Source organism: Trichosurus vulpecula, chromosome 4, assembly GCF_011100635.1.
Source record: "Trichosurus vulpecula isolate mTriVul1 chromosome 4, mTriVul1.pri, whole genome shotgun sequence".
NCBI lineage: Eukaryota > Metazoa > Chordata > Mammalia > Diprotodontia > Phalangeridae > Trichosurus > Trichosurus vulpecula.
Window position 1 is genome coordinate 214,740,096 of NC_050576.1, and position 60,948 is coordinate 214,801,043.

The following is a 60,948-nucleotide window of genomic DNA, read 5'->3' on the forward strand; positions in this document are numbered from 1 at the left end:
CTATCTCTATAAGCCAGTGCATAGAGAGGCTTACAAAAAATAGAAGCAAGAGGTAGTAGTTAATATCAAGGGAACAGTAGGTCTTGAAAGTGAGAAGTGGACGTGGAGAAGTGTAACTTTGGTGACTCTACAATTCCATAAAAATTGAAGAATTGGTTGAAAAAGAAGTTTAGCAATTTGGAAAGACTTTAGAATTCTGATCAAAGAAATGATAAGCTTTAAAAAGACTGAAGATGAAACGCACCACTCACCTCCTGCAGGAGAGGCGAGGAACTTAAAATACAGAAACAAACAATTTTGGGCATGGCCAATGTGGAAATTGGTTTTATTGGACCATGCACGTTTGTGATGAGCATTTGGGGGGTTTTGTTTGTTTGGGGAGGATTCTTTCTGTTCGGTGAGGTGGGGTAGTTGAAGGGATGGATTACTTCTTTTTAAAAAGTTCAGAAAGAGAATAGACATTTTCTCATTGCATAAGAAGGATATGGGATATGCCCAAGGAGCAATTCTCACAGAATACATCTTACTGATTCTACACCATTTCAAGATTGATCTAGGAAGATTGCCTTATCTGTGCTTGTAGATCTCAGAACTAGACGGACTAGATATGTCAATTGACACAAAAGTATTGTAATTTTACTTTGTAATAAAAATTTCCGTCCTACCATCTCTATTTTCTTTGTCTTACACATTAAAAAAAATACCCAGTGTCAATTGACACAGGTTGGTCCTTGTAGGTATTCTTAAATTCTGGTTCTTCGGGGCAGCTAGGTGGCACAGTGAGTAGAGCACCGGCCCTGGAGTCAGGAGGACCTGAGTTCAAATACTACTTAGACACTCGACCCACTTGCTAGCTGTGTGACCTTGGGCAAGTCATTTAACCCCAATTGCCCTGCCTTCCCCCCTCAAGAAAAAATTCTGTTTCTCCTAGTGAATAGTTATTGGTTAATGGCAACAGTAGAGTCCAACTGTTTCTATTACTATTGAGAGTACTGCTATTCTCCCAGCCTCCCTGGTTCATAACCTAGGGGTCCTCTTCACCTCCACATTCTCTTATCCCCCGTATCAAATATGTTGCCAAGGTCTGTTGATTATATCTCTACAGCATCCCTCCCATATGCTCCCTTCTTACCTCTAAAACTGACACCACTATTGCAGGCCTTCATTGCCTCAAGATTAGACTTTTGAGTCCATCTTCCACTCAGCTGTCAAAATAGTCTTCCTAAAGTCCATGTTGCCCTTCTCTTACCAGCCACCGCCCACTTAAGAAACCCTAGTGGCTCCCTACCATCTCCAAAATCAAATATAAAATCCTCTATTTGGTATTAAAAGCTCTTCCCAACCTGACCCTTGAGAGAAGGGACTCATTTTTGCCCTTCTTTGTATCCTCAGCACTTAGTACAATGCTCAGAACATAGGAGGCACTTTAAAATGTTTACATGCATTTCTACAATGCATGTTGCATAGTGTGAAAACTAGGAAGATGCCTGGATGTGTGAACTGTCAGGCTCTGATCAGATATTAATATGAACCAGAACATAGTAGGCACTTTAAAATGTTTACATGCATTTCTACAACGCATACTGCATAGTGTCAAAACTAAGAAGATAACCAAAATGTGTGAACTGTCAGGCTCTGATCAGATATCAATATGAACCAGAACATATCACCAAAACTTCAAGATGCTCTGGATTGTCTGTCAAGCAACCAGGAGTTTTCAGTGTTAGATTTACACAGTAGTTCCTATCAGATTCCAATGGTAGAAGAAGAAAAGTAGAATATGACTTTCATCTTTTCAAGCTGGATTTTATCAGTTTGAGCTCACACTTGAGATTATCTCAAGGGTAACCACCATTTTACAATGGTTAACTGAGAAAGAAAGTAATTGGAGATATGAATTATCTGAAAGTGTTGGGTTAGCTAGGTGTCTTCATTGTTTTGGACTTGTACTAGTTTTAAAATTTTCATTTTCAGGTCCAAATTCTCTCTTTTCCTTCACCCTTCCCCCACCTTTTGAGAAGGTAAGAAATGTGATACCCATTATACATATGAAGTCATGCAAAACATTTTTCCACAGTCACATTGAGGGTGGGGAAAAAAGCAAGAAAAAGAAAGAGAAAAAATACATTTCAATCTGCACTCAGAGTCCATCAGTTTTCTATCTGGAAGTAGATAATTTTTTATCTTGAGTCCTTTGGAATTGTCATAGATCACCATATTGATCAGATTATCTAAATCCTTCACAATCGATTATCATTAAAATATTGCCTACTGTGTGCAATGTTCTCCTGACTCTTCTCACTTCACTTTGCATCAGTTCATATAAATCTTTCTAGGTTTTTCTGACACCATCCTTCTCATCATTTCTTACAGCACAACAGTATTCTATCACAATCACATACCACAATTTGTTCAGATTATCCTCACTTGTTGGGCATCCTCTCAGTTTCCAATTCATTGCCAAAGCTGCTTTAAATATTTTTGTAGAAATGGGTCCTTTTCCTTTGATCTCTTTGGGATACAGATCTGGCATTAGTATTGCTGGGTTAAAGGGCATGCACTGTTTTATAACCCTTTGGGCATAGTTCCATATTGTTTTCCAGAATGGTTGGATCAGTTCACAACCCCACCATCTATCTGTGCACTAATGTCTCAATTTTCCCACATCTCTTCCAACATTTGTCATCGTCCTTTTCTGTCATCTTAGCTGATCTGATGGCTGTAGTGTGGTACCTCAGGGTTTTTTTTTAATTGCATTTCTCTAATTACTAGTGAATTAGAGCATTTTTAATATGACTATTGATCGCTTTGATTTGTTCCCCTGAAAACTTCCTGGTCATGTCCTTTGATCATTTATCAATTGGAGAACGGCTCTTATTTTCATAGATTTGACTCAGTTACTTATATGTTTCAAAAATGAGGCTTTTATCAGAAACTATAAAAAGAATTTCCTACTGTCCTTCTAACTTTGGTTTCATTGAAATGTTTTGTTTGTGCAAAACTTTTTTAATTTAGTAATCAAACTTATCCATTTTACCTCCCGTGAACCTCCCTATCTCTTGTTTGATCATGAACTCTTCTCTTATCCACAGATCTGGCAATTTTTTCCATGCTCTCCTAATTCGCTTATGATATCACCTTTTATGCCTAAATCATGTATCCGTTTTGAGCTTGTCTTGATATGTACCATGAGATATTGGTCTATGCCTTGTTTCTGCCAGACTCCTTTCCAGCTTTTCTGGCAGTTTTTGTCAAATAGAGAGTTCTTGCCCCAACATCTGGAATCTTTGGGTTTATCAAACACTAGGTTACTGTGGTCATTTGCTTCTATATTTCATTGATCTATTTCTTATCCAGTACCATATTGGAGATTACTGCTTTGAAATATAGTTGGAGATCTGGTACTGCTACGCCATCTAATTTCACTTTTTTCTCACTGATTCCATTGATATTCTTGACCTTTTTTTCCTCCAGATGGATTTTATTATTTTTTTCTAGCTCTACAAAATAATCCTTTGTAATTTGGTATGGCACTGAATAATCAAATTAATTTAGGTAGTATTGTTATTTTTTATTATATTAGCTTGGCTTATCCATGAGTAATTAATATTTCTCCAGTTGTTTAGATGTCTTTGTTTGTGTGAAGTGTTTTGTAATTTTGTTCATATAGTTCCCATGTGTGTCTGGGCAGGTAGACACCCAATTATTTTATGCTATCTGAAGTTATTTTAAATGGAATTTATCCTGCTCTCTCTTCATGTTGGAGTTTGTTGTATAGACATGCTGATGGTTTATGTGGCTTCCTTTTTTGTCTTTTAACTTTGCTAAAGCTGTTAATACTTTCTACTAGTTTTTTAGTTGATACTCTGGGGTTCTCTAATTATGATGTCATATCATCTGCAAAAAGTGATACCTTCATTTCCTTGTGCCATTATCTTATTCCTTCAATGTTGTCTTATTGCTAATTGCTGGCACTTCTAGTAAAATATTGAATAATGATGGTGATAATGGACATTCTTGCCTCACTCCTGATATTATTGGAAAGGTTTCTAGTTAATTCTCATTAAAGATAATGCTTGTTCTTAGTTTTGAATAGGTACTACTTATCATCTTTAGAAATGCTCCATTTATTCTTATGTCTTCTAGTGTTTTTAATAGGAATGGGTATTGTTTTTTGTTAGAAGCTTTTTCTGTATCTATTAAGAGAATTATGTGATTTTGTGGGGTTTTTTTATTGATCTGATTAAGTATATTTACAGTTTCACCAATATTGAACCAGTCCTGCAATCCTAGTATAAATCCAACCTGGTCATAGTGTATGATCTCCATGACATGTTGCTGTGATCTACTTGCTGAAGTTTTTGCATCAATATTCATTAAGGAAATTTGTCCATAGTTTAGTTGCTTGTTTTTTTCCCCTGGTTTGAGTATTAAATCCATGTTTGTGTAATAGAGGGAACTTGGTAAGACCCTTTACCTATTTTAAAAAATAGTTCATATAATATTGAACTTAAAAATGTTTTGGTAGAATTTGCTTGCAAATCTATATCGTCCTGGGGGTCTGTTTATTGTTTGTTTTGCCTTAGGTAGCTCATTGATGGCTTGTTGATTTTTTTTTTTCTAACATAGGGTTACTTAAATATTCCATTTCCTTTTCTGTTAATCTGAGTAATTTATATTTTTTGTAAATATTTGTCCATTTCATTTCAACTGTTAGTTTTATTGGCATAAAGTTGGGTAAAAATGCCTCTTAATAATTGCTTTAACTTCATCTTCATTGGTTATGTATTTAACCCCCTTTCATTTTTGATACTGGCAATTTGGTTTTCTTCTTACTTTTTTTTAAATTCAAGTTAGCCAGTGGCCTATTTTTTCCCCATAAAACCAGCTCCTGGTTTTATGTATTAATTTAATAATTTTTCTTTTTTTACTTTCAATTTGATTGATCTCTCCTTTGATTTTTAGGATTTCTATTTTGGTGTTTAAATGGGGATTTAAAATTTGTTATGGGGGGGTTGTTTAGTTGCATGCCCAATTCATTGATCTATTATTTCTGTCTTTTATTGATGTAAGCATTTAGAGATATAAAGTTTTTCTTAAGTACTGCTTTGGCTGCATCCTACAAACTTTGACATGCTGTCTCATTGTTGTCATTATCTTTGATGAAATTATCAGTTGTTTCTATTATTTGTTCTCTGACCCATTCATTCTTTAGTATTAGAATATTTAGTTTCCAATTAAATTTTAATCGATTTATTGAATGTAATTTTATTGAATATAATTCTTATTGCATTATGATCTGGAAAGGGTATATTTAATATTTCTGCTTTTCTGCATTTATTTATGAAGTTTTTAATGCCCTAATACATGGCCAATTTTTGTGAAGGTGTTGTGCACAGCTGAGAAAAAAGAATTCCTTTCATTTTTCTCCAAAAGTCTGTCATGTCTAATTTTTCTAAAATTCTAGTCATCTCCTTAACTTTTTCCTTGTTTATTTTATAGATTTATCTAGCACTGAAAGGGGTAAACTGTAGACCTTCAATAGAATAGTTTTACTGTTGTTTTTTGTCCTTCATTTTCAAAGAGGACCAATGACATCAAAGGGTAGTGTCTTGACTCATGCATGAATTGAATTTAAGTGAGGCAGAATTGCACAAAGTCATCAGCCTCACTCTCTTCCACAGTCATTGAAGTCCAGTGGGAAGATAAAAGTCAAGAGGACTGGTAATGGCCCAGGATGCAGTGGACGATCTTGGTGTCTTTGATATCTGACCAAGCTCTAAGCACTCCATAGCACCTGCTTCAGCAGCCTTCCTACCCATTGAAATAAATTGTTCTCATCCGCCCTTTCCACCAAAGGAAGTCTTCACATGCTTGAAACAGACACCCTTCAACTTACCAACAGGTTTGAGGCCCATTGTTTACCCTCAACCTGGTTTGGCCCCCTCTGCTGAGACAATTTCTCCAGGGTGTGGCCTCTGTGCATACTACCTCTTCTTGGAGTCACAGGTGAGTGCCAGGTAGACACCAAAGGTGGATGAGCAACCCTGAAAAGGGTTCTGCAAGCCTTCACATGAGGTGCTAGTCCTCCTTGAATACCCCCTATATCCCTATTTTCTCCTGTAACTCATTTAACTTTTCCCTCAAGAATTTGGATGCTATGCCATTTGGTGCATATGTACAATATGCTTCAATATGTTCAGTATTGAAATTAAGTCATCATCTGTGGTACCTTTTAGCAAAATGTAGTTTTCCTGAATATCTTTTAATTAGGTCTATTTTTGCTTATGCTTTGTCTGAAACTATGATTGCTACCCCTATCTTTTTTACTTCAGCTGAAGTGTAATAGATTTTGCTCCAGCCCCTTGTTTTAACTCTGTCTGTTTTAAGTGTGTCTCTTGTAACAAACATGTCACTGGATTCCATTCGGTTATCCTCTTCCATTTTGTGAGTGAGTGCATCCTATTCACATTCATGGTTATGACTGCTAACTATGTATTTTCTTCTGCCTTATTCTATTCTATTTATCCTTCTCCTTTTTACCTTGTCCCCTCCTCTAAATACTATTTTGTTTCTAACCACTGCTTCCCCTAGTCTGCCCTCCCATTTATTACCCTCTCCCTATTCCCTGCTACTTCCTTGTTGGGTAAGATTAATTTTTAAACCCAACTTTGTGTGTGTGTGTGTGGGGGGGGGGGGTACTCTTCCCTCCTTGGAACAGTTCAGATGACAGTGAGGTTCAAGCGTTGCCTACTCCCTTCCATCAACTTCCCTTCCATTGTAAAAGCTCTTCCTTGCACACCTCTTTTATGTGAGATAATTTTCCCCATTCTTCCTCTCCCTTTTCTCTTCTCCTAGGATATTGCATCCTTCTTTCTCATTCTTCCATTCTTCTTTTGACATCATCCCAATATAATAGCCCCACACTCATGCTCTCTGTCTAAATAGACTCCTTCTAACTGCCCTAATGATGAAAATGTTTTTAGGGGTTACATGTATCATCTTCCCATATGGGAACATAAATAATTTGACCTTGTTAAATTATTTCTTAGTCATGTTTACCTTTTTGTGCTTCTCTTGAATCTTGTGTTTGAATGTCAAATTTTCTATATAGCACTTGTCTTTTCATCAGGAATGCTTGAAATTCCTCTATTTTATTAAATTTCCATTTCCCCCCCATAGGATTACACTCATTTTTTTCTGAAATGTTACTATTGGCTATAAATTTAGTTCCTTTGCCTTCCAAAAAATCATTCCAAGCCTTCTGCGCTTTTATAGTTATAGCAGCTAAATCTTGTGTGATTTGGATTGTGGCTCCACAGTATTTTAAGTATTTCTTTCTAGTTATTTGGAATATTTTCTCCTTGACCTGGGAACTCTGGATTTTGGCTAAAATATTACTAACATTTTTCACTCAGGGATTTCTTTCAGGAGATAACTGGTGGATTCTTTCAATTTCTACTTTGCCCTTGGGTTCTAAGATATCTGAGTAGTTTTTCTTAATAATTTCTTGAAATTATATGATGTCCAGGCTCTTTTTAAAATTATGGTTTTATAATAATTTTAATACTAATAATATTAATTGTCATAATAGTTTATTTAACTATATAATATTTATATTGTATATTTCCATGTAAAATATGTAATTATATAAATTATGTTTAACAATATGATATTATAAAATTAATAATAACCTTAAATCATCTCTCCCCAAACTTATTTCCAGGTCAGTTGTTTTTCCTGAGATATTTCATATTTTCTTATATTTTTTTCAGTCTTTTGATTTGGTTTTATTGTTTCATTAGCTTCCACTTGGCCTATTCTAATTTTTAAGGATTGATTTCCTTCAGTATTTTTGCACCTCTTTTACCAAGATCTTAATTCTCTTTTAATAATTTTCTTTCACAGCTCTCCTTTCTTTTCCCAGTTTTTCTACGTCAGCTTATTTGATTTTTTAAAATCTTTTTTTGCTCTTTGTTTAACTCTTCCATAAATTCTTGTTGAGCTTGTGACCAATATGTATTTTCCTTTGAGGTTTTGTTTGTGGATGTTTTCAAGTTATTTTCATCTTCTGAGTTTGTGTCTTGAGCTTTCCTGTCACCATAATAACTTTTTGTGATTAGGTTTTCTTTTTGTTTGCTCATTTTCCATCCAATTTCTTTACTTTGGACTTTGTTAAATTTAGGCTCTGCTCATCTTGAGGGGGAGGTGGGAGGGTAACTAGCCTGAGCTTCTGTCTAGTATGTCCTTCTGCTTTCACATTTCAATCTGGAAGCCTGAAGGTTTTTGGAGCCTTCAAAGTGGTATGATCGTAAAAGAGATCTAGCCACTGCCTTTCTGGTCTGTGTCCTGCTCCTGAGGCAGGGTCTCTGCTCTCTCATGAATGCAACTGCTCCTCTCCCCCCTGGAAATGTGACTCAGAACTGGGTGATGAGAAACAGAGTTGCCAAATGTCACTGGATTTTGTGCTCAGTGCTCGAACAGGAGGTCAGCTGGATCTCTTTCTAACAAGGTGTTCGGTTCCCTTACCACCCCTGTGCACTGGTGCCACTGATACCTCCACTGCTGCTCCCCACTACTTCTGCCTGCTGCAACTACTACCTGGTGCCACTTCCACCTTACCATGCTCTTAGACAGCCATCAGTCCAGTGTCTGCAGATTTCTCTTTCTGTCTGCCCTAGGCTAGAAAATTACTCATTGTGACTTTTTCTTGTCTTTCCCACCAGAATTATATTTAATGTTTTCCGTAGTCATTTTGTAGAAGTTTTGAGGAAGGTTGGCAGTCATAACATTTTATTTTGCCATCTTGACCCTGCTTCTTCTTCAATGTTTTGGAAAGATACTAGAAAAACATAAGAAGAGATCGATAAAAAAGTATTAGATCAATTATAGCAGTGGTCTCCAAACTTGTTTGATTACACATCTTTATCAGTAATACATAAATACACTTTTAGCATTCTCAATATGTATAAATTTACTAAAGTATAAATCATTTAAATGTTCAGCTTTACTAATAAGCGTGTATGTTATAAAACCTACACAAATATAGACATTTTTAAAGGGTGACATAAAGATAAAATAATATTTGATCCTAGTGCCAATAGGGAGCCAGTGGAGTTTATTGAGAAGAGAATTGACATGTGCCTTATTAAAATTAAAATTAAAAACCATGTTGACATACAAAAATATCTATAGCAGCTCTTTTGGTGGTGGTAAAAAAAATCAGAATTTATTGGGATGCCTATCAATTGGGGAATGCTGAACAAGTTGTGGTACATGAATGTAATGGAATACTATTGTGCTATAAGAAATGACGAGCAGGTGGATTTCAGAAACACCTGGAAAGACTTATATGAACTGATGCTGAGTGAAGTGAGCAGAACCAGGAGAACATCGTGCACAGTAACAACAACATTGTGTCATGACTGGCTTTGATAGACTTAGCTCTTCTCAGCAATACAATGATCTAAGACATTTCCAAAAGACTCATGATGGAAAATGCTATCCACATCCAAAGAAAGATCTATGGAGTCTGAATGCAGATCGAAGCATACTATTTTCTCTTTTTTTCTTTCTCATGGCTTTTCTTTTGTTCTGATTCTTTTTTCACATGAATACTGTGGAAATAGGTTTAATATGATAGGCTGTATCAGACTGCTTGCCATCTTGGGAAAAGGGATGGGGAGGGAGGTGGAATAATTTGGAATTCAAAATCTTATAAAAGTGAATGTTGAAAACTGAAAAAAAAAAATCATGTTGATGTATAAAGGATAAATTAGAGCAAGGAGAGACTTGTGGGAGGAAAAACAATTAGGGGCTATTGCAATACTTCATGCAAGAACGAATAAGGGCCTGAACTAGGATGGTGACTGTGAGAATGAAGAGAAGAGGCCAGATATGAAAGATGTGGAGGTAGAACTGAAAAGATTCAGTAACTGACTTGATTTGTGAAGGCAGTTAAGGGGCACCATCAGTAGAGCACTAGACTTGAATCAGGAAAACTTGAGTTCAAATCCTGCCTCAAACGCTTATTAGATGTGTGATCTTGGGCAAGTCACTTAGCCCCTCTCAGCCTCAGTTCCCTCATTTGTAAAATAGGGATAATAATAGCACCTGCCCATAGAGTTGTTCTGAGGAACAAAGAAATTAATAAATGTTTGCTATTGCTGTTTTAGGGGAAATGAAGACTCAAAGATGAGACTGAGGTTATTAGCTGGTTACCATTTATATTGTGCTTTAAGGTTTGCAAAGCACTTTATAAATATTGATTTAGTTTATCCTGCAGTTGTAAGAACCTGGGTGACAGACTGGATGGATGGTGGTGACCTTGACAGTAAGAGGGAAGTTTGGAAGATGAGTGGATTTGGGGGCAAAGATATTGTAATGTGATCTGTAATTCAGATCATAATCCATCCATACCTGCTCATCCTGTGTGACACACTATCCCATGCCAAAAAGGGAGGAGAAAGATGGAGTTTTCACTCACTAGTCACTGCTTCATAAACACAGATCCTACCTCTGAGCCTCCGTGAGGGGTGCCTACCCTGCCTACCAGATGATCTGGGGCAAGGGGAGGATGTGGAATTTTCCCAGTGACACATGAACAGCTGCTGTGGGGAGGGTTAGTTTATTTTTTAACTGCCCTGAAGAACCAACACCTGGCTCAGAGACAGGAAGTCAGAGTTTGCACAATAGGAACATGTTGGGAAGTAATGGAGGAGAAAGGTAGGTATTGAAGACAAATCCCCAAACTGGCTATTTCAGTGGTGGTGGAATGTGACCTGTCTTCCCACCCACCCCAATTTGGTTAATCATTGTTGTAGTTGTGTGAATTAGATTTAAATGAGGGAGGGCTGTGCAAAATCACCAGTCTCACTCTCTCCTTTGGAGTCAGCTGAGTCCTGTGGTAAGATATACAGGATGTTCCTAAAGTCTGGACACATAGGTAAAAATGCATATTTCCAAGAAATGAATGAAATTTTCAATCACATTTTATTTAATTGGAATATTAAAAAATAACATCTTCAATATGATTTCCATCGTTTGTGATGCAAACGTTGATATGCTTTGCAAGATTCCCGTGAACTCGATGCAATAACTCCACATTGCTGTCAATTTTCCTGTGTCCAGATTTTGGGGACACCCTGTAGATCAGGAAGACTGGAGATGGCCCCAGATGCAGTGGGAGACTTGGTCTTTTTAAGCTAAGGTCCTTAACAGGTCCCAGTTTGTCTGAGACAATGCCCATTCAGTGATTAAGGCTAGGTAAGAAATGAGGCAGAAAATGACCTCTTTTACCTAGTCAAAAAAAATCAATCTGAGAAAAAGAAAGGAAGGAAGAAAGAGAGAGAGAGAGAGAGACAGAGAGAGAGAGAGAGAAAGAAAGAAAAGAAAGGAAGGAAGGAAGAAACAAAGAAAAAAAACAAAGAAAAAAACAAAGAAAGAAGGAGGAAGTCATACTACTCTTTGGGGTAAGACCATAGCCCTTCTGGGATTATGCCCTGCCACCTACTTTGAAGACCACTAGACTGGACAAGGCTGATCTCAAGCTACTTATTGCCAATTGCCAATTTTGCCCAACCTCTATTAAATAAATGGATCATGTAGTGTCTTACAGTGACTCAGAAAAAACAGAAGCACTCCTTAATTGTCTATGTCCAAGGAACCTACAAGATTCAAGAACCTTTCTAGGATGTGGGGGTTATTCTCACCATTTTGTAAAGAATTGTGCTGCTATTGATAAACTGAATGATCTTATTTGTGGATACATGATTAGAGAGAACAAAAAGTAGAAGGTCATAAGAGGCCCATAGATTCTTAACTCTATGATTTGGAGATTCTTGGTGTAAGATACAATAATAGTATCAATACTCTTCATGGGAAGAATATTAAAACTGACGTTACATTTCTCCCAAAGGTCAACAAATTACGGATAACTGTGAAGAAGTTTTTAAACATTTGATGAATCACTTCACACATGTAACATTTTTGGCCTAGGCAGATCCAAATAAGGTTTTTGTCATATATATATATATATATATATATATATATATATATATATATATATGCTAGCTTAGAAGGCTTAGGGTCCTCAGTATTGTACCAAGGTCCTTGTCTTATACTAAGAGAGTGATGGCTATCAGAAACTGATTGCTTTTCACAGCATGAGACTTAGTGACAGAGGACTAAGAGACTCACTATCCCACATATAAATTGAAGCTCTTAGCTTTGAAGTAAGCTGTCACCCAAAAATTCAAAGACTTTAAGTATGAGCTGTCACCAAAAAATTCATAGACTATAAGAGAAAACTAATGTCAATACTGATGTTCTGTCTCAAAAACCATGTGGCCCTAAAACTATAGTAATACCTAAGGATGGAGGAATAGGCTATAGGTAACACCCAGGGAGCTAGTCAAAATCAAATGCCAGTGTAGCTAAGGGCTGGAGATTTCTACCAACCAGCATTTCAGCAGCATATGTGAACCCTGTTTAATCAAACCAACAATTTTTGCCTCAGTTGTCTGGAGAACAGAGCAGATAGTTGATAAGGGAGTGTAAGAATAACACAAATCAAGAAACAAGGAAATGAAGCTAAACAACTCAAATGTTATTCCCTGGAAAGTACCTTATTTCCAGGACGATTGCAGAAATTAGAGCTATGTAACTGATCCTCTACAAGGTACTAGAAAATCCTTAGTGCTACCCAGTGCGTGTCCATCTATGACCACAGAAGCACTATGTGATGACTTTCTACAAATAGAACAAGAGACAGACCCAGAGATATTTTAATACAGCAACAACTCATTTTATTGGCTTATAATGGCAGCAGGTATCAAAGAGCATAAGAATTGTACTTGATATGCTTAAAGAAATGTTATCAGCTTGTGCTAATGGGGCAGTTAGGTGGTGAAGCGGATTCCGCTGGGTTTGGAGTCAGAAGTCCTGAGTTCCAATATGGTCTCAGACACTTCATAGCTTTGTGATCCTGGATAAATCAAACTGCTATCTGCTTCAGTTTCCTCATCTGTTAAAAGAAGATAATAGTAGCACTTAACTAGCGGGGTCTAGTGAGAATCAAATGAGATATTTTTAAAATGTTTAGCACAGTGCCTGGCAGATAATAGTTGGCTAACAAATGCTTGTTAATTTTTTTATTTGGAAAACATTTTAATATTTATTTAATATTAATAATAACAAAATATATCTACAATAAAATAAAAATAATAAAAAATAACACTTGGGGCAGTTATTTGTCATAGCGCATAGTGCTGGGACTGGAGTCAGGAAGAGTCATCTTCTTCAATTCAAATCTGGCCTTAGACACTAGTGCTGAGACCCTGGGCAAGTCACTACCTTATTTGCCTCAGTTTCCTCCTCCGTCAAATGAGCTGGAGAAAGGAAATGGCAAACCACTCCAAGATCTTTGTCAAGAAAACCCCAAATGGGATCACAAAGAATCATACATGTCTGAAAAATGGCTGAACAACAAGAACAAAATAACATTTAAAATATTAAACCTTTTGCTTAGAACTTGTATGCATTGATTTTTTTTAATCCCTGTTAGAAGACTGTGAGAATATAAGCCAGATTTTAATAGTGATTTGGCAGTGGATACAATGGGGGAAAAACTTATTTTTGAGTCAAAGGATATATCCAAACCCTGCTTCTGTTTACTACCTATGGGATGTCAGGCAGGTGGCATCCTTTCTGGAAATCTGGATCCTGCCACTTACTAGTCTCATGATCTTGGACAAGATTTCTCACCTCTTCAGGGCTCCATTTCCTTAAATGTAAAATAACAGGGTCAGATTAGATATCCTTTAAAGTCCCTTCCAGCTCTCAATCTATAATCTATGTTTGGCAATTTTTTTGGAGGTATTTAGGGTTAAGTGACATACACAGAGTCACACAGCTAATAAGTATCTAAGGCCTTATCTGAACTTAGGTCCTTCTGACTCCAGGGCTGCGACTCTATTCACTGCGCCACCTAGCTGCCCCTAAGTCTATAATCTGTGAATTCACCAGATACACATAAATCCAGTCAGGAACAAGAAAACTCATAGTTGTTGAAGAGCTATAGGAGAAGTATTTTTCCTCGTATGAATTCCCTGCTAGGATCTATTCTGGCCAAATCAGAGTCTTTAAAAGCAGACTATCTAAAGAAATGTTAACTTTGGCAAGTACTGAGGAATCAAAAACATATTGCTACCTTCAAAGAGACCCACATCCTGGGCATTTCAACTAAACTTTGAAAAACATATAGAGAACACTAAAAGCTAAACAAAAATCTCTGTGGCATTTTTAGTTTATATGTACAACTATAATATATGTGATGCCATAGGTCTCATACCATATTTACTAATGTTTGGGCAAGAAACATAACAACTATGCTTTCCTATTGACTTATGTTTTGGAATCTCTTCAGGGATGAAAAGGATGTAGTTAATCACAAGCAATACATTTCATCATAGAGAGAAGCTGAAGAAAAAAAAGTTTTACTGATTATCTATGATGTCAGCTCAAGAGAATTCTAATAGTAAAAAAAAAAAAAGTATGATATCTGAGTGCATTATTAAACACTACAGCAAGGTAATGGAATTTTACTAAGAAACCTTAGGGTTCAAGGAAACCACAAATTAGCAGATAGAGATCTTCTCATTAGCAAGTTGTTGAGAAACTGGGCAATTGGCCAGTGTATAGAAAAATCCAAAGAGTGGTCAGGGCTCTATAAAAACAATTTATAGAAATTTCCATAAAATAAGAGAGTTATATTCCCTGCTGAGCAACAGGAAAGTAATGATAAGCAATTAGTTAATTGGACTCTGAAGAGAAGAGACAATCTGACTTGGATTCCCTGAACAGGATGTCAGCTGAAATTGTGACACTTTCAGTGGAGTGGAAGTAAGAATTATTACTCAATTAGGCATAATTCCTGATTAATTATATATGATTCTACTTTGTACTTTTTGATGTGTTTACAATGTATGCATGTATTATTATATTATTGTTTTTTTCTCCTTGCGTATGTATACTGTTGTGCATACATTTATACATTTATATTTTGTTCTATATATAATTTAGACATTTAACCTGTGTGATGCTACCCACTATATGTTTAATATGTTGTAGCAGCAATCTGCTAGCAGCTACTGTGGCTGTGTAAAACCAACAACAACCAGCACACAGAAGGTACTAACATAGGTTCTTTGATCTGCTTTACTAAGGAAAGCAACATTAAGGGGTTAACAGTCTTACTTTAATCCAACATATAAATATCATTCACTTAGTTCAGGAGGAAAAGCCAGAATCCTGAACTTCAGAGCAAATACAAACAAATTACAAACATACACAATGTAAACAGATCAAATCACAATTCATAGTTACCAGGAAAGCATCAACATCTGGGTTTACAAGCCAGAGGCTCTTAACAGCTGCCCAGAGTCTCTTCAAGTCACATGCCACTCTTCCAGTGAGTGAGAGCCCCAAAAGTAAAACACCCTCATTTACATCCAGTTTGGAGCCCTGAGGGCTCTGACCTCACCTAGGGTAGGTATGTGAGAGTTCCCCATCCCCAGCATCACATCACATACAAGTCAATGACTCTTCTTTGCCTGGGTGCTGAGAAATACTCCTAAACAAAGACAGCAAAAAGGTTTCCCACCCATTCAAACAAAGGGGAGACTTGATAGTTTTAGCATCCCAAAAGGGAAGAATAGGGAAAAACCTGATTGCCTTAACATATGTATACATACAAATGACCATATGTTTATATATTTATATGGACTTGACATACCCCAAATGATTTTTCAGAGATTCAAAAATTTTTGGCCATGAGAAGGCGTGTAACCCCAGCTTCAATAAGCTACTTATATAGACAATGAATACTGTCACTGCATCTTTTTTTTCCAAATATTTAAATCATTTTATTTTAGAGGTAATTACAGTTAATCCACCAGATGTATTATAAAACAAATGCTGAATTTGCAACATATATATAGATCAAAGTTGTGAGAACCAGATAAACAAAAAGAAGAGATGATATTTCAATTGAATTGGAACACAATAATCACCTTACACATATGATTTTATTTCATGTTATGAACATGTATTGGTAACTGAGGTGGAACTTTTTTACTCTTTTCCCTTTTGGAGCACTGAAGTAATCAAGTACCTTTGTTTCTTTGATTAAATCCGGGAGTCTTTGATGACCTGCTTAAGAAACAAGAAAGCCTACTTCACATAGGTTTGAGTTGCATGGTCATGGTGCCCTTTTGCCCTAAACAGGGTATATAAACTTAGAGGTTAGTGTTTTATTTGGGGTTCTCACTCACTGGAAGAGTGTCGTGTGATTTGACCAGACAAGCCTCTGGGTAGCTGTTGTTAAGAGCCCCCTGGCTTTGGAAAACCCAGATGTTGGTGCTTCTCTGGTAACTATGAATATTGTGATTTGGTGTAAAGGCAATCAGTGAATGGGAAGATCTTCCCTGCCCATTTGAGTGGGCTTTGGGGGCGGGGCTCTCAGGGTCCTGGTGGGGAGTGGCTAGAACTGGAGTCAATGGTAGGTGCCTGAGTTCTGGTCCACGTGATGACATGAAGCCTGTGGTGGGAGGAGCTTGCTGAACAGTTGGAGCAGAGCTAAGAGGCAGTTGGTGAGAGCAGTTAAGAGCTGAAGGAGAGAGGAAGCAGTCAGCTAGCTGGAACACTGCTTGGAGATTGAAGTGGAAGAGGCAGCGACAGCTGCAGGTGCTACAAAAAAGCAGGACTTGACCCTCATGGAGACTGGAGTGGGCTGATCAGGGGCTTGAGGCCAGTGGGTGGTCTTCTTGCTGGAGGGCCCTGGCATTGGGGGAGGGGGAGGAAAGCACCAGTATGACTTGGCTTGCTGCCATAATGTTTTTCTGTGGCCTCCTGGTCACTATTGTGAGATGGGCATACTGGTTTTGGAAGGTTCTTGCCAGGATGTTGAACTGGGGACACTGGTCTGTGGGTCTGCTACTTTTGAGTTTCAACAAATGCTTTAACTCCTCTACCTTCTACTTAGAGAATTCCTTACATCCTGCAATTCTGGACCATTCAGGCATATTCATGGTTATCTTTGAAGTCATGAATTCTGCCTTAATGATATATTTGGTTAGACAGAAATGTGGATCTGTTTATATTGTCTCTGTAATTTCTGTCTGTATTTTCTCTGAAGTTCAGGGTGCTGGCTTTTCCCCCTGAACTAAGTGAATTGTATATGTATGTTTCATTAAAGTGAGATAGTTAACCCCTTACAGTTACTTTCCTTAGAAAAGCAGATCACAGAACCAGTGCTAGCAGCCTTCCTGTGTGCTGATGTTGTTGGTCTTACGCCCCCACAGCAGCTGCTAGTAACATTGTTGTTATAGAACAAATATCTAAAAGTTAATGTGGGAAATCCTTCTATTCTTCTGTTGTCAAATGCCCCAATTTACAGACAGCCTGGTGTTTCATATTATGCATAATCCCAAGGTAAATCCAGCTAATGATATCCATGAACAAGAGCACCTGAATCATAACTTTTCAAAGCTTTGCTTTTTTTTTGGTCAGGATTTCCTATCTTGTAAACAATGTACTCCATCATACCCATTGCTATCAACATCTCCTGGTAAACCTGGGGATAGTAGGGTTTCAGGGGAGTCCAAACATTTTTAATAAAGTTCTGATACATCATGGCTGGTTTCTGCAAAGGACTGCGCAAGGGAGCCTGGGCAGGCAATGGAGAACAGCTGAAAGCCAAAGACTTGCAAAGGTCACCCCATTACCGTATCTTTAAAAAAGAATAGAACACTGAAGAGAGTGGCAATTTACTGGCATTCTGGAAATATTATTAACTGTCATGGCTGGAGAAACCTAGCATAGAAATAAAGGACTAAGAGGACTTCTTTCCTGAGAGAAATGTTGTGAAGTAAAGAAAGAACTAAGAGAATTTATTTTCTGAGAACTTGAGATAACTCTTATTTTTTTTTAAAAAAAAGGTATTTTAAAATGTGTAATTTGTCCCTCCCACTGCCTTCTCACATTGAGCAATAACAACAAAAAAAATTAAAAGCCCTTATCTAAAATATGCATAGTCCAGTAAAACATGCATCCATTGGCAATGCCCAAAAATATGTGTCTCTCTGCATTTTGAGTCCATTGCCTCTCTGGCAGGAGGTTAATGGTTTGTTTCATCTTTGGTCTTCTGGATTTGCTATTTTATCAATGCATTGATCAGAATTCTAATATTTTTCAAAATTTTTTTTCTCTATAATGTTGTCATTGAATAAACTGTTCTAATTTTACTCACTTCAAACCGTATTAGTTCATAAAGATCTTTCAAATTTCCTCTAAAATTGCTAATTTCATCATTTCTCATGGTACAATATTCTATATATTCATATACCATGATTTGTTTAGCCATTCCCCTATAGAAAGACATCCTCTTAGTTTCCAATTTAGGGCCTCTTATAAAAAGAACTGCTATAAATATTCTTGTAAACATTTCTTCTTTCTTAAAGAACCATTATGAAGAAAATCATTAATAAGAGACTTTAATTGCCATACTGAGAGAAGTGAATGGTGAGCTAGTATTTCTAGGACTAAGTCATAAGCCATACTTGACCATTAGAGGTGACTGTGGCTGTGATCTTTCTCATTGTTATAATACTAATGAATAAATGAATGACTAGATGGCTAAAATGTATTTATTAAATGCTTACTGTGTACCCATGTTGAGGAATTCTCTCAACAGAGGGGAATGGGACATCATACATAGGAAAGGTATACTCTTCAAAAGGGGTCCAATAACTGTGGGTCAAAGATAGGTCAAACTGAAAGCAAAGAGATTTATTAATATGTTAAGGAAAACTACTCTCACTGAATAGCATGTTTAGCTCCATAGGGTACATATTAACTTTTTATAACTTTTCAGGCTCACTTAGAATAGACAGACAATCTCTTGCGAGAGGCATACCAGTCACTAGACACTGTGCTAAGAGCTAGAGATACAAGTACAAAAGCAAAGGCAATCCTTACTTATAAGGAGCTGACATTATAGTGTGAGAGACAATACACATAGAGGAGTGAAAGACACTTTACAGAAAGTTACAGAGACAGAAAATTTCCCATAGAGTAATGGATTGACACACCCCATATGGGCCAGGAACAATGAGAGCTGATTTGATCATATTTCATAGTTCCAGAATTGGAGAGTGAGAGATGAGAAGGAAATGGTACCTGTGCATACAGCTTGATTGGAAGGAGAAAGTGGAGGAGGAGTGAAGTGAATCATGACTGGGACTTTCCTGAAATAATGGTCCAGGTGAGCCAGTTACCAATCAGGAAAGCAGGGCCCAAGGGCAGAAGTTCCTCCAGGGTGTGGTCTCTGGTATGGATAGCAAGGAAGCTGTAAGAGGTGGCTATGGAAGAAGTGGCCAGAGAGAGGAGGGAGTGAGGTGAAGCATGGCAGGGACTTTCCTGAAAGAGTGGTCTAGAAGAGGCAGTCATCAATCAGGAGAGCAGGCCCTATTACTACACTTTTAATAATTGTAAAGACAGTGACACTGATTTTTATTTAATGTCTTTAAGCACATGACACTAGGGAGTTTGTGAAAGAAGAGATAATGTTTACAGGTAAAGAGACAAGTCAAGTCAAGGAAAGGCACATTTTTAAGCATTTACTGTGTTCCAGGCACTGAGTTCCATGCTGGGGACACAAAGGGAAAAAACAGTCTCATCTGAGGGAGCTCACAGTCTACTGGAAGAGACAACCTGCAAACGACTATGCACAATAGCTATGTCAACTTATAAATATATGATATAAATATCAAGTTATTATAAATTTTATATAATAGCATATTATTACATATCATATATTACATGCAATGTGATATTATAGAAATGTCTTCTGTGACATATAAATTATATTAAAACATAATTACAAATATCAATATATCGATACTGAATAAACAGGAGAGAATCTCAGAGGGAAGGCACTATCATTAAAGAGGGCCTGGAAAGTTTTCTTGAAGAAAGTTCTATTTTAGCTGAGACTTGAAAGAAGCCAGGGAAACAGGAGGTAGAGACGAGAAAGGATAGGATTCCAAGCATAGGGGAAAGCCAGTGAAAATGCACAAAGTTGGGAGATTGAATGTCTCGTACAAGGAATAGTGATGAGGTCGCTGGAACATAGAGGGAAGTAAAGTGTGATAAGACCGGAAGGATAGGAAGGGGTCAGATTATGAAGGGCTTTAAAAGTCAGAGTATTTTATATTTGATCCCAGAAGTGATTGGGAATCCCTAGAGTTCATTGGAAGGGAGGTGGAATAGTCAGACATATGCTTTAGAAAGATCATTTTGGCAGATGAGATGAGGATGGACTAGAGTGGGGAGAGACTTAAGGCAGGAGGACCAACCAGCAAGCTACTGCAATTGTCCAGGCATCAAGTAACGAGGGCCTGACCAGGGTCACGGCAGTGTCGGAAGAGACAAGGGAGCATTACTAAGATAAAATCAAAAGGCCTTGGCAACAGATTGGATTTTTGTAGGGGGAGGAGTGAGAGAGAGTGAGGAATTTTGAGCCTAGGAAAATGGTCCCTTTGACAGGAATGGTCAAGTTAGGAAGAAAGGAAGATTGAGGGGGAAAGATAATAAATTCAGTTTTGAACATGTTGAGTTAAAACATCTATAGGATGTCCAGTACCACATGGCTAACAGGCAGCCCAAGATGTGATACTGGAGGTCTGGCTAGAAGTCAGAGCCAGATAAATCTCAGAATCATCTAAATAGATATGAAAATCCAATCCAATTCTGATGAACTGATGAGATCAACAAGTGAAGTCATATTGGGGGAGGGAGAGAAGAGAAGGTGGCCCAGATCCTTGGAGGACACCCAAGGTTAGTGGTAGCGACCTGGATGAAGATCCTGCAAAAGGAACTAAGAAATCAGACCATGATAGGAGAATAACCAGGAAAGAATAGTATCTAGATAGAACAGAGTCTCTAGGAAAAGGGGTTGATTAAAGCATCAAAGCCTGCAGAGAGACCAAGAAGGATGAAGATTTAGAAAAAGTTGTCAAATTTGGCAATTAAAAGGTAGCTTTGGAGAGAGAAATTTCATTGACTGAGGTCAGAAGCCAGACTTCAGAGAGTTAAGAAGAAAGTGAAAGGAAAGGAAGTAGAGATACCAATTATATGTAAATGGATTTCTTAAGGAGTTTAGCTACAAAAGGGAAAAGGGATATGGGATGATAGCTAGTGGGAATGGACTGATCAAAATGAGGATTTTTTGAAGATGGAGGAAAATATGGCTTTGTTGTGGACAATAGGGAAGTAGACAGGGAGAGACTGAAGATCAGTGAGGAGATATGGATGATGGCAATCTACTGGAGAAGATGGGATGGATTGGGGGTTCACTTGTGCATGTAGGAGGCCTTGGCAAGGAGAAGAGGAACGTCTTCATGAGAGATGTCTAGAAGAGATAGTAGAAGGCAACTGATGTGACATGAGGGGGAGATAAGAAGTGGGAGCTTTCAGTGAATATCCTCAATTTTTTTCAGTGAAATATGAGGCAAGGTTCTCAGCTGATGGTTAGGGGTTAGAGAGAGCCATGAGAAGCTTGAGGAGGAACAAAAGGTTTTAAAAAGCCACTGTGGTGAGTGGGATAATAAATCAGTTAGGGAGGTATAAAAGGATTGCCTTACTGTAGTGAGGGACCAGTTGGGATTACATAACAAATTTATTGTCAGCATCTAGGCAGCATAGTTTCATGATTTTCTCTAGCTTAATTCAGCAGCACATGAGTAGGAACAACAGCAGCAGACTGTGGGAGTAATCCAAAGCTTGGCAGGGTAAGATCTTCAAGGGAAGAAGATAGTTTAGAATTGAACTGGTTCACCAAAGGGTAAAGATGAGAAAGGGAGAAGATAGTAGCCATCATGGGTCTTATGGCCTGGGAAAGAGCTGTCAAGGGACTGCAAGTTCCAGTAAGGGTGAATAGGATTTGGGGTTGTAAGGCATAAGGAAAAGTGCAACGACAAAAGATAATGACCAGATGATTTCAGAGTTCATAAACATGGAAGTTAGAACACTTGTGGGTGGTACAAGATCAAGCATGTGTGTATAAAGCTTAGGTCAAGAGGAGGAGGAGGTCATGGGAAATGAGTAAGTTGCAGAACCGGGAAATGAGAGAGTATCAACATGTATGTTGAAGGGCAGGAAAAGAGAGAGGAAGAAAAAGGGGAGAGGAAAAACTGCCAGGTACTGAAGAAGAGGAATGTAATGATGATAGAGATCAGAATCTTGATTTCGAGATAAATATGGATGGAATGACCCTTAACAGAAAAGAGGTTTCTCAGTGATGGTGGTTGAGGGACAGCCTGGAAGCACCAATGGGAGAAATGACTATTCAGACTCTGCCATCATGACCTGCAAGGTTTCTCTGATTTTGATACCCTGGAGTGAGAACACGGAGATAACTGACTAATTGAGAAATAATGTCTTTTTCTATTAATTTATGAGGTCATACCAGAACGTACCTTAGGATTTGGGGTGGGAATAAGATAATTAACTAAATATAGGGCTAAGAGATAGAGGTTTGATGTCTTTTCAAGTCCGGAGCTATGAGAAGGAGCGCAGTCTCTAAGCCCTATTAAATATACAGGGTGTCCCAAAAGTCTTAGTGCAGCTTTAAGCCACTGAACACTTAGGGACTCCTTGAATAAATATGTTGGGCTGATGAACCAAACCGGAAGACTGGTAGAGTGTCCACGTGTCCGCACGGGCTAGAGTACATCTTTGGATAGCAAACCCAGGCCTGATGTCGTGTCAGTCAACCAGCATTTATTATACCCTTACTATGTGCCAGGCACTGTGTTAAGCCCTGGGTTTACAAAGGCAATCAATCAATCAATCCACAGGCACTTGGTAAGCTCCTATTTTGTACCCAGCACTCTGCTAGGCCCGGAGGATACAAACCTCGGGGGGAGCCCACATTTACCCAACATAAGGGGCAGGAAGGCCTTCAAGGCCTGGCTGGGAGGGAGGGTGGGGAGGGAACAGAGGAAACGTGGAGGGAAGAATTGCGTTGGGTTGCAATGAAGGGTGAAAACGCGGCGTGGGGGGAGGACCGTATGTCACGGCTGGGAAGGGGTGGGGGGAAAAAGGCTTTTGGAGTGCGCAGGCGCAGTGGCCTCACCCGGGGTTTCTTCTCCTCCCCTCCCCCGCCCTCTTTCTTTTCCTCTCTCCGCGCCCCCGCCCCTCTCCATACCCATCGCGTTCTCTCCTTCCCCTTTAAGCTCCCGACTGGTCGCGTCGCCGCTTCATGAATGGAGCCCACGTGACCAAACATCATGTGACGTCTGTGGAACGGCGGCGGCTGTGGCGGCTGTGGATCCGCGAGCCTGGTCCCGTCCCGGCCTCAGCCCTTGTCCGGTCCGGTCCGGTTCGCCGCGGTCCGGACCCGCACAGCGCCGTGCGGCGCCGCCCCACCCCTCTCCGCCCGGCCTCAGCGCAGCCCCGGCCCGGCGCCGCCGCCCAGCCCGCCGTCCCGTCCCGGGTCCCGAGTCTCCGCCCGCCCGGGCCCGGCCTCCCTCCCTCCCTCCCTCCCTCCTCCCCTGTCCCCCCCCCCGCCCGGTCCGGCCCTCGGCCCCGCTGTGTGGTGAGTACCGCGCGGGGTGGAGGGCGGGCCCGGGCCCGGGGCTGCGGGCGGGCAGGGCGGGCTGGGAAGTGGCCGGGCACCCCGGCCGTCTGGTCGGCCGTGCCGCCGGGGTGGAGCCGGGCGGGGCGACCCGGGAGCCGCCCTGGGGGCCCCGGGGGTGGGGGCAAAGCTGTACCCCATGGGCGTCACGTCCAGCCGCGCCCGCCAGCGGAGCCCAGCCCCCCTGCCTCGGTTTCCCCTTGGAGCCGAGTTGGGAGTCTCGGTGGTTCTCGATGATGGGGGTGGGATGAGTCGGATTTGCACCGTCCTAGAGGGACCGGGGCTTGCGGAGCCGCTTAAGTCCTGTCTGGGGGTGTTAATGTACGTGAGTAAATGCCGGAGGTGTGGTTCTACAAGGCTGACCTCCCCGGACCCTGGTGGGCCAGGGGAGGTGAGTCCCACGCGTGTTGGTGGGGAAGGCCATAGCACAGTGTGGTTGCAGAGAGCTTTGACCGAACAAAGCTGCTGATTCATCAGGTGTCTGTGTCAGCATCTTCCCGTGTGCTGGGGCCTTTTGAGAAAACCGGAGGAAAGAGGGCCGGGCTGGTGGGGAGGGAGGAAGGGGAGGCAAAGACCACCCTGCCCAAGCCCATGTATGCTCCGAGTCCCGCAGCTGATGCCAGAGCCCAGAGCAAAGACTTGCTGACTCATCAGCATGAGGTCACTGGAGGCTCATCCCCGAGCCCGAGGGGATTTGAAGGAGCCGGTGACAGCCCCAACTGGGGAAATTTGGAGGGAAAAAAGTGAAACGAGTGTAAGGACAGCCTAAGGGTGTTGTTATTGTGGACCGGGCTATTTAAGTTTTAGTTGGCATCAAGTAATGCCAAAGCTGGAAAGAATCTTAGAGATCATCTAGACCAACCCCTAAATTTTGCTGGTGTGAGGAAGGTTGGAATGTGTCACTTTTAAAAGTTCCCTCACAGGGTAATAGACTGGATTCTAGAGCCTTGAGTTCATACTCTCCCACCCCAACAGATTATTGGGGGACAGCACTTTACCGTCCTTTTTTTAGTTACCAGGACTAGTCCCAGGTCAAGGACACTTCCTGAAACTGTTCAGTAGTTCAGGGACACATCTGGAAGAAGAGAACAGGGGACCTTCTCCACATGACTGGAGCAGCAGATCAGACTGGGTTGGCTGTGAAGGAAGGAGTTGTGAGTGTATGTGAAGAGTATATGAGGAGCAAAGAGTTGAAAGGTGGTATTAGTGGGCCCAGAGGGAGAGCAAAGATGAGAAAGGTGGGAGGAAGCAAGGACACTTTTCAGATGTTCTTGGAAGTGGCAAATGTAGGAAGCAGCAGGCCTTGCCTGGAAGGCTGGGTGTGCTTAGGGTGGGCAAGTTTTCAGTCTGTAGTCTGTGACTTGAGACCTGGATTGAAGAAAGTGAGTGGTCTGGAGCATAGAGGCTCGAGCAAAGGACTATGTGGCCAGGAGCAGGAAGGATAGAGAACTCATGAACCTTAAGCCTATGTGAGGGAGTACTTCCTGACTAGGGTTTATGAGGCCAGTATTTGTACACTGGTGGCATAGGTGGGTGAGAAAAAGGTGCTGACTTCTTTAGAGCTGAGTATTCAGTGATTTGGGGGATTGAGTATTTTAAAGGATTAGTATTGTTTATAGTAGACTCATGTGGGTTTTTCCTTCTCATGGAGGGGTTGATAGTAGGAATGCATACTCTGACCTCAGTTGTCTGGCGAGAAGTCACCAGGAAGACCTTTTTTTACCCCTCTTCTTTCCCACTTTACTCCACCCCAAAGAAAGACTGCTAACCCACTGACATTGGCGTGTGAAATTCTGCCACCAGAGATCTAGTACTTTGACTCAAGACATTTTGCTTCTGTTAAAATACATATCTCCTTAGGAGGGATAACACTTTAATCGATCATTTCAACTTTAGTATGTTACTTTATTAGATACCTCCCTGAGCTTAAGTTTTGACCAGGGGAAGCATGCCCTTGGGGGTACTGGGAACCCAGTGGGCTACAAATGGAATATAACAGAAGATGAGATAAGAGTGGCAGGAGTGTATGTGTGAAGGTGTACAAAGGTAGGGGAGCTGGTGGTACTGAAGTTTTCATAAACTTATTGGTTGTACTGGTCACAAAGTTTTGGAAATTAAAGGGGAATTAGATCTTGACTGAGGCTTTGACCCTTTAAGTGGTGAACAAAGGGCTGACAGTTACCTGACCTAATTTCAGCTGGGGTCCCACTGAGTGGGAGGGACAGTTGATGTTGATAGGGACTAGATTAGCTTTTGGACCTTTGCTTTGAACAGTACCTTAGACAAAGTAAGTGTTGTTTTTTTACTTGAATTTGTTGAACAAGTGCAAGTCAGAAGAACCAGAGTTGGGAGTTAGGTTCTCTTTGGAATTATGGCCTTTGTGAAATGAACTTTGTTTAATTACTAGTCGAACTTGGACCTAACTGATCAAAAAGGGTTGGGGCAGAACCCCAGAATGAACCCTCTTGAAAGACCTTAATGAAGATAGGACATTCCTCCCTGACCTTTTTTTTTTTTTGATCTTACTAGAGTTTAAGAGGGTAAGTCTGGTCCAATGTCTAGCTCTGGTCAGGACTCCAGCAAGGAAAAAAGATGATGAGGAAATTGGTGCCTAATTTGCTTGAAGGACAGAGAAGAGACTGGGAGTAGTGCAGCTTCTCCCCTGATGCTGACTCTTTCATTTACTGACCATCTGGGTCCCTCCCAGTCCAGGAACTACCTGGTTTCTTAGGACTTCTGCATCACTATTCCTCAAATCTCCAGTTATGTATGGAATCATTTGCCTTGCATAAATGCCAATGGGACCTTGGAGAGCTTCCCAGAGACCAAGCCTCTTTGCCTCTCCCCACCTTCCCCCCAGCCTGCCTAAAGATTCAGCTCCTTCTCTGAGAGAACAGTCTCCTTGTCAAGAAGTTATGGTGGGTGACATCATGTGTGTGTGTGTGTGTGTGTCTCCTGGGTGGGCTAAAGGCCAAGGCTGGTAGGTTGGATCTTTCTCTCTACCCTGAGCAGTTTGAGTATACTTTCCATCGCTCTCATAGACACACACACACACACTCACACCCCTTTGATTAGAAGAGGATTGGCTGTACTTGTGCTGAGTTCAGGCCTTCTGTGCTAGGGTGAAATCTGTTGAGGAGGCACTTTTCAGCTCCCAGCCGTCACACTCGGCATTTTTCAGTGTGATCTTTCTTCAAGGAGGCATCACTGTGCAGTCAGCAGGTCAGGGAAAGAGGGTTTTGCTACTAAGGCTGTCTGAGGGTACCTGGCTTTGGACCCTTTTTGTGGGAAGTACTAGGCACAGCTTCCAAAACTGGTCCTTTTTTCTTTTCATGGAGTCCAGTCTGTACTGTCTTTCAAACCCCAGATAAAGCTATGAATGTGACCTCATTGTGTGCAGAGGAAAACTTAGGAGGCCTTATTTTCATCCAGTTATGTAGGTCCTGGATCACCTCAGTCATGGGGCCAGCATTTCCAGAAAGGACCAGTGCTGACTATAGGATCAAGGTTCCTTTGGAGCCTTAAAATATTTCATGTCTCTGTCAAAGAAATAATTCACCAATATGGGCCTAGGAGTCCTGATTCTGCATCTCTCTGTCCTTTGACCTTGTTCTTCAACTTCTATTAGTCCTGAGGCGGGCCTTCTGATTCTGGCTGTGACTCCAGGAGTTTCGTCAGATTGACACAATGTGTCCTTAAGCAGGTGTCTTTCTACAAGAGCTTTTCTCCCTGACCTAGTTATGTGGTTCTCCTCTGACTCCGAAGTAGCTTCATTGTAGAAGGAATGCCTAATCAGTCCTGGTATGCCTTTCTCTTACCTAGGCGTCCAGTCTCTTCCTAAAGTTTCTTCTTGTTTGCCCTACACATACCCCTTTCCATAACCCAATCCCTTCCAGTTGAAAATCCCTCCTTAGACTGAGTTTCACTGACCCAAGTGTGGGGCCTGTTGCCCCTTCAAATTTAGAAGTAAGAAAGCTTCATGGAAATGACTGACTATCTCCCTTGTATTACCCTCTTTCCGTTGTTAAGTCTGAACCATTCATCAGCCCTGGGTAGAGCTTGGAGTTGGGCATTGAAAGTTGGGAAGAGGAGAGTAGGTAAAGACTTGAACTTTGGAAGACCTAAGGACTTGCAGACAAGTCCAAGAAGTTCTGGGTTCTAGAGGGAGATAGTTAATGTGAAAATGCTTTAAAAAGTATAAATCTTGATGGAGGAGCAAGATGTTTATACTATCATGGTGGGGAGGAGTCAAGGCATGCTGAGGCATGGTGGTAAAAATAAAAGTGCCTAGGTTCTCTCAAGAGAAAAAAAAAAGGCTTAGTATTGGAAAAGGTTGTCAAATGACAGGCTATTTGGTGTAAGTTTCTGCTGCCTGTGATCTATTTGCTGTGTTCTTTGGCACTGTGGGAAGTTTATTCCCAGCAACAGTCAGGCATAAATGTGCAGCAGATACTATTCAGAGAGTAATTAGTAGCCCAAATGGCACAGCCTTTGGGTAGCCTATGTCCAGGCAGGGCCCCTGAGTGGTTAATGCTAGGTGGGCCTTGTGAAATACCCTGGTTGCAGTGAAACTGTGTGTGGGAAGTGGAAGCTCTAAGATTCTGCAACCCAAAGCCACAGGAGCTGGGACTATTACCCCATGAACAAATAGCGCTTGACAGATGGGCAAAGTGGAATTGGCTGGAAGGTGGCCGAAGATTGGCAGGCCATGTGGCACAGTACAGAAGTTGATATCCCCAAATTTATACTGTCTATGGGACCCCAGGCAAAAGCACCTTTTAACTTCTCTGGGCCTCAATTTCCTCATGTATAAGTAAGGGCTAGATGACCTCTGAGGTCCCAGCCAGCTCTGAATCTTTTTTCTTGTGAGGTCCTTCTGTACAAAGGAAGGCCAGTGGAGTCAGGGATCATCTTTACACTAAACTCTGTCCAAAGCTTACTTCTTCAAAGGCAATAGTAAAAACTTTCAATTTTCACTTTCCTGAAAGTAGAATTTGGTCTGGGCCACTGACATGGTTATTCTATGTTAAAACAAAGGATCTCAAAGGCAGTCTTTCTTCCCATATCCTTTCTCACCTTCAGGAGCCAGCCTTCAGTGGAGTAGAAGAGGTGTTTAGGGGGTGAGCTCAGGTGTGCATTCCTTCATTCAGCTGTCAGGCAGGATGCCTTTTGCTGACTGATGTTCCATTCCCTAACATGTGGACCCAGGCTTATGGACTCTGTCTCGGTCCCTCGGGCCTTGCTGGCTGATTGGACTTTGGGATTGCCAAAGTGGGTGAGGGAGAGCAAAGTGATGTGCTGAGTCAGCATGACTCGCTAAGAACAGCCGCTCTCAGAGGCTGCCAAGTTATTTTTAAAGCTCCTGGCTTCCTTCTAGGCTGGCCCCTCCCCGATCTCTTTCCTCCTAATCTCTACCTCCACTTCTCTTGTTTTCCCTTTGATCTGTCTTCCCTTACTCCTTCCGTATTCATCTAACCTTCCTGGCCCCAGCCCCAATTTCCAAAGGGGAAGAGCAGAGGGCCAGCACAATTTTAGAAGAGCCAAACAGAGACCTGCTCAGGTGTTTTGGAAACTGGACTAGTAGTGGTAGTAAGGAAGTAGCCCCAGGCAGTTTGAGAAATAGGAAACTGGTGTGGGGATAAGAATTTTTAGCTGTAGAAGGGATCTTAGAAATCATAGCTATATAAACTATCTAAATGGGTCAAGGAAAAGGGGAACAACTGTGGTTTGATGGGGTCAACTGAACAGAGAGAGTTAAGTTCTCTTTTTGGTGGAAGGAAGGGTCTTAGGATTATCCCTTAACTTGCAACTATTCTTCCTTACAGAGAGTAACTGTCGTGGCTCCCAGGTTATGACGACCCCCAGTAAAGGAAATAAGGCCTTGAAGGTGAGTAGTGGAAGGGTATGGAGCAGGATGTGAGGGAGAACTGCATGTGGTTTGGGTCTTATGGTGGGGAATGAATCCCTGAGGCTAATGACTGTACCTTTTTTAATTACCCTACTAGGTGAAGAGGGAGCCAGGTGAGAATGGCACCAGCCTGACAGATGAGGAGCTGGTGACGATGTCTGTACGAGAGCTGAACCAGCACCTTCGAGGCCTTTCAAAGGAGGAGATCATTCAGCTCAAGCAACGTCGGCGCACACTTAAAAACCGAGGCTATGCCGCTAGCTGCCGAGTGAAGAGGGTCACCCAGAAGGAAGAGCTGGAGAAACAAAAGGCAGAGCTGCAGCAGGAGGTGGAGAAGCTAGCCTCTGAGAACGCTAGCATGAAGCTGGAGCTGGATGCCCTCCGCTCCAAGTACGAGGCCCTGCAGAACTTTGCGAGGACGGTGGCTCGAAGCCCCGTGACCCCAGCCCGGGGCCCCATCACTGCCAGCATGGGGCCCCTTGTCCCTGGCAAAGTGGCTGCCACCAGTGTCATCACAATAGTGAAGTCGAAAACGGACGCCCGGTCGTAGTGACACGTGTGTGTATGCTCCCCCGGCGGCGGCGGGTATATGTGGGGTGGTTAGGCACAAGGCAATTTCAACAGCCCTGTCTCCACCTCTCTTCCTTCTTCTCTTCTCCCACCTCTTCCCTGCAAAGCACAACCTCCCACCCCGGGGGTGCCGGGCTGAGCCCCCTTTGATTTCATCATTATCGTCATGTGTCTTGTGCGTTGGGATTGGTCGGTGCGGCGGTGACATGGGGTGGCCCCCTTTCTTCCTCTGGGTACCAAGGCCATGTGGACATGGAGTCCCATTGCGCCCCTGTTGGCATAGAGAGTGTGTGCTAGGACGCCTTTGTCTCTGAGGAGGGGAGGTTCCGGTTTGGGAGGGTGGGACCTGTCCCTTCTTGAATCCCAGGTTGCCTCCCAGACCTCAGATTGCTGTTCTCACTACCCCTAGTGTCAGGAGCTAGGATCCACCTTGGGAACTGTTCAGTCTGGAGTGGTTTGTTATAGACAAACCCAAGTTGAATAGCTCCACATTGTGGGGACAGACAGGCCTTGTTCTAATGGGGAAAGTGCAGAATGTCCTAGTGAGATTGGGAGAGTGAAGTGGTGCTTCCGTGGTTGGTGGGGGAGGTGATGGGAGGTCCTGGGGGGAGGATGGGGTGTCATATGGTGGCTGTGAGCCAATAGCCACGGCTTTTGTGCCTGACACGTTGCACTGAACAAGACCAAAATCACTAGTTGTGAACGTATTTGAAGGGTGTGTACAGTGTGTCTTAGCAATGGGTCATGTGTCACTGTTTACACAACCTATTTGTGTGGTTAAATGGTCCTTTATTTAAAAGAGAAAAGTTCCTTTGAAGAAGCTATTAAATTATATAAGTTTAAAGACTAAAGAAGAAAAAGCTGCAGAGTATTTATAAAACTGTCTTTTTAAAAACACAGAATAGGAGGAGTATTTGACCATAGAAATGGAAAAGGTTAAAAAAGTATCCTTAGAAACTTTGTTAATTTAAAAAAGAGAGAGGAACTTGGGGAAAAAAGTCCTTTGTTGTAAATCCTTTCTTTGGACAATTCTCTGTGGCTGTTGGAGTTTAGTTTTTATAAACACAGAGTTATCAGACATTATTTATAAAACTTAGTTTAAAAAAAAAAAGAAAAAAAAGCCTAACCACAAAACCGACCAGAAGGCGAGTCCTAACGTCCTTTGATATCTCTTTTGCAATTGTACCAAAAGTGACTTACTCTTTTGCCCTTTCTGCTTCCGTCTCTTTGCCGGTGGCCGTGGTGTCGTCCGTGCCTGGTGAGGTCTTGTGCGGCGGTAGCGTGCTGGTGCTTCTGGTGACCTTTGACGTGTGGGTGTCACTCTTGTGTCTGTTCTTCCCGTGTTTGTTTTTGGATTTGTTTTTGCTTTTGCTTTTTTCTGGATTCCCAGCACAGGCTGTCCAGAGCTAGTGCAGCACTTACATGGAGGATGAAGGATCTGTGCTTACCCAGTCTCCCCTCTTTCTGCCTCCTTCCCTTCCCAGTCCATCCTGAGTCCCCTTTGGCAGAACACCAAAGGCCAGAATAAACACTCTCTAGGGCTGGCAAGGATTTGGCTTCAGCTTTGAATGGGATGTATCATGTTGATGAGATGTAGGGCTGGGCCATTCTCATCACTCATGAATAGACATCTTGGCTTTTTTCCTTTATGCTTTGGTCCTGTGGATGGCCCATGGCAGAAGAGGTAACTTCAGGGGCTGTCTCCACAGGCAGTCATCCTAGCAGCTTCCACATTTCTCCTCCCTGTATCTTGGGGTGGTAGACTTTCAGGGACCAAGGAGTTGCCATAGGTATAAATTGGGGGTATAGGTTAACTGTCCTTCCTGGCTGTCTTCCTCATTATCTCCCTGACATGATGAAACCTATAATTGGTATCCAATCTGGCCACTACTTTATTCCTAGACTTCCTATGAAGGGGCTAAACATGAAGCTTTATGCTGAAGCCCTCTGGCCAGACATCTGTCAGAACTTGAATGTGGGGCAGGAAGTTAGCCCATATTTATCCCAGAATGGGATCGGTGATGGTGAGGTCGCATTAGCAGTATTTGTATATATTCCCTCCAGTTCTGTGGTATGGAGGTATGTAAAACAACACATTTCCTCACCTCTGCCTTCTTTGGGTGGCCTGGGGGAATGTCTCACCTGATGCCAGACAACCTTTCGTGCTCTGTCTAGTTCCTTCCTCTATCACTCCCCCGGCCCCATGCTACCACCCTCAAACATCTTGGCAGCTTTTTTGACCTGAATCCTTCTTCTTCCCCTTTTTTGGTCTTTGTGTCTTCCAGAGATTGGCCACTCAGCTTTCAGAGAATTCTCCCTCTTGGAATCGAGCCAAATACCCTGTCTTGGCCTCACCAACAGAGCTAGCTGGTCCCCCTGTCCTGGCTCAGCAAGCTCTTGTTAGCGATATGTCCAAAGGGGACAAGTCTGGGGAAGGGGACTGAGCAGTAACTATAGAAATACCCACCTCAAAGGAGGGCAGTTATCCCTAACTCTGGCAATACTGGCATCGTCCACCTCTTCCCATTGGGTTGTTTGAGTACTACAAACTGAGCTAGACCTCCAGGTTCTCTGGAATGTGTGGGGTAAGGGAAGAACCAGTAAAAGGAAGTGCAAAGCCTCCCAAATTACTGGCTATTTAAAGTAGATTCAGGATGAAAGGTGGCTCTTGCTGAAGGCCTTCTATCTATATAAAGGCATGGCTAGACTATTTCTTGGGGGAAGGGGGGCATTCCCCTTGCAGGGAGGGAAGGGTTGAATTACCCTCCTGGCTATGTTTACTCAGAAACTTGCACATTGTAAGCTGGGCCAGGGACAAATTCACCAGCTTTGATCCAAGTAACTTCTAAGTGAGCCTGTGATGGTCTGCTTTCTTCCACACTATTGAACAGCCCACATTGGCTGTCAGCAGGGTCAAAGAATGACTTAAGGTAGCCAAAAGAGGGTTTTTGGTCTAGTGTAGACCTGACTTGGAGGGACAAGGGAGGAAAATCGCATAGGCTCACAGATTTAGAGTTGGATAGAACCTCAGGGGTCATCATATCCAACCCCCTCATTTTGCAGATGAGGAAACTGAGGCGCAGAAAGGTGAAATAACTTGCCCATGGTCACACTGCTGGTAAGTGCCTGAGGCAGGTTTTAAACCCATGTCTTCCTGACTCTAGGTCTAGCATTCCTTCCATTACAACATGCCAGGTCAGGGCAAGGACTGACCTTTTTTTTTTTTTTTAAATGCAATTGCCAGTTTTATCCTTAGCTATAGGGCTATACCTGAATAATTCTCTGGACCTCTCAGCTTGGGCACTGAGGAAAGACCTTATGGGAGGCAGGGAGAAAGATGTGTGCAGAACCAGGGAGTGAGGTCTGTAAGACTGTGGATTTTTAATCCCCATCGAGGGGAGAAGACGCTTCTTCTGCATGTTCGAGCCCAAACCAGAGTCCTTGTCTCCCGTCTAGTGCTGCTGTTTCTGGAGTTGTGACATATCAAGATATTCATGCTTTCTTTCTTTTGACACATTTGGGGAAATGTTTTCTCCAGATTGAGGGGAGTTTGTCCACTCCCATCTCAGCCAGACCTGAGGGATCTCCCTGTTTTCATGGGTGCTCCTTGTCCTTCACCTTGGTTTCTCTAGAGTAGATACTGTGTCCATGTGTGGGTGTTTTGTGTTTTTCTGGTCCTCATTTGTTCAAGTTTCCTGCTGTGAGGGTGTTGTGTTCCTTTTCTTCCTCCTTTGAATTTTCTTGACAAGGAATCAAGGGCTTCATCTGGGGCCAATTCTTCCAAACTCACCTGCAAAGTAATACCATGTTGTGTATTTCTCCTGTCCTCTTAACCCTGCTCTAAACCCCTCTCAGCCGACTTTAGGGGGCTCATAGCAAGCCTCGAAATGAATCTGTGGGATAAAGAATAGGTTCACTCTTGAATGAGAGACCCTGGCTCCAGAACAGATACACTCCAAGGGCCACTGGCTGCTGCTGTTCCAGGGGATGTGTTGCCATTTGTGTAGAAATGTGACCTATATGTGTGGTGTGTGGTGCGTGATGCTTCCTGGAGTCTTAGATTCTTCCCATTCTCCCGCCTCCAAATGTATTGTCTTGACAGTCTGTTTTTCAGTTTAGCTATTATTACTATTATTTCAAGATTCAGGAATGTCTGTCAGTAGTTTGCTTGAGTTTTCCTAGTGCTTAACCCTATGGCTTTCTTTGCCCACAGACTACTATGGGAGCTAAGATCATGTTGGATAGCTCCTCTGTGGCAGCCAGGGATGGCCAAAGCACCCTTTCCACAGGCTGGGTAGCATGAGGTCTCAGCCTGCAGCGCTGTTTCCGCACTGGGACTTTTTGAGTTACTTTTTTAGACTGTGGTTTGTTGGAAGGAACTGACACATTAACGATTTTTCTCCCCAGAAGCCACTGAATAATAGTTTATGGCTCTTTCTTCCTTTCCTGTCAGTTTCCAGTGGCTTGGGAGTAAGTAAATGGAGATTACTAAGGGCACAGCTGAGACCCCGAAGAGATGGGTGCAGAGGAAAGCCCATAGTGGGAAAGGCGGGGCTGCGTTGTGCACTAGAGACAGCTTTCCATTTGTCCCTTGCTTGTATGCCTGTGTCTGGGTGTGTGCTCATTTGTGTTTGCCAAGTATCTGAATCCCCACCCCATCTTTGCAGCAGCCACAGCCACCCAAAACTCTAGGAGACCAAGTTGGGTTGGTTAGGAATGGTGGGAGAGGGGAGGGAGGGGTCCATGAGTCCTCAATGAAGCCTTTTCCCACGGTGGGTGCTTCCCATCTTGGGTCCTGTGATCCCTATTTGGCACATTGGAGGGGACTTGGCCCCACAGCCTCACCCCTTCCTCCGGTCCCCTCAGTCGGCCCTGCTCTTAAGCCTTTACCAAATGGGAATGGGGGCAGAGCAGCATCCTGAGCACTTCCAGCGGCGAGACAAAGGCTGCCCCTGGTATGCCTGGCTCTGCTGCTTCCTTGCGTTTGGCCTTGAGTGGGTTGGGGTTGGGGGGAGAGGAGGCAGCCTTGAGCAAGGGCTTCTGCCTGGGGCTGAAGCCGCTAGGAGCGGGTATAGGCGAGCCACCTTGGAATATGCTTTGGGGTTTTTTACAGATTTGAAGCGAGCAAGGCTGGGGTCTGGGTACGGGTGGGGGAGTCGAGGGCAGCCAGGGTCGACCTCTGGGTGCCTCTTCCCCCAGCCCAGCTCAGTATTTATTGCTAAATTATTGTCCAGGCGGGGCGGCACGGGGCCGGGCCCCCCGGGTATTTATTGCTGTATATATTGTATGTTTGTGATATATAAGGTTTTCTTTATTTTGTATATGATCAATAAAAACCTTTTAAAGAGACCACCGCCTGCCTCCCTCTTTGCTGAGCGCCGGGGAGGGCGGGGCAGCGCCCGGTGGAACGGGGAGGAGCGAGGGGCGGGGCCAGGAGGCTCAGCTGCGCAGGCGCGCAGTTCACTTCGGGGGCGGAAGCGGCCGCGACCGGTTGCCTAGGGGAGCGATGGCCGCCGGCGGCCTGAGCCGCTCCGAACGGAAAGCGGCCGAAAGGGACAAGATCCTGCGGGAGGAGCAGCAGCGGAACCGGCTCCGCCAGGTAGGCCGGGCACGGCCCGGGACGTCCCCTCGGGAGCGCGCAGCTCAGCCCCGCTCCCCCTCACGGCCGTCGGGGCCCCCTCCCCCCGCAGGTGTCCCGGATCCTGAAGAAGGCGGCGACGGAGCGGAGCGCGGAGGAGTGCCGGCTGCTGGCCGAGAGCGAAGAGCTGGTGAAGGAGCTGCAGGGCCGGAGCCGCCGCCGGGAGGGCCTGAAGAGGCGGCAGCAGGAGGCGAGTGCGCGCCCCGCTTCCGGCCCCGTTTGCCTGTGCCTGACCCCGGCCCGGCCCCCTCGAGGCTCCACAGCCTGCCTCTGGCCACCCCCGATCGAGGACCATGAAATAGGACCTCGAGGCCCCCGGACCCTGGGCGCTTCGCTTGCCCCTGCCCGGCTCCTTCCAAACGGCCCCTGCCGGGCTCGCAGTCTTCTTTTCCCTAAGTTGAGAGCATGCTCCTGCGGGGGGGTGGGGCGGGAGAAAGATCAGCTCCCAGTTCAGAAAAGAGAGAAATAAAGAAAACCATCTGCCCTTGGAAAGGACAGAAGCGGCTCTGACCTCTCTACCCGTAGGTCTGGAGATCATTTGCGGCCCCTTGGTCCTCGGTGTTTTGTCTTGGGAGGGGTGGGGGGGTTTTGACCACCTTTCTTGTGTCTCCTCAGGTGTGTGATGACCCAGGGGAGCTAAGGAGGAAAGTCAGGGAGTTGGCTGTAGCTGTCCAAAATGCCAAATACTTGGTCATCTACACCGGAGCCGGGATTAGCACGGTAGGGAGAAGAGTGACATTGTTGTGTTCTTTAGGGTTAACCTGACTCTCAGAAAATCTTTCTGGAATAGCTGCTCAGAGACTTGGCCTCCTTAGGGTCACTTGGTAGTGATGGTAGGTTTGTGGATGGTGCCCCCTGGGGACCGTTGTTTTACCCTACATGTAGGAACTTTTTCTCCCTTTTAAAAGGATCTACATGAAATCCATTAATCCATAAAATCAGCTAAAGAGCATAGTCAAAAAGCAACTTGTCATTGCTTTAGAACAATATATAATGTTGAATTTGCCTCATAACTAAGAGGATGTGAAGCTTCAGTATTTAGTATAGTGCCTTGCATATAATAGACTTTTAAATGTTTGCATTGAACTTAGTAAGTTAAAACAAATACCTAGTCTCTTAACTAACATTTATTAAGCACCTACTAGACGCTAAGCTCTGTGCTAAGCCCTGGGAATACAAAGAAAGGCAGAAAACACTCTCTGCTTTTAGGGAGCTCACACAGTCTAAAATCCTATAATAAGGTTTAACTAAGCACACAGGAAAAAGGAGGGGAAGGGAAATGTCAATATAGAATGTTGAGAACTGTTGTCATCTAGTTAAGTTTCCCATCCCTTTCATTTTATAGGTAAGGAGAACAGGCCCAGGGAAGTCAAAATGACTTGGCCAGAGTTGTACAGTGACACAGATGGTACTGGAACCCAGTTTTCCAAATCCCCCCAGTCACTAGAATAGGCTCCTCCACATTCTAAAGTAGGATACAATAGAAAGAACATCTGCTTCTGGGTTACTCTTCAGCATTCTGGCCCCAAGTATGGAGAAAGAATCCTGAATTTTCCATCATCTGCTGTTTTTAGAACTGGAAATAGAGACATTGAATAAGGAGCAAAATACATAGGGAGAACACTTTTAGTCATGTTGGAAATCATACCTCGTTACAGATCATTGTCACTTACCATACACGGTACTTTGAAATGTTTATTAGCTTACTGACTTGTTCATATCTCTACAGCTGCTTTTAGTACTGACACTTCTGTGGATCAAACAACTTTTGTTATCACAGATAACCAGAAGAGTCACATGACTGTTGTGTTCCCTGTAGTCAGATTAATATTTAATACAGTAATAAGAGGACTTGAAGCATTGTTAAGTGGCACTTGAGAGGGCTGAATGCAGCAAGAGTCTTGAGTGTTACTGGTTTAGAAATTCCACACTGGAAGAACCAGAGCCACCCACTGGAACAGAAATTATTATCTAGGCTGCAGCTTTGTTGTTTTTCAGTTGCGTGTGACTCTTAATGACCCTATTTGGGATTTTCTTGGCAAAGATATTGGAGTGGTTTCCTTCTCCAGCTCATTTTACAGATGAGGAAACTGCGGCAAACAGGGGTTAAATGACTTGCTCGGGAGTCACGCAGCTGGTGTCTGAAGCCAGATTTGAACTCAGGTCTTCCTCACTCTAGTCCCAGACTCTGTCCATTGTGCTATCTAGCTCAAGAGTCAGATGATTCCCTTTTCCTGGTTTACTCTCCAATATCCTATGCCCTAAGGTAGATATATGTAGTTTTAGTTAGATTAGAAGCTCAGAAAATTGGGTTAAATTCCTATAATAGCTAATATTTCATAATTCATAATATGCATAAGTTTCATAATAATAGCTAATATTTATATAGTGCTTTATAAAACTCTCATTTGATTCCTACAACCCTGAGAATAGAAACTACTTGAAGGAATAGCCCAGTCCTCCCCCACTTAGGGGTTCATAAGGCGCTGGTTATCCTGATTCAGCAGTTGAAGACATCAGGCAGCAAGCATTTACCAGGCACCTACTATGGGCAGGTACTGGAGATGAAAATACAGAACATGAAATAACCCTTAATCTCCAAATGCCGAGCGAGGGTGTAGTATTGCGTAGTGACATTATTGTAGCAGCAGTATCATTTTTGCTGCCTCTTTTTGGAGTACTGCCAATAACTACAGTTGACGCCCTTCCTCGTGCTTGTCTTTTCCTTCGTGTGTTTCCTGGCCATGCAGGCAGCTTCCATCCCAGATTACCGGGGCCCAAATGGAGTGTGGACGCTGCTTCAGAAAGGGAGGAGCATTAGGTAAGCAAGCACAATGCAGAAGTTAATTCTCTGCCCCTGTTCTACCTCCTAGGCAGGCTACAGAGGCCTTCCCTGTGAAATGGAGGGATGTCAGATGTAGTGTGAACCTGAACTTGGCAGCTCCTCCTCACCTTTCCCTTTTTCCCTTCCATCTGGCAGTGCTGCCGATCTGAGTGAGGCGGAGCCCACCCTCACCCACATGAGCATCGCCCGCTTACATGAGCAGAAGCTGGTAAGAGTCCAGGGTGTCTAGCACTTCTACTTTCCAGGGCCTGAAGGAGAGGACCTAACTTTTTTTGTTTCTTCTCCATTGTTCCAAAACATCTTGGTTCACCCTTTTGAGAACCCTCCTGGATGGGTTTAGCTTTCAGGCTCGTGCTGATTCAGTCATCCTGATGTAATCCTCTCTGTTGCCTAGCTAGCAGGGTGAGCTAGGCATCTCCAGGCCTAAATGACTAATTCAGAGGAGGCGTTTCTATTCCTAGGATCTGTGAAACGTCTTTCAGGTGGCCAGCTTTAGCAGTAACAGCGCCCCTCTGGCTTTTTTTAATTTGCTTCTGTGGATTTCAGGAGCCACAGTAATTCTAGAAGAGGCTCCTTTGACTTTGCTCAAGTGTATCTGTTCAACAACTTGAGTCGCAAGAAGCCAGGAGTGAATCTGAGCCTTTAGGGAAATTAGATGTAATAACTCAAAATAGCTTCCCCCAAGGCACTGTGGTAACTCCTAACTCTGAACCTAAAACCTTGAGAATCTCCGGTGGCTATGAGGGAAAGCTTATGACACTAAAAGGCAGCAGGTCATTGTTTTGGTTCAGCATGCAGGTGAGATATGCCAGTTACCTTCCAAAGCCCTAACAGTATTACTAAAACAATTCCCCCAAGCCTTACTGAAGACTTTCTTAGGTGTCTTATCCAATTCCACTTGGATTCAATCCTGCTTCTTTAGCGAGATCCAACTGTCTTATGGTTTGGCCACGTTTACCTTCACATCCTGAGGCTTTCGACAGGATTGACATTGCCCTAGGTCCTGGTGTTCTGAGCTCTTTGCTGTGTCAACCTTGAGCTGAGGTGGGAAGATTCCTCAGCACATTTTGCTGTCTTCCTACCCATGTTCTTCCCCTAAAGGTGCAGCATGTAGTATCCCAGAACTGTGATGGACTCCATTTACGGAGTGGATTGCCCCGCTCAGCAATTTCGGAACTTCATGGGAACATGTACATTGAGGTGAGCAGCCATAGTTGGGACCTGGGAGGCTTTAAGGGAGAGCACATTGAACTCTGGCTCACCAGGCCTCCTCTCTCCTCAGGTCTGCACCTCCTGCACTCCCAACCGAGAGTACGTGAGAGTATTTGATGTGACAGAGCGAACAGCCCTGCACAGACACCAGACAGGCCGGACCTGTCATAAGTGTGGGGCACAGCTTCGAGATACCATTGTGCACTTTGGTGAGAGGGGGATTTTGGGGCAGCCTCTGAACTGGGAAGCAGCAACCGAGGCAGCAAGCAAAGCAGACACAATTCTGTGTTTGGGATCCAGCTTAAAGGTACTAGATGAGAAAAGTAATGAGCAGATTAGATTTCAGTAATTTGTTATTCCTTTCCCTCCGAACATTTAGGCTCAGTCAAATCTCAGCTTTCTATAGTCTTGTTTGTTTGAATCCTGACAGGTGCTGAAGAAGTATCCACGTCTCTGGTGTATGACTAAACCCCCTAGCCGTCGGCCTAAACTCTACATTGTAAACTTACAGGTAATTAGAAAAAATTGAACCGTGTCTGGAAGTACCTACCTAGTATATCAGGTTTAGGGGAATGAGAATACTTAATAAAGTAGGAATGTGGAGTGATGGTGGTGGGGTTAGTGGTAAGTACAGGAGAAGGGGTGTAGCTATTCATTTACTCCAAAAAATCATTTATTAAGCATCTAATATGTTTAATACACTATGAGTATGTGCCAGGCACAGGAAGAAATACAAATATAAGTAACATAGTCTCTGCTTATAGTTTACATGCTGGTATGGAAGATAAATGTTCATAAATACACAAATTAGAATATAAGTACACAAGAAAGATAAAATACTGTAAGATCAGATGATAAAGGAATCATTTCCAACTTAGGGTTTGGGACTGGGATCAGGCTTAATGAAGGAAGTGGCTTTTGAGTTGGGCTTCAAATGCTAAATAAGGTATCAGAAGCCAGAGATTGGGGTGGAGGTGACAGGGCAGGAGGGAAAGAGGATTCCAGCATTCTGGGCATTGGAAGAGTGTGACCCTAACCTAGGCCTGCTAATGGGTCTCGATTTTAGTAGCTCCTTCAAGTTCTACCTCATCTCTCCCACACAGTACCTAGTACTAGACTTAGCCCACTGTGAGAAATCAACAAATACCACTCATCAGCTCTGAGCCAGCAGATATCAATACCAAATACTTTTAGAAAAGCATCTTTTGAATGCATTCCTATTTTTTTCCCCTTTGTTCTCAGTGGACACCAAAAGATGACCTGGCTGCCTTGAAACTTCATGGGAAATGTGATGATGTCATGCAGTTACTAATGGATGAACTGGGTCTTGAGATCCCCCACTACAATAGGTGAGTGGTGTGATCAGGACCCAGGTGTCTAGCCTCAGCTAGGCAGCCTTCTGTTCCCTTTCCTGTTTTGTGTGTATGGATGGACGTGGTTGCCTCTCCTTGCAGACTGAATTTTTTGTTGTATACTTAAACACTGATTAACATGAGCATTTCCTCATACAAAGAACAGAAAAGGAATTGTATATAAAATGCCAAATCTTTACTATGAATAACTTGCCTCTTTTTAAGCATGTAATAAATTCATCATGTTAGTTTAAAAACTGTCCTGCTTGTTTATGATAGCTCTGCAAAACCCCTCCTGCTCTTTCCTTGCAGCCTGGTTATTAAATGAAGTGGTAAGGCTGGTTTAAACCTAAGGGAGTGGCTGAGATATAAAGGCATCTGATAGAATTGCTTCTAAGGATAGTTGCAGTTGACTGAAATCTAGCTTGACTTTTTAGATAAAGTTTGGATAATTTGTCCTGTAATTTTTATGTGCTGATATTCTCCATGTCTTCTGCTAGTAGAAATAAGTTTTATTTCAGGGAAATAAAAACAAAAAAGTTGGCTTGGAAGGGTTAGGTGTTTGTAGTTATGCACAGCTTAATCAAATAGCCCAGTTTTACTATAAAAACATTAGTTATTTCTGTAGGTTTTTTTTCAAAGATTTTTTGTTCTTTTAATCAAGCGGAGGACATTCCCAAATCAATAACTTTTTAAAGTAAAGAATTGTAGTTATAAATGAAGCTTCAGCTTCTGGACCTGGTAATTTTTGTGTTTAAAGGACATTTGTTTGATGGTGTTATATAACATTAGGTATTATGTAATATGAATTGTACTTTAAAAAACAACACATTTTATTAATGTCTATTCAGATCTTAGTTTATAAACTTTAGTACTTTGATGGATATATGATCACAATGACGTCGAGCCTCCATTGGTGCAGATCACAAACTCATCCTATGCTGTTTTCTCTGCACTCTCCTAGTTGGTCTGCCTAGCATGCTGAGGGCCTTCTCCTGGATCCCTTCACATTGTATGGGCACCAGTGGAATACAAAAGCTACTCATTAGTTACCCCTCTTCCTATAATCCAGCCCACCTTCTTTTCCAGTAGTACATTCTTAGACAATATCTTCTTAATTATTATGGAGTTGTTCCTTATTAAGGTGCTGTAGCCTACTCACATCCACCAGTGCCTTTTGGGTAACTTGTAACTTTAATACTTTGGAAACTGATATCCCATGGTTCAAAGACATATAGTATTACCAGAGGAATATTGGTTTTTTAAAAACTCTGCTATTTCCCAAAGGCAGTCTAGCAACTTCTTTTTGTCAATTCTCAGCCCAATCCATGGTTCGTCTTCCATTGTCTGTCCAAGACAGACTAAACTGCTGCCAGAGAAGTAGAAATAACAAATCACTGGATCACTTCAAGGCAGTCACTTTTCTAACATTTTCCTCATAAATATCCTCACAAAGCAGAGATTACTGAATAGAGCAAAACATTATTAATATACAGTAATCGAAGGAAAGACTAGTCTGTGAATAAATTATAAAATATATTTTATAGCATATATAAACTAAACTGAGATACTCTAGATGCTCCTGTTTGTAGGGAGCATAAGCAGAGCTGATTGTGTTAATTCCCGGGATATAGGAGAGCCTCCGAAATAAGATCTATAAGCAGGGGCAGCTAGGTGGCGTAATGAGTAGAGCACCGGCTCTGGAGTCAGGAGGACCTGAGTTCAAATGTGGCCTCAGACACTTGACACATATACTAGCTGTGTGACCTTGGGCAAGTCACTTAACCCCAATTGCCCTGCCAAAAAAAACCAAAAAGAAAAAAAAGATCTATAAGCACTCAACAGATTTCAGTCCAACTATCGATCATCCACAGAGGAAAAAGCCAACTGGGTGAAGAATGCCTGTTAAGACTTGGGATTTGCATTTGGATGTGAATAGTTAGCCATTAGAGCCCATGCATTAGCAGTGTGTGCTGATCAGTAATGTACTAGTATGACTGACATGTACAGTATATAGTACAATACATACTGGTAGTTCTTATAGAATGCACTGATCAGTATGGAGTATATACTGTGCTTTAGTCATACTTATTAATGCATTATATAATATGTACCAGTATGTATAGATGAGCTTTATAGGCTGGTCATTCAACTATGTTTATTATATTTTATATATATGTATGTATGTGTGTGTGTATATATATACACACACTATATTTATTATATAGTTAACTGTAGATGTTCTCCATCTACTTGTTTTCGTCCTTTGTGCACAATTAGGCTGGAACGTTTTTTGGTGATTATATATCTTATAACCTAGTGGCCTGACCAGCATGCTGAGTACCTGCCTTTGGATCCCTCATAATGTCCTGGAACTTGTTGCAATCAACACAGTGTCATACACAAACAGATTCTGTGTGAACTTAGTTTACAATCCAGACATAATGTGGGACTATCCTTTAAAGCCGAATTCAAATGTAACTTACTCTTTGAAGTTCTTTCCACCCTTGAACTTCACATGACATTTTGTTTTACAACTCTAATGCATTTTTGTGCATTATATAATACAATTATTTTATACTCTGTCTTGTACCTTTTCTTAGATTGTAAGCTTTAGGAAGGCATGGGCTCATATCTAAACTTAGTGCTTGCCTTGAGTGGTACCTAATACATCTTCTCCCTTTTGGTAGGTGGCAAGACCCCATCTTCTCTCTGGCAACTCCCCTCCGTGCTGATGAAGAAGGCAGCCACAGCCGAAAGCCATTGGTGCCCCCCCAGGGTGCAGAAGAGACTCAGGCCAAGGATTGTAAGGAGCAGGGGGCTCCACTCAGCTCAGTGCCATTCTCAGGCGGCTGGTTTGGCAGGGGTTGCACCAAAGGCACAAAGAGAAAAAAAGTGTAGCCCTATGCCTGTAGGGAAATAGACAGTTGGCACTTTTCAAATAACTTCAGGAAACCTTATTCAGGGGTCAAAAGTCACCATGAAAGGTGAAGTTAACCTCCATGTTGACTGGTAAGGGGGAATAATGGATGAAATTTTTGTACTGGGATTTTTAGTAATTTATCTGGGGTTTTTTTTTTCCCCTTGAAAGCCTATCTCCTAGCTCTTTGTACCACTTTCTGTGCTACAAACTGCACCCAATCATGAATTAGGGTCTATGGATGACATCTCTAGCTCATCTAGTCCCTGAGTGAGGAAGTGGCAGACTAACAATTTTCTGCAAGATAAAGGACTCGGTGATATTTCACATCTGGCTGGCCATGAGGAAATACACAGCTGCCTTTACCTCGGTTCACCAGACTGCTCTTAGGGCCCTGAACTGTATTTCTACCACTCGTTACTAAAAATGTTGCTAACTATAGGTATCTTTTTCTGTATTTGAGTATACAGTAATAGGGTGGCTTTGACCTCTTTAAAAGCTCTAAGCAGATCCTTGCATTTTTTCAATTAAACTCCTCTGCAATACCTTGATCATTTTGGTGTGTGTGTGTGGTTTTTTTTACTCTATATTAGCTAGGTAGAGACTGTCTTCACCTGCACGTGTTGCATCCTTTCCAGTACCCTAGCTAAGCATAATATGAAAAAAAAAAAGTAGTTGGAGTAAGAAGCGGTGTGACCCCCACTAGGTATGTCAAAGTCTTAAAAAGGGAACAATACTTTTATTAAGGCTCACAAGGGAAGGGGATCCGATGTGAGAAGGAGCAAACCTGGTCCAGCCATGCTGACAACTAGCTGTGTAACCCTCCCCGGCCTGCTTGGCTCAGGTGAACCCTTCCCTTCCTTTCTTGCTCCAAAATTCTGACAGGTGGAGAAGACAATAAAAGGCCGTGTGTGCCCTGAACCGGGCATCGTCTTCAAGGTTTCCCATTGCTAGGAACTGGTTTCTGCGGAGGGGCCGGGGGCGGGGGCACCTTGAGCGCAGCACGCTCTGGTTTTCCCTGACTGTACTGGGAGGGGAATTCCTGGGCCGCAGGTACACTTCGTGACGGACTAGGGGCGGGACTTGGGGAGCGAGGGGCGTCCTCCAACCGGCTGCGGCATAGGTGGAAGGGAAGGGAGAGACAGCACTCCGAGGGGCGTGGCCTGCTGCGGGGAGCGAGGGCGGGGCCGTCGGGCCAGGAGCTCCTCGCTTCGCGATTGGCTCGGCGCGGCGGGGTGAGCCCCCACGTGACGGTTGTGGGCGCGTGCGCGGGGGCGGGGGCAGCGGCTCTGGAGCCGTGGCACCCCCCGGCAGTGGCCGCTGTGTCGGTGGTCAGTCTGTCGGACGATCGCAGCGCCGGACGCTAAAGGGCTGGAGCCGTTGCCGCCGCCGGGACATGATCCGAAACGGACACGGTACCGCGGACTCCTCCAAGAAGCTCGGCCCGGGGACGAAGCGCACCGTGCGGGTCTGGTGTGACGGCTGGTGAGAGCGCGGGGCAGAGAGGGCAGAGCGGGGCGGCCCGAGTTCCCTCCCTGCCCGCCCCCCGGCAGGGCCGGCTGCCCACCTGTGCCAGCCTCCTCCCGCCCGCTCCCTTCTCTCCCCTTCCCCTTCCTCCGTCCGTCCTTTCTCTCCGCCGCCGCCCCGGGGCCCTTGCGGACCGCGGCCCGCCCCGCCTCGCTCTGTGCGGGTGGCCGCCGGCCCCCTGGGGGACGTGCCCCAGCTCCTGTGCGAGGCAGCGGGGCTTTAAACTCCGCGGAGCCCGCTAACTCCGGGTCTGCCGAACGACGTTCTTGCGCCGGGTCCCGTAGCAGCCCGCAGCCCCGCCGAGATCCGGAACCGCGGGAGCCCGGACGATCGGTGCGGCAGCCGGCCAGCTCCGGACTTCTCGGCCGGGTGGGGCCGGCGGACTCCGGGGCTTCTGAGAGCCGGGGGCACTTGGCTGCCCGGGGCAGGTTCGGTTCGTGTGCCCTCCCTAGGGCTGCCCTTCCTGGAAACGTGCGCCGGAGCTCGGTCCTCAGGGACACAACTCAGCGAGAAAAAGTCCGAGCTAACTGCACGTATTTTCCCATTTCTCCCTCAGCTCCATAGCAATAACCATTTCATAAGCGACCCTTTGGGGCCCGGGCACTAGGAGCCCTGAGCCGCTGGAGCTGGCTAGAGCCAAGAAAAGGTCAAGGAATCAGCAGTCTCTATTCAGGAGGACCCGAGGGTGGAACAGGGAAAAGGAAACGGGGTTGTAAGCCAAAACCGAGGACTTTAAAAGAGAAAAGGCATTTACAAAGAGTTTGTTGTTACAAGAGATTGAATTTCTGTTAAGAAACTCCAGATTTGCTAATCGTCCTAGGATTAGGTGGACTTTTGGACCAGCTCTTTACTTAAAAATAAGATAAACTGGTTCTTTTGGTATTCTAATGGGGGGAAAGATTGTTTCTGGCCCTAGGCCTTTGAATTCGAGGTTCTGTCGGAGGAGGAAGGAATGTTTTGGATTGGGAAAGTGTGGGTGGAAACAAGGTTTTGATGCCTGATTTTCTAGTGTGTGGTTATTTGAGGAATTTGACCCGTATGGTTACACAGATCCCTAGTGACATGGACGATGGGATACTTTACAGTTTCTGAAGCATTACCAAGAGGTGCATAAAATTTTTGCTCCTCACACTTTCACAGATTCAGGTGAATACGGAAAAAACATTTCAGATCAGGAGATTGACTTCCATCCTCCCAAAGGGACATAGTGGTACAGTGAGTGGGGAAGTAGAGAATTCTTGGCTTTTAGCCCCAGACCTGGTAGTTTTTTATGAGTACACTAAGCACTCTGTTATCAGATGACTGCAAGAAAAAAGCAGAATACTAGTATTTATTAAGATTAAAAATATTTATAATTGTGGGGGAGCTTTTCAGGGCTCCAAAAAGTTTCCCTCAGGCATTCAGGTTTTTGTTTTGTTTTTTCCCCCCCAGAAATGTCCAGCCAAACTCTATTTGCTTTTGTTCTAATATAAAACATTTGACTCAGCTAGTATAATAGAAAAAATTATTATGTCTTTGTTGGTGTGTTTAATATTGTGCAGTTGCATATATTTCTGAAAATGTTGTGTGAGTAAAATTTTTGTCATTTTAGCCATTTAAAAGGCTATACAGGCCCTGTGCTCCAGTATGTAGATGATATGAAATCACATATTCCAGTAAAGGCGCTAATCCTCCCCTCATCAGTTTTACAAATCTGGATTTTCATAGGCAGAGGCAGCTTTGGGGTAGCGGAAAGAGCCCAAGATTTAGAATCAAGACCTGGGCTGTCATCTCAGCTCTGCCAGCTATGTAACTTTAGAAAAGTCACTTAACCTCCCTGTCTCAGTTTCCTCATTTATAAAATGGAGATAACTCTTGTACTACCACCAGCTTCAGATGGGTTTAGTGAGGATCGTATGAGATTATATGAAGTGTTTCGTAAATTGTAATAAACTATATACATTTCACTTAGTATGTATTAGGTTTGCTCAATGTGCCTGCATTGCATTTTTTCCTTTCTATAATTCAGTACACCCACATGTCTCAGTTAAAGACAAGTGAGTGTTCTGTAGAAAAAGAGAGTTGCTGAAACAAGATGCTACTGACCACAGGATAGCTAGATTACAACCCAGGTATTCTGCCTCTCATCCCAGTAAGTGTTCCGAGGTAGTCAGTGAGTATTTGACCTTTGCCCAGAATCACAAAATTACCAGAATCAGATTCGTGTCCTGATGCTCTTCTGGGAATGCTGCCAGGGGCCCAAACTAGACTGTATCAAAACCCAAGTAATAGGTGCTCTCTCCTATAGGGAAATTGGTTTTTTTTTGTTTTGTTTTGTTTTTGCTTTCCATAGTTACCCTTCTACTGTTTTAGTAAGTGGAGAGTTTGAGGTTTCTGGACAGTGGATGGCAGTAATAAAGGACTAAAAATATCCTATATCTAATAAAAATTTAGAGACCCTGGGAATAAAACCAAATCAGTACTTCCTATTCCTGTACTGTACCCTCCCATACTCTAAATCCAGAGTTCTTTAAGCAAAATCAGTGGTTCCATTAACTCATATTGGGCTAGGGAAAGTGAGAAATGGGTCTTTCCATAGGCTACCATTCTGCCCGTGTTATCAAGTGGACTCCAGAACAGACCCAGTGGACTTTACTTGATCAAAATCCCCAGGCTTTGCAGTGGGACTGGGGCTTTGCTCCTCTGGAATACTCCCTAAGCTCACCCCACTTCAGTTTCCTTTCAAATCTCACCTTTCTACCCCTTTCCTCCCCATTCCCACTCCTGTTTCTCCTTTTCAATCTTTGCTTTCATGGGAACGTTTTAACCGGCTTTCTTTGGGGTTTGACCCAGCCTTCCCTGGAGCTAGGTCTTTGATTGTGAACCTTAGCTGAGGCCTGATAGTTCCTGGGTGAGCTTTCTTGGTGAAGAAAGGAAGGGCATGGTGTACCTCAGTTATGCCATGATCAGACTCCAAAATAATAACACCCGCTAGAGATTCCAGGTCTCCTCAAGGTGTACTCCAAGATTAATTTAGGTTTACATTTTAGAAATAAACATGCTATGTAGTTCCTCTTGGAAATCTAACAACCAAGAAAAGATTAGGAGTCACAGTGCTACTCCTTAGAGAATCATCCTGAAACTCCTTATAGGCTTGACTTGGTCACATGGCCAAACCCTAGTAGTGAATTCCCACATTAGTATTAGGTTTGGCAATAAGGATCTAGCCCTTTGTTACACTTGAATTTCCTCTGGCTTCACATGACTTTGTCATGACTCCTAAAACCTTCCATGTCTAAGCTGTTGAACAGCCTGGCTTTTATTTCCTCGTCTTTCATTTCACCCTGATATGCCCTCACTACTCATCTTCAGTTAATTTTAATAACTCCAGGCTCCATAGGGGGTTACCCCAAAGAGGCTACAAAAGGGAAACTCTGCTTCCCCAACTCAAATCTGTCCCTCTCTGTCAACCAGCTACAAAGCTTGATACCTCCATTTATTTCCACAGCTATGACATGGTACATTATGGGCATTCAAACCAGCTGCGTCAGGCACGGGCCATGGGAGATTACCTTGTCGTAGGGGTCCACACCGATGGTAAGAGGCTGTGTGCCCCAGATCCTCTCCTAGCTCTTGCCTCCCCATACCATAGCGTAGGTCCACACGCTAGCTCTTCTCAGCTGGTCAGGTGATACGAGGAGATTTCAAACAGACATGGTACCTTCCCCCACAAGTTAGAATCCTTGGCAGGCAGTGGAGTTGTGGAAAGCAAAATATGATAACTAGGGTTCTATCCTAGACCCTTTCCCTACTTGGATCTAGCGGCCTAGGTGGGTGGAAAGGCTGAAGAAATGTGGGGGAGGAGCTATTGGACCTTTAGGTAGAATTTACTAAGCTACTGCTGTGCTTCCCCAAGAGTCACACCAAACCATTTCAAGATTTGCTGTTGTATAGGAATTGAACCCAAGACCTCAGAGAACTGAGATGTTTAGTACTGGAGTGTCTTAGCAAATTGGGTTGTTGGATGAGGGCTGGAAATGAGAGTCCTTGCTGTGGATTCTTCAGGAGACTGTTAGTAGTGTTGGTCATTACTCTCCTCTTTCTTCCTCTTTGCCTTGCCCTAGAGGAGATTGCCAAGCACAAGGGCCCTCCTGTCTTCACTCAGGAGGAGAGATACAAAATGGTCCAGGCCATCAAGTGGGTGGATGAGATTGTGGCTGGTGCTCCTTACGTCACTGCCCTGGAGACCCTGGACAAATACAACTGTGATTTCTGTGTTCATGGCAGTAAGTGGCCTGGCTGCACACCCTATCCTGGAAGTCCTAAGGTGGCAACGTGGCAACTAGAGGGAGGGGGGCAGGCCCCATATGACTCTGCAGAGGTGACAGAAATGCAGAAAAGTGGTGTGTCAAACAGACCCAAGAAGTCTTGGGGACTCCGGAAGCACTTTCCTTGACTCTGGAGTTTTAGGATATAAAGGTTTGGACTCTGAGGCTCAGGCTCTTGGCCAAAACTACTGTCCCGAAGTGTCTTGGCAATGCTGATCCTCTAATATGTGTGTGTGTGTGTGTGTGTGTGTGTGTGTGTGTGTGTGTGTATGTGTGTACTGTTTCCTAGATGATATCACCTTAACTGTGGATGGGCGGGACACCTATGAAGAAGTGAAGAAGGCTGGGAGATACAGGTGAGGCCCCTCTGCCCCGCCCTAAGGTGGTGGTGGCGGGGAGGGGTATAAGGAGAAATGCCTTGCCCAGAGTGAGTACTTAAATACCTGTTTGCTGAACTGGATTAAGGGAGTAGAAATCATTGCCCTTGACATTTCCATAGGTAATGCTTTACTGTATATACGGTACTTTATATATGATATCATAGTGTGTTCTCTGATTCCTGGTAGCCACTGAGAAAGGCTTCTCAAATCAGGCTAATAAGGGCACAGTTCTGTGTCAATTTTTCTCTCACTGGCTGGAATTTGCCCCAGCTCGAAGTAGGATAACCTGTGGAAAGGTTTTCTAGATGTGACCACTAGGTTGTGCTGCAGGTATCACACTAACTAGCATTTCATAGATGTGTGGAATTTTTTAGTAGGAAAAGAATCCTAGGATCACAGTTAGAGATGGGAAGGACTTTATGGGTCACGTCACCCGACCTCTTCGTTTTACACATGCCAAAACCAAGGCCCAGAGAGGTTACCCAAGTTCACATGGGCAGCAAGTGACAAAGCAGGGGTTTAAACTGGGTCTTCTGACTCCAGGTCCAGCGCCTGTCTTCTCAGCTTAAGAACCATCAGTCCAGGTCCCTCATTTTACAGACAGGAAAATCAGTGCTCGAAGAGGTCGGGTGACTTGCCCAAAGACACAAAACTGAGACTACAGCCCTCTCCATGGGATCCATCTGTTCTTAACAGTCTCATTTTTGTGGATTCTTTTGTTCTTATAGAAACCTCAGTTCCAGGCATATCCCTAGCCACTTTTCTCTCTCCCTGTTGCACCATCCCTTGTAACAAAGGTTAAAAAAGTAAGAAAGAAAGCATTAAAAGTAATCAGTGACGCATCAGCTGTGTCTGGCAGCACATGCAATGTTCCACACCCATAAACTTCCCACCGGCAGAGAGGAGAGAGGGCTATTTTCTCAACTCTTTGCCATGGTTGAGCTTGGGGTGGACTTCTTTTCAATGTCAAAAATTTAGCAGACTCGGGGCAGCTAGGTGGTGCAGTGAGTAGAGAGCACGGCCCTGGAGTCAGGAGGACCTGAGTTCAAAACCAGTCTCAGACATTTGACACACTTACTAGGTATGTGACCTTGGGCAAGTCACTTAACCCCAATTGCCCTGCCTTCCCCCCGGAAAAGAAAATTTAGCAGACTCTACATGATAGTACTTAAACTATTAGTTTAGTAATACTCAATACTGTGCTGTTAGTACTAGCAATAGTTCTTCATCTATGAAATGGGGATGGCCCCTCCCTGAGTTGTTAGGAAGCTCAAACGAGATAACGCATGTGAATCTCTTTGAAAGCTTTAAAGTGCTGTGTAAGACCAAGAAAACACACAGTGATGAGAAGTTACCGTGGTTTCAGTCGTACCTTGGAATGTTTTTTTATTTTATTAATCGCATCAGAATCCACATGCATTTGACAAATTGTGATCTATAGATTGCACTGGAGCAAAATAAAGATCGAAACCAAAATATTTGTTGCCCCATGTTGACATGCAGCAATTTGCAGAGCCCAGGAGCACTGTGACATGCTGCTTCTCCGTCTCCTAAAGTCTTCACCTCTCTTAGGAAGCTGAGATGCAGAGAAAGAAGCAGACATGTAGTGGTTGCTCTACAAGATAGGATCTAAATCAGGATCCTAGCTAACTACCTGTTTATCAGTTCTGCTCTCAGGCAGGATGTTGAAATTGTTGACTTTTCAGCCAACAGTGGGAGCTGGACGTTCTCGCCTTAGATGGTATCGAGTGGAGGGGAAAAGTTGAAGGCCTCAGCATTGATAGCTTTAGATGAGGCCACTCTGTCCCCGGCTTGGTCACGTCCTTGGAAAGCTCCAGATTGGACAGTTCTTCTTATAGAATGTAGAGCTATATGTCCTTTGTTATCCCAGAGAAAATGCCACCTCACTGCTCCCATCTTTCAGTAGGAATCAGAAAAACTTGCTGCAGAACCAGCTGTTCTTTGTTTTCCCACCTAAGTAGAGGAGGGTGGATGCACAGACCTTCCCACAGTAACCCCACCCTGGGTGATGGAGGCCTTCAGGAGTGGTCTGCTCACCAGAAGAACGGAGCCACTTCTGTGCTGATCCTATCCCTGCCTGTCTCCCACAGAGAATGTAAACGCACCCAGGGAGTCTCTACCACTGACCTGGTCGGCCGGATGCTGCTCATGACGAAGGCTCATCACAGCAGCCGGGTAAGCTCACAGTGGCCTAGAGGGTAGCGGTCTTCTGGAAATTGGATGAGTAACTCTCCTGGCCTTTCCTCTTCCTTGCCACTAGGACCTGGGATTTAGAATATAGCTGCTGCCTGGAAGCCAGGATCCTGGTTGGGAAGGGAGTGAATATTTCTTTCCCTCTATTACTGTTGGGATGTGTGTAGGCCATGACAAATCAATCTCTCACTCTCCTCTCCTGAGACTGGTCAGCATGTAGGGAGCAGCAGGCTTCCTGCTTCTCAACAGGGACATCTCCAGATCAGTGAGGAAAGCCCCCTCAGTGGCCATGAAAAGGAATGCTGGCTGGAATTCTGGTGCCCTGCTGGCCCTGGGGCCTGACTCCACTTTTCTGTGCAGGAATTGCCTTCAGAGTACCAGGAGTACACTGACAGTTTTGGCAAGGTGAGTGTTTGGGAAGGGCTCTGTATGTAGGATCTAAGCACACAGGCTGACACAAACCTAGGAACTCACATGTATTAGAGGCTTCATGATAGCCCCAAGGTGAGGGAATTGGTATTTCTTCCTTTGATGGAGTGAGGTTAGGGAACGACCCAGTCCCTGGCCCCTGTTACCTCTGTCCTTTGGTTTTCTGCTCCCCCACCCCAGGATTTATCCTAATTTGACCTCACTCTGCCACGTTGTTTGGGGCCTCCTTGCATTCCCCAGGCCCTCTTGTCAGGGCTGAGCTAAAGGAAATACCTGCTCTCACTTGCCTGTGATGGTATCAGGCACAATTTCCAGAATTTCCCCCATTGAGTTCTCAGACACAATTTAGTATTCGAGGGAGCTGGGTGCCTTCATCCAGCATATGCTTCCTACTTGGGCCTGACCATGCCAATCCCTGGGTGTTAGTAGACACTGCCATTTGGGACCATCACTATTTGAAGTTTCTAACAGTGGTTTGGCCCCTCTCTCCCTTTGTAGCCCCTTCACCTATTACCTGCTGGGGCAGGTATTTGCCCAGAAGGCTTCTCCCAGGTGACAAGACCTCTGGGTCTATTGAATGTGTCGGGATTTGCTGTCTGCTTCTTCTCTGTCCATCTGGGGCCTTTTGGTGGAGGCCAGGATGCTGGTGTTTCACTCAGTGGCCATGTTGAAAACACTTCAGATTTTTGTCATCTGCTCGTCCTTTCTTACCAAATTAAAGCTTTCCAGAGCTAAAGCTAGGTTTCATTCCTTGCACATAGTCCCCTTCCAGCAGGTGTCACTGTTCCCCTGTCCCCTCTTCTCCCCAGACATTCCAACTAGCCTGCCTAGAAACTGTTGCAAAGAAGGAGTTTTCATTGTTTATTGGTTTCTCCCAGACTTCCCCCTGCCCAACCCATTCCTTCCCCCTCAGTCCCCCTTCCCTCAGGGGCTGAGAGAATAACCCTCAAGATCAGTACCCACCAGCATCTTCAGGCTAGAAAGAGAGCTGTAAATTTGGCAGCCTCCTCTTCACCCTTGCCCAGATCACAGAGCGTTCCCTGCATTGACGTGTAGACTTCCCGTGCCAGAAGAAGCAAGGACTTGTTCACAGATGAGGGAGGTGGAAGAGGGAGTCCCTAGGAAGCCAGCAGCTCAAAAGGGTTGGGAAGAAGGGACAGGCAATATGTACAGCCCCTGGGGATCCTGGTGGTGGTTAGAAGGGTGTGCTTCTAACCAGTCTCCCCTGCTTGGTCCCCAGTGCCCAAGAAGCCACAGCCCCTGGACTGGAGTGTCACAGTTTTTGCAGACATCCCAGAAGATTATCCAGTTTGCTTCTGGGAAGGAGCCAGAGCCAGGAGATACCATCATCTATGTGGCTGGGGCCTTTGACCTGTTCCGTATCTTTCTTTCTGGTGCTGCTCCTGCTCTTTGCCTCCCCAGGGAAGAGTAGAGGATGTCTGTCCTAGAAACAGTCTCACTATTCACAGTCCTCCTTGGAAAGGTTGCAGGAAACATTAGGGCCCAAAGGATGTGGGTGTCACTCTTGCCAAGGTTCTTTCAGGCTGTTGGAATATCAGAAGTGGGCTAGAATGAATGAGTTGGTTAGAATGGACCATGGAAAAGGGAGTAAAGGAGCTCCTGCAGTTACTCCTGGGGTTACTTATCTCTCTTCTCTTCCCTGGTCTTCCACAAAAGGTGTTTGAGGCCCCACCCTGTGGAGGCAGACACCCTGTTCTCTCCTTTTTGTTCTCTTAACCTGGACACAGATATTGGGCACGTGTCTTTCCTGGAGAAGGTTTACCAGCTTGCAGAGCGACCCTACATCATTGCCGGCTTACATTTTGACCAGGTATGAACTGCTGAGTGATAGGACATGAAAAGCAGCAAGAGCCTGCGCCCCCTTACCGCCTCTTAAGCTGCTCTCTTCAGGAGGACACTGCTACCAAAAATGACCTTTTCCAGCAAGAGTTGGGAGGGGGCAGGCCTTCTACCGGGCAGTAGCTGTGAGGAGCCCCACCCCACCCCCAGGGACAGTGTGGCTCTGACTGATTACCCCTCTGTCTGATTCTAGGAAGTGAATCACTACAAGGGGAAGAACTACCCCATCATGAACGTACATGAGAGAACGCTAAGCGTGCTGGCCTGCAGGGTGAGCTGGGGCTGTGTCAGGCTTCAGGGGGCTATCGTCAGAGTGAGGGATCACCTCCAAACTCAAGCTGCTGAAAGGCGTTGGCTTCTTGGTGGGGAAGAAATGCTTCTTCTCTGAGAGTCACATCCCCTGCACTCCAGGGTCAGCTCTGGCACTTGGTCACCAGCCAGGAAAGCCTCTTTTCAGTTCACCAGCCTCTTTCCTCATCTGTCAAATGCAGATGTTAACTATGATGTTAGCTATGCAAGACTCTTTCTATAGTGCCTTTCAACTTTTAATTCCAGCAATCTAGAAATCCACCTCAGTTCCTCATGCTGGTCCTCAATCATTGGCATCCCTAGGTTTTACAGAGACTATTTTAGGGTCTGTGATGGGAAGAATTCAGAGGAAGACCTCCTCTGCCTTCAGGAAGTTTTGGGTAACATGTGGCTGCCCCCAGAACCTCCGAGCAGCACCTTTCTCCAGTGGTGCCTCCTATGAACTATCTCTTTTCTTCTGTCCTAGCCCCTAAACAAAGCTCTGTTCTTTTCTGGAGGGTTTGAGAGAAAGCTTAGAATGGCTGTCTCAACTACAATTCTTATCAGCAGCTCTTTGTAAACTGGCTGGGAACTTTGGACTTGGATTCAGAAGATCTGGGTTCAGGTCCCACCCTCTTGGGAAAGTCATTTAATTCCTCTGAGCCTCATCAGTGTGACAAGGGAGAAGGGGAGGTACTCTCGGATTCCTAGCTTTAATAGCCTTGAACTGAGGAACAGTCTGAATATCCGAGCTCCTTTCCTCCTCTGTAAAGTGATTAATGTGGGACTTTCTGGTTTTTCAGACTCAAATTTCTGGGTTCCTGCCCTGGCCATTTAGTCTGGGGTGGAAGTAGGTAGGGAAAGCCAGATCATTGCTCTCTCTTGTCTTCCCAGTATGTGGCTGAGGTGGTGATCGGAGCACCGTATGCTATCACAGCTAACCTTCTAGATCACTTCAAGGTGAGTCAGCCCAGTGCTACAGAGTAGAGGATTGCCAGAGCCTTATTTGAGTTGAAGGAGAACGGTGTCCGAGGATTACTGAGTTCACTCTGAGTATCTGTTGTGTCATCCTCGTCTCTGCCTGCCCAAGAGTGGCAGCCCACCCTCGGTAGAGCAGAACCAGAATAACAAACTGGCTGATCAAGGCCCAGGGGGGTGGTAAGGACACCTTTCTGTTGAGGAGCAGCCTCTGCCCTAAGGGCCCCTGGTGTTTCTAGGCAGGAGTAGTGCTCCTAACGCCCACAGCTCCTCTTCTCAGGTGGACCTAGTGTGTCATGGGAAGACTGAAGTGATGCCTGATAAGGACGGTTCAGATCCGTATAAGGTGAGCCCTCCAGAGTGCTTACTAGCTCTCCACCTTTGTCTTTTCCCTACACCAACCTCCATCTCCCAGATAGGTTTCCTCCTCTCTTCACTTCCTTGTCCTTCACTCCCATGAATCACTTCCTCTGTGCTTGGATAGGTGGGGCTTCATGGGCACACATTTCTGTCTGTTATTGGGGGAATGACAAACTTTATCTCCTTCCTCAAGGGGAATAATGGATTTCCTTCACGTCATCCTTCCTATCCCTCACTTCTCACCTCTTTACTCCTTTTGAACATAGTATTACTATAAGAAAGGAGGGGAGGAGTTTACCTTTCAGCAGTCTGTGACCCCAGGGTGGCATCCCTCTCTACCCACAGGAACCCAAGAGACGCGGTATCTTTCGTCAAATTGATAGTGGCAATGACCTCACCACAGACCTCATTGTACAGAGAATTATTAAAAACAGGTGAGCTTCCTCCATTCCGAGGCTCCAGAAGGTGGTTCACAGGAGTGTCTCTGCTTAGTTGCTTTAGGCCTCAGGAGTAGAATGAATGTTTAGCAGAAGGAGAACTTTGTAAGGCCATCTGTCCCAGGGAATTCAGGTTGTAGGGCTGGACTTTGTGACCTCAGGCTTCAATACTGTTTTTTTTTTCTTAACAGATTAGAGTATGAAGCAAGAAATCAAAAGAAAGAGGCTCGAGAGCTAGCTGTCCTGGAGGCCATAAAGAAACGGGAGGCAATGTCTGAAGGGACAGCAATGCAGGTGGAGGGTCCCTGTGAGGCCTAATCGCAAACCTGTACCAGCAGGAGCAGCACGCCCATTCCCTCCTTCCCCAGCCCCACCCTGCCTTCATCCTGAGCTGGGGGACTACCCGAGGGCCTGCCCTCCCTTTTGCTGTCCTCACCTTCTCTGGCCCCTCTGATTTTAGAATTTGTCACACCTACCATTTTAATGAAGCTGAGGCCCCTTTTTAACTTACCCTGTCTTTGGAGTAACTGTTGGAACCTTGAACAACTAGGCTAGCATGGAGCTGCCTGTTGTTGGCAGAAACGAACACTTGGTGCTGGGTCTCCCCTGGTGTTTTTGGAGAGTTTGTATTCTGTAATAACGCTTTTCTGCCTAGGCTCTACTGATCTGACTTTATAGAAAAACCAGAAGACCCAGCTAACACTATGAGCACGTGGAATCTCCGCATCTGGGAGGGGCATCAGGTTTGTGGCCAAGCCACGGGCAGGCTCTGGCCACTTTCGATCCCAGCTTCCCTTTCCTTGGCATTGCCCACCTCTGGTGAAGCTCGATGAAACGTGTGGGATGGGAGAAGCAGATGGGTCACAGCTGCCTTGTGGCTCTCATGACCTTAAGCACAATCCTGGCGGGCTTATGAAGCACTGTCTTTCACTGTCCCCTGAGAGGCTGGGCTGCCTCTGCCTAGCCCCCATCCAACCTTGCTTGCTGACTGGTGGGGGGAAAAGAGGGTCAGTCGTCCAAGAAGGGGAATGATCCAAATGGTGACCTCCCTTACCTCCTTAGGAGGGGGAATCACACCTCCCAGAACATCCTCCCTGTTCCACCCCCTCATTCTCCTTCTGGTGTGAGTTCTATTCCAAAGCTTCCTGCCTGCGGCCTGAGCTCCGTGACCTTTCTCTGTCACCTGCAGCTTTGCTGCCTGGGGCCCTGTAGTCCTCCCCAATTCTGCTGCTCCCTGTACAGACTTTGTATGCTGATTTTTGTATGGGAACTGACTGTTGTAAATTTCTTTGTCAGTGGAACACAATAAAATATGGTCGGAATACATGATCCGCCCAGCATCCCCCCTCAGTTATTAGCTCCTCTTGAGTAGAAACAAGGAGAGAATGTGGTGCTGGAGATGACAGACGTGTCTTGCTTTTTGCTGGCTTGTTTATCTGCCAGCTCAGTGCTCTTTCCCTATCCTGGGGTGCCTGGTATGTACCCTTGACGACAGCTTCCTAGTAAACCACACAGAAATACCAATCTCCCCCAGGACTCTGTGTCACTCCCCCAGCAGTGTCTGATTAATAAACGGGAGCTGGGAGAGCAAGTGGGAGCGTGCTCTCCAGACGCCAAACCTGATTCAGCTCAAGGCACTGAACTTGCCACCTCCCTTCACAGAACAGGGGGAATGACAAAACCAAGTCCTCTTATCTCTCTGGCCGTCTGTTAAATGAAAATTAAAGCTTCATTCCCCACAGATGAGTAGTGCAGAGTTCTGGGGTCCATCTTCCCAGGATATCCCTCTTAGTGTTTAACTTTCCCAGCTCTCTAGCCCCTTCCTGAAAGAAAACTCTGGGGCTTGTGGACCTGAGATAAAGATTGGATTTTGGTTTTCTTGGCAAGGAACTAGTCCTGCCTGTGTGACGTCCCAAGAATTTTAGCACTAGACAATTCCCTTTTGCCTACCATGCCCAACCCTTGGTTTTCTGGGCTTCCCCTCTGAAGCCTCAGGCATCCCTATATGTCTTTCAGTATTGTGATCCCAGCAGCAGTACCACTTAGAACCTATTTACTGCCTCGATGGGTGGCTATTTTCTTCCCTTTCTAAAACTGAGCGTTGGCCCTTACATCTATGTTCCATTCTGCTGCTGCTTTTTTATCCTGATGATTCAGATCCTGAGGGTTTAGACTATGCTAGATCTCTGAGGTGTTCTGTTTTCCCACAGAGAAGGAGGCCCCAGGCTAGACCATCATCTACCTTACCGTTCACAGCATCTTCAGGTGTATGTAGGCCAGCTAGCCCCTTCAGTGAAGAGTCAAAGGTGTGGAATACTCATGCATATCTATGGTCTTGTGCTGTGAACTGTCATGGTGTATAAAGCACTGTGGGACAGGGAGGTGGGTGCTTCCTCTAGGAGAGAGGCTTTAGTGGCTGTTGCCAAAGAAACAGGCATGGCTGGTTTGAACGTTGCCATTCTCACCTGTTTGTGAGTCCAACGAGGATATTCATCCTAACTTCCGGGGCTGATCAGTTTCTGGATGAGGGCTTGGCCTTGTTTGAGCAATTATGTGCCAAGTTTATGCCGTAAGGTCTGTTCCCCAAGGAGCAGAGATCTCTAGGGATGTTAGCAGCAGGTAAGGAGAGGTATCGAGCTACACCTCTGGGTTAGGGGGTCAGAAGGATCAGTCAGGGACACAGTGGCTTTGGTGAGTTCGGCTCTACCTTCCTAACCAATGATACACCCAGGCCTTAGTGCCCAGGGAGAAGCCAGCCTTCGCCATACAGTACCCAGGAGGCTGGACTCTAGGTTTTACAAAGGGAGGCCTAGGCTCTAATCCCCAACTCTTTCCCAATCCTTTCCATTAGACCTGGTGTCCAGGGCAAAAGGGCTAGGGTTAGGGTTGACAGGCTGAAACACCATGGTCCAGAGCTAATCCTTTCAGTCAGTTGTATCAATATACTAATAATCCAGGGATTCTAAACCTGGGGAGGTCCATGGATAGATTTCAGGGAATCTGAATGTAGAGGAGGGAAATTATACTTAATTCACTGTGATTTATTTCTTTTGTAATTTTCTATATTTTATGTATTTGAAAACATTCTGAAACAGGGTTCATAGACTCCACCAGACTTGCCAAAGGGCCCAGGACACCAAAAAGCTTAAGAACCCCTGTTCTGTTCTATTTACTGTCATTGGCATGGTGGGGAGAGAGTGCACTGGAGGAAATAAAAGACAGGGAAGAGGTACTCAAGTGTATGTGTGTATCTATATATAGTGTTTTTGCTCATCAAGTTGTATCTCTGGTCCGTGAAGGGTTAAGGGACTCAGGGTTGCATGTCCCACAAGTGACAAGCTTAGAATTGTACGTCCTCTCTCTCCCCTGGAGCAGAGCCAAGACCAATTCATTAAGTAAACCAGGGACATCCTGTGCCCTCATGCCCCAAGGCAGAGAAGCAATAAAACAAAGATGAGGGTGGGAGACTCCAGGGCTGTGCAAATTGGTAGAGATGGAAATTTCTGTTCATAAATCACACAAGCTAAATGACTTAACTTCCCTTGCCAAAGGCAGAGTGTTCTCAGCGCTCCCTCCCCCATATACAAAACTAATATCATGCTATCCTCCAAAGTGCCTCCAAGCTTTCCACCCATCAATTATCTCAATATGATGAAATCCCAGCTCCAAGATCTAGTCAGGGGGTGTCAGTGGGTGCAAGGGTTAGTGTACACTATCAGATGGGACAACTTAAGCTCAAAGTGCAACATCCATAGTTCATACAATGCACCAAAGTTGACACCAGAATCCAGGTCTTTCAATTCCTAGACCAGAGTTCCACTCTTTGATCCTGTTGGCAGGCTATGTTAGCCAATTTCCCATCCCTCCTTCTTCCCCCACCAAAAAAAAATCCACAGGGGCAGCTAGGTGGCGCGGTGAGTAAAGCACTGGCCCTAGAGTCGGGACGACCTGGTTCAAAATTGACCCACGTAATAGTTGTGTGACCTTGGGCAAGTCACTTAGTCCCAATTGCCCTGCCTTCCCCCCTC

The 60,948-nt window shown here is 44.2% G+C and overlaps 3 protein-coding genes across 4 annotated transcripts; all 3 read left to right on the forward strand.

The window, feature by feature from the left end:
* The first annotated feature begins 29,525 nt into the window (after positions 1 to 29,525).
* On the forward strand, positions 29,526 to 35,522 carry MAFG (MAF bZIP transcription factor G). Its single transcript, XM_036757398.1, has 2 exons — positions 29,526 to 29,582; positions 29,701 to 35,522. Exons 1-2 carry the CDS (start codon positions 29,547 to 29,549, stop codon positions 30,151 to 30,153), a joined length of 489 nt encoding a protein of 162 aa, XP_036613293.1. The 5' UTR covers positions 29,526 to 29,546; the 3' UTR covers positions 30,154 to 35,522.
* A 119-nt stretch (positions 35,523 to 35,641) lies between these two features.
* SIRT7 (sirtuin 7) lies at positions 35,642 to 44,691 on the forward strand. The gene is made up of 10 exons (XM_036757684.1): positions 35,642 to 35,772; positions 35,864 to 36,001; positions 36,427 to 36,531; positions 38,562 to 38,632; positions 38,792 to 38,864; positions 39,758 to 39,856; positions 39,939 to 40,175; positions 40,299 to 40,379; positions 41,111 to 41,217; positions 43,911 to 44,691. The coding sequence occupies exons 1-10, from the start codon at positions 35,680 to 35,682 to the stop codon at positions 44,119 to 44,121; spliced, it is 1,215 nt and encodes a 404-aa protein (XP_036613579.1). The 5' UTR covers positions 35,642 to 35,679; the 3' UTR covers positions 44,122 to 44,691.
* Positions 44,692 to 45,379: 688 nt separating this feature from the next.
* Positions 45,380 to 58,249, forward strand: PCYT2 (phosphate cytidylyltransferase 2, ethanolamine). 2 transcript variants are annotated; one of them, XM_036753945.1, is made up of 14 exons: positions 45,380 to 45,625; positions 49,155 to 49,243; positions 49,771 to 49,932; positions 50,264 to 50,330; positions 52,466 to 52,550; positions 52,929 to 52,973; positions 53,496 to 53,549; positions 54,238 to 54,376; positions 54,746 to 54,828; positions 55,051 to 55,128; positions 56,040 to 56,105; positions 56,404 to 56,469; positions 56,829 to 56,917; positions 57,112 to 58,249. In XM_036753945.1, the coding sequence occupies exons 1-14, from the start codon at positions 45,537 to 45,539 to the stop codon at positions 57,236 to 57,238; spliced, it is 1,239 nt and encodes a 412-aa protein (XP_036609840.1). In that variant the 5' UTR covers positions 45,380 to 45,536; the 3' UTR covers positions 57,239 to 58,249. The 2 variants fall into 2 exon arrangements, with proteins under 2 accessions (XP_036609840.1, XP_036609841.1); XM_036753946.1 differs by lacking the exon at positions 53,496 to 53,549 and having other exon boundaries at positions 45,402 to 45,625.
* The last annotated feature ends 2,699 nt before the right edge of the window (positions 58,250 to 60,948 follow it).

Coding starts and splice junctions, on each gene's coding strand:
- MAFG (XM_036757398.1), top strand. CDS start 29,547: ATGACGACCCCCAGTAAAGGAAATAAGGCCTTGAAG. Junction 29,583..29,700: donor AAGGAAATAAGGCCTTGAAG/GTGAGTAGTGGA, acceptor TTACCCTACTAG/GTGAAGAGGGAGCCAGGTGA.
- SIRT7 (XM_036757684.1), top strand. CDS start 35,680: ATGGCCGCCGGCGGCCTGAGCCGCTCCGAACGGAAAGCGGCCGAAAGG. Junction 36,002..36,426: donor TGAAGAGGCGGCAGCAGGAG/GCGAGTGCGCGC, acceptor GTGTCTCCTCAG/GTGTGTGATGACCCAGGGGA. Junction 40,380..41,110: donor TCTACATTGTAAACTTACAG/GTAATTAGAAAA, acceptor CTTTGTTCTCAG/TGGACACCAAAAGATGACCT.
- PCYT2 (XM_036753945.1), top strand. CDS start 45,537: ATGATCCGAAACGGACACGGTACCGCGGACTCCTCCAAGAAGCTCGGC. Junction 54,377..54,745: donor TGGGGCCTTTGACCTGTTCC/GTATCTTTCTTT, acceptor ACCTGGACACAG/ATATTGGGCACGTGTCTTTC. Junction 56,106..56,403: donor ACCTTCTAGATCACTTCAAG/GTGAGTCAGCCC, acceptor TCCTCTTCTCAG/GTGGACCTAGTGTGTCATGG.